General features: G+C 41.7%; 1 protein-coding gene across 1 annotated transcript; it reads left to right on the forward strand.

Moving 5' to 3' along the window:
- The first annotated feature begins 40,814 nt into the window (after positions 1-40,814).
- On the forward strand, positions 40,815-42,195 carry MAGEH1 (MAGE family member H1). Its single transcript, XM_079911071.1, has one exon. The coding sequence runs from the start codon at positions 41,017-41,019 to the stop codon at positions 41,674-41,676; it is 660 nt and encodes a 219-aa protein (XP_079767197.1). The 5' UTR covers positions 40,815-41,016; the 3' UTR covers positions 41,677-42,195.
- Positions 42,196-60,948: the final 18,753 nt, after the last annotated feature.

Genomic DNA, 60,948 nt, shown 5'->3' on the forward strand with positions numbered 1-60,948 from the left:
CTCAAGGTGTGAGGTGTTACCAGGCTTAGGCTCTGACTAAATGGGCTCAGTGTGTGACGTGAGTAAGGACTTGGTGGGTGACCAGAGTGTGGATCACTATATGAATGTAGCCATGGTGCAGTGTGTTACCAGGCTCAGAGTTTAGTGTATTTCAAGGATCAGAGCTCAGTATAAGACCAAGATTAGGGTTTATGGTTGACCAGTGTCAGAGCTTATTAGTTGGCCAGAGTCAGGGATCAGATATGACCAAGTTTAGAATCTGAGTGGATGGCTAGGGCTTAGTGTGTATGTTTATAAGTGTTTTATTTCCTTAGTCATATTACAATAGAGTAGGAATTCATAGATCAATGTAGGGAATGTTGGAAATAAAGTTTCACGGTTACAAATTTTAAGTGAAACCATCCAGCTATATTTTAATGTTGGCTGAGCATTTCTCAGCTCCTTGCATACAAATGGGAAGATAAACTACAGTTTATCAAGGTGAAGCCACATGAGCAAAATGGTGTAAGACAAGAGAAAGAACATTTAATGTCTGCAGGAGGTGGCTTCAAATATCAGGTAAGCAGCATAAGAAGGGAAAAAGAACATGAGGTCCTGATGAATAGTGAGAAACATGTGTGGTTAGTAGATTAGAGGCCTCCATGAGGTTGACAGCTGTCAGCACAGGAACATTAGAGGGAAGGATCTGGAAGAACTGTAGGTAATGTTTCTGGTGATGAGGGAGGGGGATGGAAGGAATGGAGTTCAATGGGTATGGTTTTTCCTAATGATAAGGGCATGACAGTGGGCAAGAGAGCATCAGATGGACTGGAACTTAACATTCCTGAAAAGAGAGGCTCCAGGTTGGCCAAGTCAGCATTGAGGTTGTTTAGGTTTTCAGGAAGGATAAGAGGAATAAGGGAGGAAATTTAGTGAGTATTGCATGTGACAAATATGTTGGGTGGGTGGGTCAAGATAAATCAGATTGATAGACAGCAGTGATGTGGATGGTGGGAATGGCTGTGTCATTCTCAAGGTGCAAAACAGACATCACCAAGCTAGTCCTTTATCAAACTACACACAAAACTGTCAAAAGTAAATTCAAAGTGAAATCAGTAAGTCCTTTGTTTGTAAAGTTTCTGAGTTTTATGGACATCTATATGCAGAATGATAGACATTGTCACATCCAAAATACAAGAAAGGAAGTGATTGTGGCTTTGCCATGACCAGCCAGTCTGATCGGTGTCCAAAGATGCAGTGAGAAATTGGTCTGACATAATTGTGAATTTGTTCACACTAGCTCTCTGTGAGCCTGGCTCCCTTGCCTATTAACATTATATTTATGTGACTTTCATCCCTCCTCTGCAGTTGGGGTCACCGCACTCTCCTTATGTTACAGAGTCTCCTTTGATGCCATTTTTGGGGATTCCATTGAGGTTAGTTTATTCTGTGACTCCTGAAACCAACCAACTCTTCTCAGTTGCAATTTGTCACAGGATGAATGAGGTCCTCCTGTATCTTGTTTTCAGATGTTAAATTCCACATCAGCATATAACCAAAAAGATGAGAAACACCAAGTGTTGGTCTAAATTGGAGAAAAGAGAACACTTGTGCACTGTTGGTGGGAATGTAAATTGGTGCAGCCACTATGGAAAATAGTATGGAGATTCCTCAAAAAATTAATAATAGAAATACCATATGATTCAGCAGTCCATTTCTGTGTATTTATCCAAAGATCATAAAAACACTAAGTTGAAAAGAAATATGCACCCCAATGTTCATTGCAGCATTATTTACAGTAGTCAAGATGTGGAAACACTGTGAGTTCATTGATGGATAAATGGATGAAGAAATTGTCGGACCTCACTGTTACCCAAAAGCATCCAGGAACTGCAGATTTTGAAGCTTGGAAAACATGATTGCAAAGCCTAGACTAGAGTTTTTTGTGTCCTTGAGATTCTGTATGAATTATAATTAGTAAAATGGGGCTAATGCCCATCTTGGAGGGTGTCTGTACATCTTAGCAAGACATGTAAATGGCCAATTTCCCAGACATTCATCAAAAAGAATTTTCTGATTACCTGCTATGTGCCTTATTACTGTTGTAGGTACAAACCTCTGACCTCACAGAATATTCCATCAGAGGGTGACAAATCCTGTGTAGAAAGATACAGCAGGTCAGGAAGAAAGGGTATGAGAGGAGAATGTTCTTTTATTCAGGGTGACTAGGGAAGCCCTCCCTGACATAATGATTGAACAAAGGTCTAAAGGAAGTGAGGGATCAGGCAGACTATGTGAGTAACTGGGGGAAGAACATTGCAGGCAGATGGAACAGTATGTGTCCTGAGAGGAAAACCCATTTGGTGTATTCCTGGAATTTCAAGGAGTCTTTTGATACTGCTAAAGTCTTCATCTCAGGGTTTGACACATAGCACTCATTGTAAGCCATTTGGTATTACTATCTCTGTTTCTCCTATGACCTGTGAAGGAGGTTGGGATATCCCTATTTACTATGGACTAAATGTTTGTGTCCTCAAAAATTCATACGTTGAAACCCTAACCCCCAGTGTGATGGTATTTGAAGTTGACGGTGGAATCTTCATGATGGGTTTAGTGTCCTTGTACAAAAAGAGCAAAGACTTGTTTTCCCTCTCCCTCTTTCTTTCTGTCACGTGAGGATACAAGAAAGTGGTCATCTGTAAACCAGGAAGAGGGTCTTTACCATAAACTCAATTATACTGGCACCCTGATTTCAAACTTTCAGTTTCCAGAACTGTTAGAAATAGACACAAGAGGGAGGGGATATATGTATACATATAGCTGATTCACTTTGTTATACAGCAGAAACTAACACAACATTGTAAAACAATTATACTCCAATAAAGACGTTTTTTAAAAAAAAGAAAGTAAGAAATTATCAATTAAGCCACCTGGTCTGTGCTATCTTGTTAGTCAGCCAAGCTGACTATTTTTACAGATCCTGGAGACATAGATGCTTTTACAGATTTTTACAGACATCATTTTACAGATAAAGGATCTGAGGGTGAGAGAAGTGCCCTGAATATGCTCTCCTGCTCATACTTGAAATTCCTAACAGTGGTGTGAAAACTTCTACTTCATCATGAGAGACAGAGGGATTGAGCTTCACAGCTGGAGGGGGAACACAGTCTACATTGAATTCAGCCAATCAGAAGTACAATTATCATATGGAAATCATACTCAACATAGCATCTTTACTTTTGATGGAGGACAGGACTTTAGGAATGAGAAAGGAACTGGAATGCAGGAGAGAAGCAAAAAGGGGAAGCGGTGGGGACAGTGAGAAAGAAAACACATCATGTTTGGGAAGAGACCGAGGGGACTTCTGGGATACTGACAGTGGTCTACTGCTTGACCTTCAAGTATAATTGTAGACTTGTTTATTTATCCTTTCTGTTCTGTCTGATTTTGCTCATGTAGTTTGAAGCTCTGTGTTTGGATATAGCATAGAAAAGAAGTAATATAAGCAAGCCGATTCTGCTATCCTAATAAAGCCCTGCTCACAATGTTTGCCTTTGCCCAGACTCTTTGAACTTTGATTTTGAGAGTGTTCCCACAATTCCTTAATTAATAAGGGTAGTTTATAGTGCATAAACTGTTCCTACAAATAATATGTTTTATACTGAACACTTAATCTTTCAGGAGTCTAGAATATTGACATTTACTAGGCAGAGGGTGTCCAAGTGACCAGCTGCCAATAAAATCCTTGCATGCTGTATCTCTGAAGAGTATTCCTGATAGGCAAATTGTCACAAATCATGCTGGAAGGAAAAAATGTGTGATTCCACAGGGAGAGAACACTTGAAATGTTTTTGTTTTTAGATGTTTTAGATGTCTTCAAGTCTTCACTCCAGGCAACTTTTACATTTGCTAATTTTACTTTGTGTACTTTTACTATAGTAAATCCAATCCACCTGTTTCCCTGTAGGGATTATTTCACCTGGAGCTTTCAATTACCCACTTTAGAACTTTCAGGACATGGCTATGGCCTTTGCCAATGAAGAGCTGGCCCTGTTGGACACATACCAGAAAAAGCTGAATAGAGGTGTGAGAACATCAGTCACCTGGTTTCCATAGCCTAGAACTGCCAAAATGGCAGAGTAGGAAGACACTGAGCTCACCTCCTCCTATGGGTATAACAAAATTACAACTATTTACAAACCAATTATTGATGAGAAGGACAAAAAAACTAGAAGAAAAGATGTCTTACAACTAAAGATATAAAGGAGGAACTAAAATGAGATGGGTAGGAGCAGTGGAAATGGGGTATATTCAAGACCTATACCACCAGGTGGGTGAGCCACAAATGAGAGGATGATTACTATTGCAGAAGTTATCCCCAAGGGGTGACTTGTCCAAGCCACAAATCGGGCTCCCCAGCCTAGAGGTCCTGCACCAGGAAGATGAGAACCCAGAATGTATGGCTTTGAGGGCCAGAAGGGCTTATTTTGGGGAAAGCCAGAGGACTGTAGGAAATATAGACTCCAATCTTAAAGGGCACACACAAAATCTCACATGCTCCGGGACCCAGGGAAGAAGCAGTAAGTTGAAAGGACCCTGGGTCAGATGTACCTGCTGATCTTAGAGAGTCTTCCAGAGAGGCAGGAAGAAAATGGAGCTCATCCTGGGTACATAGATGCTTCCAGCCATCATGTTTGGGAGTTTGTTTTACCATGAGGACACTGGTGCTGGCAAGCACCATTTTGGAATCCTCCCTCTAGCTTATTAGCACCAATCAGCCTGTCAGCACTAGTACTGGGATGCTTCAGCCCAAGCAGCTAGCTAGTTGAGTATGCAGCCCCAACCACCAGCAGGCTGGCTGCCTTAAGATGCCCTGGGTCCCCAGTCTGGCCCTGTCCACCAGAGGGATCATGAGCTGGCCCTGCATACCAGTGCATTGGCACCAGCCTCAGGACCCACAGGGCCCTGTAACTAGAGACCCTGGGATCCAGGGCCACCCACTAGTGGGTAATAACTACCCCTGGAACCAGACTCACCCACCAGTGTGTTGGCATGAGCCTTAGGACTCCCTGGGCTCTGACCCTGTCCACCAGCAGATCAACAAACCAACTTTGGTACTCACAGGGTCCTACAGCTAGAGACCCCAAGACCCAACTCTACCAACCCATGGGCCAACACTAGCCTCAGGACTCAGTCTCATCCACTGCTGGGTAGGCAACAGCTGTGTAATGTCCTGGACCCTGCCACCACCCACTAGCAGGGGGACTTCAGCCCCAGGACCACTGAAACCCCACAGCCTGCATTGTCAGGAGCCAGTCCACCCACAAGCAGGTGGGAACCAGACCCAGGACATCCTGGGCTCTAACCCTGCCACCAGCTGGCTGACACCAGCTCTGAGACACATTGAACCCCTCAGACAGCCATACTGGGATCCAGACCCACTTACCAGCAGGCTGAAACCAGCTTTGGGATACCCCAGACACTGCAACCAACAATGTAAGGAGCCAACCCAGCCCTCTAGCAGGCCATCACTAGATCTGGGACCTTAGGCCCGGAAATCACCTACCCCAGAACACAGCTCTACCCACCAGTGGGCCAGCATTAGCTCCAGAACCCCTGGAGCTCAGCAGCCAGCTACCTCATGATCTGGTCCCACACACCAGTGGCCAGCAGCCTCTGCACAAGGCAGGACTTGGCAACCCATTGGACCAAGGATGAGTCACTCCTACTCCTACCAGACTTCCCACATTAGTCAGCCAGCTACAACATAAGGACCCACAAAACCCATATAGGGGACAATCCTAGAGCATATAGGTGACCAGAGGTAGTGCACTGTTGGTACCCATAGGACATCTCCTACAAAAGGTCACTTCTCCAAGGTCAGGAAACATAACACTCAACCTATCAAATACATAGAAATAAAAACAGTAAATTAGGCAAAATGAGGTGACAGAGGAATACGTTCCAAATGAAGGAACAAGATAAAATCTCAGAAGAACTAAGTGAAATAGAGATAAGCAATCTACCCAAAAATAGTTCAAGCTAATTATCATAAAGATACTCAAAGAACTCAGGAGAAGATGGGATGAAAAGAGTGAGAATTTAGAAGTTTTTTTTTTTTTTACAAAGAGTTAGAAAATATAAAGAAGAACCAAACAGAAATCAATAATGCAATAACTGGAATAAAAAATACAGTACAAGGAATCAACAACAGATTGATGAACTGAAAGAAAGAAGTGGAAATCACTGAAGCTAAGCAGAAAAAAGAAAAAGAAGAAATGAAGACAGTTTAAGAGACCCCTGGGACAACATTAAGCATACCAACACTCACATCACAGGGGTCCCAGAAGGAAAAGAGTGAGAGAAAGGGCCAGATAACTTATTTCAAGACAAAATAGCTTAAAATTTCTCTAATCTGAGAAAGGAAATAGACATCCAAGTACAGGAAGCAAACAGGATCAACCCAAAGAGAACCACACAAAGACAGGCTGTAATTAAAAAGGCAAAAAATTAAACATAAAGAGAGAATACTAAAAGCGGCAAGGGAAAAGCAACAGTGTACATACAAGAAAACTCGCCTAAGGATATCAGCTGACTTTTCAGCAGAACTCTGGAGGCCAGAACAGAATGGCATGACATATTTAAAGTGACAAAAGGGAAAAACCTACAACAAAGAATACTCTACCCAGCAAGGCTTTCATTCAGATTTGATTGAAAAATCAAAAGTTTTATAGGCAAGCAAAACCTGAAAGAGTTCAGCACCAACAAACCAACTTTATAAGGAAAGGTAAAGTGACTAACTTAAAAAGAAAAGGTTACAACAAGAAATATGAAAATTACAAAAGGAAAACACTCATTGTCAAAGGCAAATTTACATAAATGTAGTAAATCAACCATGTGTAAAGCTAGTAGGAAGGTTAAAAGATAAAAGGTAGTAAAATCACCTATATCCAAGATAAGTAGTTAAGGGATACACAAAACAAAACGATGTAGAGACCTTCAAGATGGTGGAGGAGTAAGACGTGGAGATAACCTTCCTCCCCACAAATACATCAGAGATACGTCTATATGTGGAACAACTCCCTCAGAACACCTACTGAATGCTGACGGAAGTCCTCAGACTTCCCAAAAAGCAATAAACTCCCCACGTACCTGGATAGGGAAAAAGAAAAACAGACAAAAGAATACGGATGGGACCTGCACCTCTGGGAGGGAGCTATGAAAGAGGAAAAGATTCCACACACTAGGAAGCCCCTGCAGTAGTGGAGACGGGGGTGGTGGCGGGGGGGAAGCTTTGGAGCCACGGAGGAGAGTGCAGCAACAGGGGTGCTGAGGGCAAAACGGAGAGATTCCTGCACAGAGGATTGGTGCCGACCAGCACTCACCAGCCTGAGAGGCTTGTCTGTTCACCCACTGGGGCGGGTGGGGGCTGGGAGCTGCGGCTCGGGATTTAGAGGTCAGATCCCAGGGAAAGGACTGGGGTTGGCTGCATGAACACAGCCTGAAGGGGGCTAGTGTGCCACAGCTAGCCCAGAGGGAGCCCAGGAAAATGTCTGGAACTGCCTAAGAGGCAAGAGACCATTGTTTCAGGGGGCGTGAGGAGAGGAGATTCAGACCACCATGTAAATGAGCTCCAGAGATGGGCAAGAGTCACAGCTATCAGCACAGACATCAGAGACAGGTATGAAATTCTAAGGCTGCTGCTGCAGCCACCAAGAAGCCTGTGTGCAAGCACAGGTCACTATCTACACCTTCCCTCCCAGGAGCCTGTGTAGCCTGCCACTGCCAGGGTCCCTTGACACAGGAACAAATTCCCAGGGAGAACACAGGGCTAGCCTCAGACTGTTGCAACTTCATGCCAGTCTCTGCCTCTGCAGGCTCACCCTGCATTCCGTATGCCTCCCTATCCCACACCTGAGTGAGCTAGAGACCCCTAATCAGCTGCTACTTTAACCACATCCTGTGAGCAAAGAACAGATGCCCTCAGGTGATCTACATTCAGCGGCAGGGCCAAATCCAAAGCTGAACCCCAGGAGCTGTGTGAAAAAAGAAGAGAAAGGGAAATTTCTCCCAGCATGCTCAGGAGCAGTGAATTAAATCTCCACAATCAACTTGATGTACACTTCATCTCTGGAATACCTGAATAGACAATGAATAATGCCAAAATTGAGGAAGTGGACTTTTGGAGAAACTGTAGTCTTGGGAGCCATGTGGCTGTCAGGATCTTGGTGCTCCAGCCAGATGTCAGGCCTGTGCCTCTGAGGTGGGAGAGCTGAGTTCAGGACATTGGTCCACCAGAGACCTCTGGGCTGCATGTAATATCAAACAGCAAAAGCTCTCCCAGAGATCTCCATCTCAACACAAGCTTTAAATGATACATTAAACACAATGGACTTAATTGATATTTATAGGACATTCCATCCAAAAACAACAGAATACACTTTCTTCTCACGTGCTCATGGAACATTCTCCAGGATAAATCATATCTTGGGCCACAAATCAAGCCTTGGTAAATTTAAGAAAATTGAAATTGTATCAAGTATCTTTTCCAACCACAAAGCTATGAGACTAGATATCAATTACAGGAACAAATCTGTAAAAAATACATACACATGGAGGCTAAACAATACACTACTAAATAACCAAGAGATCACTGAAGAAATCAAAGAGAAAATCAAAAAATACTGAGAAACAAATGACAATGAAAACACGATGACCGAAAAGCTATGGGATGCAGCAAAAGCAGTTCTAAGATGAAGTTTAAAGCAACACAATTGTACCTCAAGAATGAAGAAACATCTCAAATAAAAAACCTATCCTTGCACCTAAAGCAATTAGAGAAAGAAAGACAAAAAACCCACAAATTTAGGAGAATGAAAGTAATCATAAAGATCAGAAATAAAAGAAAAAGAAATAAAGGAAACAATAGCAAAGAACAATAAAACTAAAAGCTGGTTCTTGAGAAGATAAACAAAATTGATACACCATTAGACAGACTCGTCAAGAAAAAAAGGGAGAAGACTCCAATCAATAGAACTGGAAATGAAAAGGGGGAAGTAACAACTGACACTGCAGAAACACAAATGATCATGAGAGATTACTACAAGCAACTATATGGCAATAAAATGGACAACCTGGAAGAAAGGGACAAATTCTTAGAAAAGCACAACCTTCCGAGACTGAACCAGGAAAAAGTAGAAAGTATAAACATACAAATCACTAGCACTGAAATTCAGACTCTGATTAAAACTCTTCCAACAAACAAAATCCCAGGACCAGATGGCTTCACAGGCGAATTCTATCAAACATTTAGAGAAGAGCTAACATGTATCCTTCTCAAACTCTTCCAAAATATAGCAGAGGGAGGAACACTCCCAAACTAATTCTACAAGGCTACCATCACCCTGATACCAAAACCAGACAAAGATGTCACAAAGAAAGAAAACTACAGGCCTATATCACTGTTGAACATAGATACAAAAGTCCTCAACAAAATACGAGCAAACAGAATCCAACAGCACATTAAAAGGATCATACACCATGATCAAGTGGGGTTTACTCGAGGAATGCAAGGATTCTTCAATATACACAAATCAATCAACATGATAACCCATATTAACAAGTTGAAGGAGAAAAAATATTCGACCATCTCAATAGATGCAGAAGAACCTTTCGAAAAAATTCAACACCCATTTATGATAAAAACCCTCCAGATAGTAGCCCCAGAGTGAACTTACTTCAACATAATAAAGGCCATATATGACAAACCCAGAACTGACATTGTTCTCAATGGTGGAAAACTGAAACCATTTCCTCTAAGATCAGGAACAAGACAAGGTTGCCCACTATCACCATTATTATTCAACATAGTTTTGGAAGTTTTAGCCACAGCAATTAGAGAAGAAAAAGAAATAAAAGGAATCCAAATCGGAAAAGAAGAAGTAAAGCTGTCACTGTTTGCAGATGACATGATACTATACATAGAGAATCCTAAAGATTCTACCAGACAACTACTAGAGCTAATCAATGAATTTGGTAAAGTAGCAGGATACAAAATTAATGAACAAAAATCTCTTGCATTCATGTACACTATTGATGAAAAATCTGAAAGAGAAATTAAGGAAACACTCCCATTTACCATTGCAACAAAAAGAATAAAATACCTAGGAATAAACTTACCTAAGGAGAAAAAAGACCTGTATGCAGAAAACAATAAGATACTGATGAAGTAAATTAAAGATGATGCAAACAGATGGAGAGATATACTATGTTCTTGGATTGGAAGAATCAACACTGTGAAAATGACTCTATTACCCAAAGCAATCTACAGATTCAATGCAATCCCTATCAAACTACCAATAGCATTTTTCACAGAAGTAGAACCGAAAATTTCACAATTTGCATGGAGACACCTGAGACCCCGAATAGCCAAAGCAATCTTGAGAAAGAAAAATGGAGCTGGAGGAATCAGGCTCCTGGACTTCAGACTATGCTACAAAGCTACAATAATCAACACAGTATGGTACTGTCATGAGAACAGAAATATAGATCAATGGAACAGAATAGAAAGCCCAGAGATAAACCCATGCACATATGGTCACCTTGTCTTTGATAAAGGGGGCAATAATATACAATGGAGAAAAGACAGCCTCTTCAATAAGTGGTGCTGGGAAAACTGGACAGCTGTATGGAAAAGAATGAAATTAGGACACTCCCTAACACCATATACAAAAATAAACTCAAAGTGGATTAAAGACCTAAATGTAAGGCCAGACACTATAAAACTCTTAGAGGTAAACATAGGCAGAACACTCTATGACGTAAGTCACAGCCAGATCCTGTTTGACCCACCTCCTAGAGAAATGGAAATTAAAACGAAAATAAATAAATATGACCTAATGAAACTTAAAAGCTTTTGCATATCAAAGGAATCCATAAACAAGACAAAAAACAGCCATCAGAATGGGAGAAATTATTTTTAAACAAAGTAACCAGCAAAGGATTAATCTCCAAAATATACGAACAACTCATGCAGCTCAATATGAAGAAAAAAAATACCCAATCAAAAAATGGTGGAAGCTCTAAATAGACATTTCTCCAAAGAAGACTTACAGGGGCCAAAAAGCACATGAAAATATGCTTAACATCACTAATTATTAGAGAAGTGCAAATCAAAACTGCAATGAGGTATCACCTCCATGCTAACCAGAATGGCCATCATCAAAATTCTACAAACAATAAATTCTGGAGAAGGAGTGGAGGAAAGGGAACCCTCCTACTCTGTTCGTAGGAATGTATACTTGTACAGCCAGTATGGAGAACAGTATGGAGGTTCTTTAAAAACTAAAACTAGAGCTACGGAATGATTCAGCATTCTCACTCCTGGGCATATATCTGGAAAAAAACATGTTTCAAAAAGTTATATACCCTCCAATATTCATTGCAGCATTATTTACAGTAATGATGACATGGAAACAACCTAAATGCCTATCAACAGAGGAATGGATAAAGATGATGTGGTACATATATACAATGGAATATTACTCAGCCATAAAAAGGAATGAAATAATGTCATTTGCAGCAACATGGATGAACCTAGATATTGTCATACTGAATGAAATAAGTCAGACAGAGAAAGACAAATATCATATGATATAATTTGTATGTGGAATCTAAAAAATATAAAGGGTGCAAATGAACTTATCTATAAAACAGAAATAGAGTTACAGATGTAGAAAATAAACTTATGTTTGCCAGGGTGTAAGGGGTGGGGAAGGGATAAATTGGAAGATTGAGATTGACATATACACACTACTATATAGGAAATAGATAACTAATAAGGACCTACTGTATAGAACAGAGAACTCTACTCAGTACTCTGTAATGGCCTATATGAGAAAATAATCTAAAAAAGAGTGGATATATGTATATGTATAAGTGATTCACTTTGCTGTACACCTGAAACTAACACATTGTAAATCAACTATACTCCAATAAATTTTTTTTAAAAGTTAGATTGCTTTTTGAGTTATTTCTATTTTCTTGTATATGTAGTTATCACTATAAATGTTTCTTTCGGAATGTTTTTTGCTTTATCTTATGAGTTTTGGTGTGTTTGTCCATTTGTATTTGTTTGAAGATATTTTTTGATTTCCCTATAGGTTTGTGATTTTACTCGTTGGGTGATCAGGAGTGTGTTGATTCCCCATATTTGTGATTTTTTCAGTTTTCCTCTGGTTATTGAATTCGGATTTCATAGCATTGTGGTAAAAAAAGATGCTTGGTATGATTTTAATCTTTTTCAGTTTGCTAAGCCTGTTTTGTGACCTAACATATCTATTTTGGAGAATTTTCTGTGTGTGCTTGAATGTGTGTTGTGGTACTATTGGATGTTATATTGTCTATATTTATGTAAAGTCCATTTGGTCTAAAGTATAGTTCAAGTACCATGTTTATTTATTGATTTTCTGTATGGATGATTTATCTATTCTTGAAAGTGGAGTATTGAAGTTCCCTACTGTTATTGTATCATTGTCTAGTTCCCCCTTCTTAGCTGGTGGTATATCTTTCCTTTTTTTCTTTTCTTTTTTTTTCTTTTTTTTTTTTTTTTTTTTTTGGTCACGCTGTGGTGCAGCTTGCAGGATCTCAGTTCTTAGTTCCCCTACTAGAGCCCCATCAGTGAGAGTGTCAAGTCCTAACCACTGAACTACTAGGGAATTCCCAAGTATTTCCTTAATATACTTAAGTGTTCCAAATTTTGGTGCATATGTGTTTGCAGTTGTTATTTTATTTTGATGAATTGACCCTTTTATCATTACAGTATGTCCCCTACATATGAATGAGTTCCATTATGAGGGTGCATTTGTAAGTCCAATTTGTTCATAAGCCCAACAAAGTTAGCCTAGGTACCCAACTAACACAATCCGCTATATAGTACTGTACTGTAATAGGTTTATAATAATTTTCACACAAATAAAAACACAAACACAAAAGATAAATAAACCAGTTTTAATCTTACAGTACAGTACCTTGAAAAGTACAGTAGTACAGTACAACAGCTGGCATACAGGGCCTGGCATTTAGTGAACAGGCAAGAAGAGTTACTGACTGGAGGAGGGAGGCAAGGTGGGAGATGGTAAAGCTGAAGGATCATCAGCAATAGGAGATGGAGGGCAAACTGCAATTTCACTCACACCTGATGTTGATGGAACACACGTTCACATCTTTGAAAGTTTGCAACTTGACATTTCATGTGTAGGGGACTTAATGTATATAACAAACTTTGTTTTTTGTTACAGTATTTTACTTAAAGTCTATTTTTTCTGATAAAAGTATAGCTATCCCTTCTCTCTTTTGGTTTCTTTTTGCATGGAATATCTTTTTTCATCCCTTCACGTTCAGAGTATGTGTGCCTTTAAAGCTTACATGAGTCTCTCAAAGGCAGTGGACTCGGGCCTTTTTTTCCCATTCAACCATGCTATGCCTTTTTTTTTTTTAACATCTTTATTGGGGTATAATTGCTTTACAATGGTGTGTTAGTTTCTGCTTTATAACAAAGTGAATCAGTTATACATATACATATGTTCCCATATCTCTTCCCTCTTGCATCTCCCTCCCTCCCACCCTCCCTATCCCACCCCTCCAGGCTGTCACAAAGCACCAAGCCAATATCCCTGTGCCATGCGGCTGCTTCCAACTAGCTATCTACCTTCCTATGTTTGTTAGTGTGTATATGTCCATGACTCTCTCTCGCCCTGTCACAGCTCACCCTTCCCCCTCCCCATAACCTCAAGTCCGTTCTCTAGGAGGTCTGCGTCTTTATTCGTGCCTTACCCCTAGGTTCTTCATGACATTTTTTTTTCTTAAATTCCATATATATGTGTTAGCATACGGTATTTGTCTTTTTCTTTCTGACTTACTTCACTCTGTATGACAGCATGCTATGCCTTTTAATTTAAGCATTTAATTTATTTACATTTAAAGTTATTATTTTATATGTAAGGGTTTACTAATGCCATCTTGTTTTCTTGCTTTATAGTTCCATTCTTCCACTCTTGCTGTCTTCCTTTTCAAATTGATAATTTTGCATAATACAATTTTGATTTATTTCCCTTTAACTTTTGTGTATCTACTATACTTTGCTTTGTGATTACCTTGACGCATATATCAAACACCTTATAATTATAATAATCTCTTTTAAGCTGATAATAAGTTGCTTCCATCATATACAAAAACGTTACACTCTTCTCCCCTCCCATATTTTGTTTTTAATGTCACAATTTATACCTTTTTATATTTTGTATCCATTGACAAATTATTTTAACTATAGCTATTTTTAATACCTTTGTACTTTAACACTTATCCTAGAATTAAGTGATTAACACACCACAACATTACAGTTTAGGATATCTGAAGTTAACTAAATACTTACCTTTACCAGTGTGTTTTATATTTTCATGTTTTCACGATACTGGCTAGGATCCTTCAATTTCAACTTGAAGAACTCGTTTCAGCCTGTTTTTGTAAGGCAGGTCTAATAGTGATGAATTCCAGCAACGTCTATTCTTATGGGAAAGTCTCTACAACTCCATTGCTATTTTTTCTTTGTTTTCGTCTTGTTTTGTTTTTTTCTTTCTTCCAGTTTTATTGAGATATAATTGACATACAACACTGTATAAGTTTAAGGTGTACAGCATAATGATTTGACTTAATACATCCTGAAATGATTATCACAATAAGTTTAGTGAACATACATCATCTCATATAGACAAAAATTAAAGAAATAGAATTCCCTGTGATGAGTACTCTTAGGAGTTATTCCCTTAAAAACTTTCATATATAACCTAGACCAGTGTTAATTATATTTATCATGTTGTACATTATATCCCTAGTACTTAGTTAACTTAAAACTGGAAGGCTGTACCCTTCTGACTGCCTTCCGATAACCAAAATTCTGATCGCTTTTCCCATGAGGTTTTCTTTGAAGTATAATTGACCGACAACACTGTGATAGTTTCTGTTACAAGATATAGTGATTCAAAATTTCTATACATTTCAAAATGATCACCAAGATAAGTCTACATAGCATTGGTCACCATTAAAACATATTACATAATTATTGACTATATTCCCCACATGATACATTTCATACTGGTGACCTTATTTTGCAACTGGAAGTTTGTACCTCTTTATCTCCTTCACCCATTTCTTTTCTCCTACCACCCATCCTCTCAGGAAAACACCTGTTTTGTTTTTTCTCTGTATCTATAACTGTTTATGTTTGTTCACTTGTTTTGATTTTAGATTGCACATATAAATGAAATCATACAGTATTTGTGTTTATCTGACTTATTTCACTTAACATAATACGTTCTAGGTCCATTTGTGTTGTCTCAAATGGCAAGATTTTATTATTTTTTATGGCTGAGTAATATTCATATATATATATATATATATATATATAATTCTCTTTATCTATTCATCTATTGATGGGCACTTGGGTTGCGTCCATATCTTGGCTATTGTGAATAATGCTGCAATGAACATAGAGGTGAATATATCTTTTCTAATTAGTGTTTTTGTTTTTTTCAGATAAATATGCAGGAATGGAATTACTGGGTTATATGGTAGGTCTATTTTGAACTTTTCTGAGGAATCTCCATAGCGGCTGCACTAATGAACATTCCCACCAACAGTGCACAAAGGTACCTTCTATCCACATCCTCACCAAGACTTTTTCTTGTCTTTTTGATAAAAGCCATTCTTTTTTTTTTTTTTTACTTTTTTTAACATCTTTATTGGAGTATAATTGCTTTATAATTGTGTGTTAGTTTCTGCTGTATAACAAAGTGAATCAGCTATATGTATACATATATCCGCATATCTCTTCCCTTTTGCGTCTCCTTCCCACTCTCTCTATCCCACCCCTCTAGTTGGACACAAAGCACCGAGCTGATCTCCCTGTGCTATGCAGCTGCTTCACACTAGCTAACTGTTTTACATTTGGTAGTGTATATATGTCAATGCCACTCTCTCACTTCGTCCCAGCTTACCCTTCCCCCTCCTCATGTCCTCAAGTCCATTCTCTATGTCTGCATCTTTAGTCCTGTCCTGACCTTAGGTTCTTCAGAACCATTTTTTTCCCTTTAGATTCCATATATATGTGTTAGCATATGGTATTTGTTTTTCTCCTTCTGACTCACTTCACTCTGTATGACAGTCTCTAGGTCCATCCACCTCACTACAAATAACTCAATTTCATTTCTTCTTATGGCTGAGTAATATTCCATTGTATATATGTGCCACATCTTCTTTATCCATTCATCTGATAATAGCCATTCTGACAGGTGTGACATGATATCTCACTGTGGTTTTCATTTGCATTTCTTGATGATTACTGATGTTGAGTATTTTTTCATGTGCCATGTAGGCCATTCATATGTCTTCTTCGGAAAATGTCTATTTAGATCCTCTACATATTTTCAATCAAGTTTTTTTAAAATGTTGAATTATATGAGTTCTTATACTTTAGATATTAACCCCTTATCAGATATATTGTTTGCAAATATCTTCTCCCATTCAATTGGCAGGATTTTCATTTTTGTTTATAGTTTACTTCACTGTGCAAGAGCTTTTTCGTTTGATGTAGTCCCATGTATTTATTTTTACTTTTGTTTCCTTTGCCTGAAGAGATGCATCCAAAAAATACTAAGACTAATATCAAAGCGTATATTGCATATGTTTTCTTCTAGAAATTTTATGGTTTGAGGTCTTACATTTAAGTTTTTATTCAATTTATTTTTATGCATGGTGTGAGAGAGTTGTCCAGTTTGATTCTTTTGTATGTAGTTGTAGTTGTCCAATTTTGCCAACACAATTTATTGAACAGGCAGTCTTTCCCCCATTTTAAATTCCTGCCTCCTTTGTCATAGATTAATTGCCCATATAAGTGTGGGTTCATTTCTGTGCTTTCTATTCTGTTTCATTGATCTAAGTGTCTGATTTTGTGCCAGTACCATATGGTTTTGATTACTGTAGCTTTGTAGTATAGTTTGAAATCATGGCGCATGATTCCTCCAACTTTGTTCTTCTTTCTCAAGATTGTTTTGACTCTTAGGGTCTTTTGTGTTTCCATACAAATTTTAGAATTATCTGTTCTAATTCTGTGAAAATTGCTATTTTGATTGGGATTACATTTAATCTGTAGAATGCCTTGGGTAGTATGGCCATTTTAACATATTAATTCTTCCAGTGAATAAACACAGTATATCTTTCCATCTGTCTGTGTCGTCTTCAACTTATCACATCAGTGTATAATAGTTTTCCAAGAACAAGTCTTTTATCTCTGCAGTTAGATTTATTCCTAGGTATTTTATTCTTTTAGATGTGATTGTAAGTAGGGTTGTTTTCCTAATTCCTCTTTCTGATAGTTTGTTGTTAGTGTATAGAAATGCAAGAGATTTCTGTATATTACTTTTCGGTCCTGCAAATTTACCAAATTCATTGATGACTTCTAGTAGGTTTTGGTGGTATCTTAATGATTTTCTATGTATAGTATCATGTCATTGGCAAACAGTGACAGTTCTACTTCTTCCTTTCCAATTCGGATTCATTTTATTCTTTTTTTGTCTGATTGCTGTGGCTAAGACTTCCAATACTGTGTTGAAAAAACATAGGGCATACTTTTAATGCTCCAGATCTTAGAGGAAATGATTTCAGCTTCTTACCATTGAGTATGATGTTAGCTGTGGGTTTGACATATATGACCTTTATTATGTTGAGATCTTTTCCCTCCTTACCCCCTTTGAATGTTGAATTTTTTCAAAAGCTTTTTCTACCTCTATTGAGCTAATCATATGGTTTTCAGGCTTCAATTTGTTAATCTGGTGTATCACATTGATTTATATGCGGATTTGAAACCACACTTGCATCCCTGGGATATATCCTACTTGATAATGGTGTATTGTCCTTTTAATGTACTGTTGAATTCAATTTGCTAATATTTTGTTGAGGATTTTTACATCTATGTTTATCAGAGACATTGGCCTGTAATTTTATTTTATTTTTTTGGTCATATCTCTGTCTGGTTTTGGTATCAGGGTGATGCTGCCCTTGTAGAATTAGATCATAAGCATTTCTTACATTTCCCCCAGGAATTTTTTGGAATAGTTTGAGAAGGATCAATGTTAACTCTTCTCTAAATGTTCCATAGAATTCATCTGTGAAGCCATCTGTCCCTGGACTTTGGTTTGTTGGTAATGGTTTTATTACTGATTTAATTTCATTACTGGTACTTGTTTTGTTCATATTTTCTATTTATTCCAGGTCAATCTTGGGAGACTGTACATTTCTATGAATTTGTCCATTTTTTCTTGGTTGTCCATTTTATTGCCATATAATTTTCATGGTAATTTCTTATGATCGTTTGTATTTCTGTGGTATTGTTGCAATATCTTCTCTTTCATTTCTGATTTTATTAATTTAGTCTCTCTCTTTTTTTCTTGATGAGTCTGGATAAAAGTTTATCAATTTTGTTTATCTTTTCAAACAACCAGCTCTTAGTTGCATTGATCTTCTCTATCGCTTTTTTAAGTCTCTATTTCATTTATTTCTGCTCTGATCTTTATGATTTCTTTCCTTCTACTAACTTTGGATTTTGTTTGTCTTCTTTTTTCTAATTCCTTTACATGTAAGGTTAGATTGTGTAGTATATCTGAGATGTTTCTTGTTTCCTGAGGTAAGGTTGTATTGCTGTAAACTTCCCTTTTAGAATGGCTTTTGCAGTGTCTCATAGATTTTGGATGGTTGTGTTTTGTTTTCATTTGTCTCCAAGTGTTCTTGATTTCCTCTTGGATTTCTTCAGTGATCAATTTTTGTTTAGTAACAAATTGTCTAACCTCCATGTGTTTGTGCTTTTGTAGCTTTTTTTTTTCTTGTTGTTGATTTCTATTCTCATAGTGTTGTGGCCTAAAAAGACGCTTGATATGATTTCAAACTTCTTAAACTTACTGAGGCTTTTTTGTGGCCTAGCAAGTGATCTATCCTGGAGAATGTTCCATGTACATTTGAAAAGAATGTGTATTCTACTGTTTTTGGATGGAACGTTCTCTATATATCTATTGATTTCATTTGGTCCAATGTGTGCTTAATGTGTTAAAGTTCCCTACTGCTGTTGTGTTACTGTCATTTTATCCCTTTATGTCTGTTAATATTTGCTTTACGTATTTAGGTGCACCTAAGTTAGGTGCATATATATCTTCTTCTTGGATTGATCCCTTGATGATTATGTTATGTCCATCTTTGTCTCTTGTTACAGCCTTTGTTTTGAGGTCTATTTTGTCTGATATTATTGCTACACCAGCTTTCTTTTTGTTTCTATTTGCATGGAGTACTTTTTCCATCCCTTCACTTTCAGTCCATGTCTGTCCTTAGATCTGAAGGGAGTCTCTTGTAGGCAGCATATATATATTTTAATCAGTTCAACCATTCTATGTTTTTTGATGGGAGCATTTAGTCCATGTACACTTAAAGTATTTATAGTTATGTACTTATTGTCACCTTGTTAACTGTTTTGGGGTTGTTTCTGCAGTTCCTTCTTGTTCCTTTCTTCTTTTACTCTCTTCCCTTGTGATTTGATGACTATCTTTAGTGTTTTGTTTGTTCCTTTCTCTCTTTTTTGTGTGTGTGTCTATTATAGATTTTTGGTTTATGGTTACCATGGGGTTTACATATAGCTATATATCATTATTCTAAGTTGGTGATCTCTTAAGATCAAACACATTTTAACAACTCTGCATTTTACTATTTTGGACATATTTTACATTTTTCGTTTTGTGCATCTTTACTTATTGTGAATATCAATAGATGATTTTACTACTTTTGTGTTTTACCTGCCTACTAGCTAATTTACTACCTTTATTGTATATTTGCCTTTAGCAATGAGCTTTGTCCTTTTGTAATTTTCATATTTCTAGTTGTGGCCTTTTCTTTTTTGCTTAGAGAAGTCTCTAAAATTTCTTGTAAAGCTGGTTTTGTGGTGCTGAACTCTTTCAGTTTTTCTTGTCTGTAAAACTTTTGATCTTTCCTTCAAATGTGAATGATAGCCTTGCTGGGTAGAGTGTTCTAGCTTGTAGGTTTTTCCCTTTGATCACTTTAAATATATTGTGCCATTCCCTTCTGGTCTCCAGAATTTTCCTGAAAAGACAGGCGAGAGCTTTATGGGATAACATGCTTTTCCTCTTGCTGCTTTTAATATTATCTCTTTAACTTTTATTTATTCCATTTTAATGTGTGGTCCTCTTTGGGTTGACTCTCTGTGCTTCCTGGACGTTGATGTCTGTTTCCTTTCTCAGGTTAGGGAAATTTTCAGCTACTTGTCTTCAAATGCTTCGTGCCCCTTTCTTTCTCTGTTCTCATTCTGGGACCCCTATAATGCAAATGTTAGTATGCTTGATATTGTCCCAAAGGTCTGTTAAACCATCCTCATTTTTAAAATTCTTTTTTTTTCTTTTTCTTTCTCTTCAGCTTGAGTGATTTCCACTGTTTTTTCTCAGTTCACTAATACAGTCCTATCATCTAATCTACTGTTGATTCCTCCTAGCATATTTTTTATTGCAGTTATTGTATTTTTCAGCTCTGTTTTGTCCTTCTTTATATATTCTAATTTTTTATTGAACTTTCACTGCATTCCTCCATTCTACTCCTGAGTTTTTTCAGCATCTTTATAATCACTAGCTTGAACTCTTTATGAGGCAGATTGATTATCTCCACTTCACTTAGTTCTTCTACTGGGGTTTTATCTTTTTCCTTCATTTGGATCATATTACTCTGTTGTCTCTTTTTTCTAAATTTGCTGTTTTTATGTCTATGTATTCAGTAGGTTGGTTACTTTTCTGATGTTGGAGAAGTGGCCTTTTTTAGGAAACATCCTATGTATCTTAGCAGTGCACTCCCTTCTGGTCATCAGAATTTTATGCTCTAAGGGTTCTCTATGTGGGCCGTGTGGGCCATTCTGTTGTAGTGGGAGGACTATTGTGGGCACTCTGGTATGCATGGTTGGCCCCTGGTCTGGTTGGTTGTCAGGCCCTGAATTGTGCAAAGGCTGCTGGCCACTGGCAGGAAGACTCAGATCATAAGGCAGCTGCTGGGGAGCCCTGGGAAACTCCAGGGCTAATGCTTGTCCACAGGTGAGCACAGCTGGGTTCTGGATTGGGTGGTTGTGGGACTGGGGATCCTGGACCTAAGGCTGGCCTCTTAGTGGGTGTGTCTGCTTCCTGACATGGCTGGCTGCATGATCTGGGGTGTCCCAAAGCTGATATCATTCCACAGGTGGATGGGTCTTGATCTCCGGATGTCTGAATTGGGCCAGGGTATCTTGGAGCTAGTGTCAGCCTGTTGGTGGGCAGCCTAGGGGGTCCTGAGGATAGCACTTTCCTACTGGTGGGCTGAGTCATGTCCCAGGGTCTCTGTCTTTTGGATTCTGAAGTCCCAAAGCTGGTGTTGTCATGCTGTTGGGTGTTGCCAGTTGTTGACACAGCTGGCTGAGGGGTCTGTGGTGTCCCAAAGCTTGTATTGGTCCTCTGATGGGTGGGGTCAGATAGCAGGGCAGCTGGCTGAGGGGCTCAAGGTGTCCCAGAGTTGGTATTGACCTGCTGCTGGATTGGGCCTTGGCTCAGGGTATCCTGGGTCTGGTGCCTGCCCACTAATGGCTGAGACTGGTCTCAGGGCTAGTGTTGGTGTGCAGGGCTAGGTTCTGAGCTCCCAGATGAACAGTACCATGTCCCATTCAGCTGAGGGATCAGAGGATCTTAAGGAAGCAGGCCTGCAGGTGAGTGAGGCTGTGTTCCCTCCTGGCTAGTTGCTTGGTCTGAGGCATCCCAGTACTGATGCAAACAAGCTGGTAGGTGGGGCCAGGTTCCAGTGCTAATAAGCTAAAGGAGCTCAAAATGGCCCTTGCTAGTCCCAGCATTCCTGTGGTACAACGAGCTCCCAAAATTGGCTGCTGCCAGTGTCTATGTCCCCAGGGTGACCTGCTGCCTCTCTGGGAGGCTTTCCAAGATCAGCAGGTGGGACTGATTCAGGATCTTTCAAATTACTGCTTCTTCTCTGGCTCCTGAAGCATGTGAGATTTTGTGTGTGCGCTTTAAGAGTGGAGGCTCTTTTTGCCATAACCCTGTGGATCTTCCAAAAGTAAGCTCCACTGGCCTTCAAATGCAAATGTCCTGGGCGTTCATCTTCCTGGTGCAAGGCCCCTGGGCTGGGGTACTCAATGTGGAGCTCAGACCCCTCAATCCTTGGGGAGAACATTTGTAATTTTAATTATCCTCTCATTTGTGGGTCTTGACTATACCACAACCCCTACCCTCCTCCCATCTCACAGTGGTTCCTTCTTTATATCTTTAGTTTTAGATCTTTTCTGCTAGATTCCAGGCTTAATCATTAATCCTTGCTCTGTAAATAGTTGTAATTTTGGTGTGTTCATAGGAGGAGGTGAGCTCAGGGTCCTCCTAGCTGCCATCTTGGCTGCACACTTTTAAAGAATAGATCCTAAGTCCCCACATCAAAAAGGGAATGATAATTATATTATGGGAAAGAAGTGTTAGATAACAGCATACAATTGTAATCATATATTTCAATATATAAATGTATGTACAATATTGCAATATAGAAATGTGTCAAATCAAACATATTGTACACCTTAAACTTACACAATGATATATGTCAATTACATTTAAATTAAAAAAATGAAACCACCAAAGAAGTAATTCAGAGATTGAAAAGAGGACACAGTAGAGGACAGCTGAAAGCGATGTATGGAGGAAAAAAATATTATCAACAGTGTTGAAACACCTAAATAATCAGCTACACAAGATATCATCCTCTATTGCCTGACTAGTAGATGAAAGTTCTGTCCACTAAATACATTTCACTCTCCTACATCCTGAACCTGATAGAATTGTACCTCAGTAGCCACTTAAAATTAAGGATGGTCACACAAACTAATTTCCAATGAAATATGAGCAAAAGTGATTTGTGCCACTTCTGGAGAAAAGTCTTTCAGAGAGGGGACATTATGTATCACATTTCTTTTCTTCCTAACACAGTGACCTGCAAAGTTACACTAGTGAGGTTCTCTCAGCAAAGGACCTTGAGTGAGAACAATGTGGGAAATATCACTGTTCCCACTAAAAGTGGACATATAATGTGAGTATAAAAACACTTGTATATTGTTTAAAGACACTGAGATTTGAGAGGTATTTGTAATAGCATCATAATCTACCTCATTCTTATATACCTGAACTACTGCAAAAAAATCCTAATCAATACTATGTCTTATTATTAGGCACCCCTAAACCAAATAATTCCCTACTTCATGAACAGAGAAAAGTTTAAGAGTCAGATATGATTCACTCGTCTGTTTAAAACTCCATAACTTTACTTTTAGTAAAGAAAAGTGAGAGTCAGATATGATTCACTCACCTATTTAAAACTCCATAACTTTACTTTTAGCTTGAAAGACTCTCAATTTCTCCCTACTGCCTTTTGTGCAATGCATAACACATTTTTTTAAACATCTTTATTGGAGTATAATTGCTTTACAATGTTGTGTTAGTTTCTGCTGTATAACAAAATAAATCAGCTATATGTATAGATATATCACCATATACCCTCCCACTTGCATCTCCCTCCAACACTCCCTATTCCAACCCTCTAGGTGGTCACAAAGCACCGAGCTGATCTCCCTGTGCGAAGCAGCTGCTTTCCACTAGCTATCTATTTTACATTTGGTAGTGTATATATGTCCATGCCACTCGCTCACTTCGTCCCAGCTTATGCTTCCCCCACCCCATGTCCTCACGTACAATATCTATGTCTGCGTCTTTATTCCTGTCCTGCCCCTAGGTAAATCAGAGCCATTTTTTTAAGATTCCATATATATGTATTAACATGTGGTATTTGTTTTTCTCTTTCTGACTTACTTCATTCTGTATGACAGACTCTAGGTCCATCCACCTCATTACAAATAACTCAATTTCGTTTCTTTTTATGGCTAATATTCCATTGTATATATGTGCCACATCTTCTTTATCCATTCATCTGATGATGGACACTTAGGTTGTTTCCATCTCCGGGCTATTGTAAATAGTGCTGCAATGAACATTGTGGTACATGTCTCCTTTTAAACTATGGTTTTCTCAGGGTATATGCCCAGTAGTGGGATTGCTGGGTCACATGGTAGTTCTATTTTTAGTTTTTAAGGAACCTCCGTACTGTTTTCCATAGTGGCTGTATCAATTTACATTCCCACCAAGAGTGCAAGAGAGTTCCCTTTTCTCCATTAATTGCCTATCCAATGCTTTGCTTCTGTGGTCGCTTAGGTAATGGCATCACATTGGCCCTGATGGCTACATAAGACTCATCCAGGAGTATTTCTTCATAACAATGTTTTGGGTCCCTATCCAAGATCACTAAGGACCAGAACAACACAGGCTGCATATAGCAGGAAAGTCTGTGCAAAATATCCTCTCCATCATCAACTGAGAATATATGGTAAAAAGAAAGTGAAACACTTTTTATAACATCCAGGCTATTAAACTTCTAAATGTCATAAATATTAACTCCCAGTAACCATGGAATAGGTGCAATTGGCCTGCAGGTAAGATTCAGCCTAAGATCCGTCCAGAATTCTGATCACTCTGAGGTGAGGAGTGGGGATATGCTCACCTGGGATTCCCTCAGTTGCCTGTTACTTCCAATCCTTTACACAAGCAGTCCTTGATCCTTCAGACTGCTCCCACACCTCAGCCCTAGTACTGTGATAAGGGTTTGGGCTATAATAACAAAGAAACCTCGGCCCAAACCCAGGCCAAACAACTTAACTCTGACGTTGAGAAGTTGTATATTCCAGTTATGTCTAGCATGACTCATCTGCAGAATTATGGGCATTATAGTAAGTACCTTATAGGGTTATGGTGGGGATTAAGTGCAATGGTGTATGCAAAATGGCTGGCACAGAGAAGCTGTTCAAGAAATGGTCCCAATTATTACAGATACACTACTCCCATTCCTCTTCTGTATCCATGCTTCTTACCTATGTAAGGAGCCTGAGTCAGGTTTCCACATCTACCAGACATGAATGAGAGTGCTCACCATTCAAGAAAGTTGTAAGGCACTGCCAGGGTCCCGTGATCCAGGGACAACTTCCCCAGGAGAACACACGGCACCCCTCAGGCTGGAACAACGCCATGCCAGCCTCTGTCGCCACAGGCTCGCCCCGCATTACGTACACATCCCTCCCCAAGGCCTGAGTGAGCCAGAGTCACCGAATCAGCGGCTCCTTTAACCCCGTGCTGTCTGAGTGAAAAACAGATGCGCTCAGTCGACCTACACACAGAGGCGGGGCCAAATTCAAAGCTAAGCCCTGGGAGCTGTGCGAACAAAGAAGAGAAAGGAAAATCTCTCACAGCAGCCTCAGGAGCAGCGGACTAAATCTCCATAATCAACTTGATGTACCCTGAATCTGTGGAATACCAGAATAGACAATGAATCATCCCAAATTGAGGAGGTGGAATTTGGGAGGAACAATATATATATATATTTTTTCCCCTTTTCCTATTTTTCTGAGTGTGTATGTGTATGCTTCTGTGTGTGATTTGGTCTGTATAGCTTTGCTTCCACCATTTGTCCTAGGGTTCTGTCTGTCTGTCTTTTCTTGTTTTTTTAGTATACTTTTTAGCACTTGTTATCATTGGTGGATTTGTTTTTTGGTTTGGTTGCTCTCTTCTTTCTTCCTTTCATTTTTTTAATAGTTAAAAATAATTATTTTATTTTATCTTCTTCTTTCTTTCTTTTTTTCTCCCTTTTATTCTGAGCCGTGTGGATGACAGGCTTTTGGTGCTCCAGCCAGGCATCAGGGTTGTAACTCTGAGGTGGGAGAGCCAAGTTCAGGACATTGGCCCACAAGACACCTCCCGGGACCATGTAATATCAAATGGCAAAAATCTCCCAGAAATCCCCATCTCAACGCCAAGACCCAGCTACACTCAACGACTAGCAAGCTCCACTGCTGGACACCCCATGCCAAACAACTAGCAAGACAGGAACACAAACCCACGCATTAGCAGAGAAGCTGCCTAAAATCATAATAAGGCCACAGACCCCCCAAAACACACCACTAGACATGGACCTGCCCATCAGGAAGACAAGATCCAGCATCATCCACCAGAACACAGGCACTAGTCCCCTCCACCAGGAAGCCTACACAACACACTGAAAGAGCTTAGCCACCGGGGGCAGATGCCAAAATCAATGGAAGCTACAAATCTACAGCCTGTGAAAAAGAGACCCTAAACACAGAGTGTTAAGCAAAATGAGAAGACAGAGAAACACACAGCAGATGAAGGAGCAAGGTAAAAACCCACCAGATCTAACAAATAAAGAGAAAATAGGCAGTCGACCTGAGAAAGAATTCAGAATAATGTTAATAAAGATGATCCAGAATCCTGGAAATAGAATGGAGAAAATAAAAGAAACGGTTAACAAGGACCTAGAAAAACTAAAGAGCAAACAAACAGTGATGAACAACACAATAAATGAAATGAAAAATACTCTAGAAGGGAAAAAAAGTGGAATAACTGAGGCAGAAGAACGGATAAGTGACCTGGAAGATAAAATAGTGAAAATATCTCTTGCAGAGCAGAATAAAAAAAAAGAAAAGAATTGAGGACAGTCTCAGAGACTTCTGGGACAATATTAAATGCACCAATATACGAATGACAGGGGTCCCAGAAGAAGAAGAGAAAAAGAGAGGGACTGAGAAAATATTTGAAGAGATTATAGTTGAAAATTTCCCTAAGATGGGAAGGGAAATAGTTAATCAAGTCCAGGAAACACAGAGCGTCCCATACAGGATAAATCCAAGGAGAAACCTGCCAAGACACATATTAATCAAACTATCAGATAATAAATACAAAGGAAACATATTAAAAGCAGCAAGGGAAAAAAACCAAAAAACTTACAAGGGAATCCCCTTAAGGTTAACAGCTCATCTTTCAGCAGAAATTCTGCAAGCCAGAAGGGAGTGGCAGGACATATTTAAAGGGATGAAGGGGAAAAACCTACAACCAAGATTAGTCTACCCCACAGGGATCTCATTTGGATCCAATGAAGAAATTAAAACCTTTACAGACAAGCAAATTCTATGAGAATTAAGCACCACCAAACCACTTTTATAACAAATACTAAAGGAATTTCTCTAGACAGGAAACACAAGAGAAGGAAAAGACGTACAATAACAAACCCAAAACAATTAAGAAAATGGTAATAGGAACATACATATCGATAATTACCTGAAATGTAAATGGATTAAATGCTCCAATCAAAAGACATAAACTGGCTGAACGGATACAAAAACAAGACCTGTATATATGCTGTCTACAAGAGACCCACTTCAGACCTAGGGACACATACAGACTGCAAGTGAGGGGATGGAAAAAGATATTCAATGCAAATGTAAATCAAAAGGAAGCTGGAGTAGCATTTCTCATATCAGACAAAATAGAAGTTTAAACAAAGACTATTACAAGAGACAAAGAAGGATACCACATAATGATCAAGGGATAAATCCAAGAAGAAGATCTACCAATTGTAAATATTTATGCACCCAACATAGGAGCACCTCAATACATAAGGCAAATACTAACAGCCATCAAAGGGGAAATCGACAGTAACACAATAATAGTAGGGGGCTTTAACACCCCACTTTCACCAATGGGCAGATCATCCAAAATGAAAATAAATAAGGAAGCAAAAGCTTTAAATGATACATTAAACAAGATGGACATAATTGATATTTATGGGACATTCCATTCAAAAACAACAGAACACACTTTCTTCTAAAGTCCTCATGGAACATTCTCCAGGATAGATCATAACTTGGGTCACAAATCGAGCTGGGGTAAATTTAAGAAAATTAAAATCATATCAAGTATCTTTTCCGACCACAACACTTTGAGACTAGATGTTAATTACAGGAAAAAATCTGTAAAATATACAAACACATGGAGGCTAAACAATACACTACATAATAACCAGGAGATCACTGAAGAAATCAAAGAAGAAATCAAAAGACACCTCAAAATAAGTGAAAATGAAAACATGACAACCCAATGCCTATGGCATGCAGTGAAAGCCATTCTAAGAGGGAAGTTTATAGCAATACAATCGTAACTTAAGAAACAAGAAACATCTCAAATAAACAACCCATCCTTACACCTTAAGCAATTAAAGAAAGAAGAACAAAAATCCCCCAAAGTTAGCAGAAGGAAAGAAATCATAAAGATCCGATCACAAATAAATGAAAAAGAAATGAAGGAAACTTTGGCAGAGATCAATAAAATTAAAGGCTGGGTCTTTGAGAAGTTAAATGAAATTGAAAAAGCATTAGACAGACTCATCAAGAAAAAAAGGGAGAAGACTCAAGTCAATAGAATTAGAAATGAAAGAGGAGAAGTAACAACTGATACTGCAGAAATCCAAAGGATCATGTGAGATTACTACAAGCAACTATATGCCAATAAAACGGACATCGTGGAAAAAACAAATTCTTAGAAATGCACAACCTTCCGAGACTGAACCAGGCAGAAATGGAACATATGAACAGACCAATCAAAAGCGCTGAAATATAAACTCTGACTAAAAATTTTCCAACAAACAAAAACCCAGGACGAGCTGGCTTCACAAGTGAATTCTATCAAACATTTAGAGAAGAGCTAACACCTATCCTTCTCAAACTCTTCCAAAATATAACAGAGGGAGGAACACTTCTAAACTCATTCTATGTGGCCACCATCATCCAGATAACAAAACCAGACAAACATGTCACAAAGAAAGAAAACTACCGGCCAATATCACTGATGAACATAGATGCAAAAATCCTCAACAAAATCCTGGCAAACAGAATCCAACAGCTCATTAAAAGGATCATACACCATGATCAAGTGGGGTCTATCCCAGGAATGCAAGGATTCTTCAGTGTATGCAAATCAATCAATGTGATGCACCATATTAATAAATTGAAGGAGAACAACCATATGATCATCTCAATAGATGCAGGCAAAGTTTTCAAAAAAAATTCAACACCCATTTATGATAAAAATCCTCCAGAAAGTAGGCATAGAGGGAACTTACCTCAACAAAATGAAGGCCATATATGACAAACCCACAGCCAACATCATCCTCAATGGTGAAAAACTGAAACCATTTCCACTAAGATCAGGAACAAGATAAGTCTGCCCACTCTCACCACCATTATTCACCATAGATTTGGAAGTTTTAGCCACAGCAATCAGAGAAGAAAAAGAAATAAAAGGAATCCAAATTAGAAAAGAAGAAGTAAAGCTCTCACTGTTTGCAGATGACATGATACTATACATAGAGAATCGTAAAGATGTTACCAGAAAACCACTAGGGCTAATCAATGAATTTGCTAAACTAGCAGGATACAAAATGAATGCAAAGAAATCTCTTGCATTCCTATACAGTAATGATGAAATATCAGAAAGTGAAATTAAGAAAACAGTCCCATTTACCACTGCAAAAAACAATAAAATATCTAGGAATAAACCTACCTAAGGAGACAGAAGACCTGTATGCAGAAAATTATAAGAAACTGATGAAAGCAATTAAACATGATACAAATAGATGGAGAGATATATCATGTTCTTGGATTGGAAGAATCAACATTTTGAAAATGACTCTACTACGCAAAGCAATCTACAGATTCAATGCAATCCCTGTCAAACTATCACTGGCAGTTTTCACAGAACTAGAACAAAAAGTTTCACAATTTCTATGGAATCACAAAAGACCCCGAATAGCGAAACAACCTTGAGAAAGAAAATCGGAGCTGGAGGAATCAGGCTCCCTGACTTCAGACTATACTAAAAAGCTACAGTAATCAAGACAGTATGGTACTGGTACAGAAACAGGGATTTAGATCAATGGAACAGGATAGAGAGCCCAGATATAAACCCACACACATATGGTCACCTTATCTTTGATAAAGGAGGCAGGAATGAACAGTGGAGAAAAGACAGCCTCTTCAATAAGTGTTTCTGGGCAAACTGGAAAACTGCATGTAAAACAATGAAATTAGAACCCTCCCTAACACCATACACAAAAATAAACTCAAAATGAATTAAAGACCTAAATGTAAGGCCAGACACCATGAATCTCTTAGAGGAAAACATAGGCTGAACACTCTATGACATAAATCACATAAATCCTTTTTGATTAACCTCCTAGAGAAATGGAAATAAAAACAAGAATAAACAAATGGGACCTAATGAAACTTAACATCTTTTGCACAGCAAAGGAAACCATAAAGAAGACATAACAACAACCCTCAGAATGGGAGAAAATATTTGCAAATGAAGCAACTGACAATGGATTAATCTCCAAAACATACAAGCAACCCATGCAAGTCAATATTAAAAAAAAAAACCCAATCCAAAAGTGGACAAAAGACATAAATAGACATAAATAGACATTTCTCCAAAGAAGATACACAGATTGCCAACACACACATGAAAGAATGCTCAACATCATTAATCATAAGAGAAATGCAAATCAAACATACAATGAGATATCAACTCATACTGGTCAGAATGGCCATCATCAAAACATCTACAAACAATAAATGTTGGAGAGGGTGTGGAGAAAAGGGAACCCTCTTGCACTCTCGGTGGGAATGTAAATTGATACAGCCACTATGGAGAACAGTGTGGAGGTTCCTTAAAAAACAGAAAGTAAAACTACCATATGACCCAGCAATTGGACTATTGGGCATATAACCTGAGAAAACCATAATTTAAAATGAGTCATGTACCAAAATATTCCTTGCAGCTCTATTTACAATAGCCAGGATATGGAAGCAACCTAAGTCTCCATCAACAGATGAATGGATAAAGAAGATGTGGTATATATATACAATGAAATATTACTCAGCCATAAAAAGGAATAAAACTGAGTTATCTGTAGTGGGGTGGATGGACCTAGAGTCTGTCATACAGAGTGAAGTAAGTCAGAAAGAGAAAAACAAATACTGTATGCTAACAGATATATATGGAATCTAAAAAAATAATAATGGTCATAAAGAACTTAGGGGAAAGATGGGAATAAAGATGCAGACCTACTAGAGAATGGACTTGAGGATATAGGGAGGGGGAAGAGTAAGATGGTACAAAGGGAGACAGTGGCATGGACATATATACACTACCAAATGTAAAATAGATAGCTAGTGGGAAGCAGCCGCATAGAACAGGTAGATCAGCTCTGTGCTTTGTGACCACCTAGAGGGGTGGGATAGGGAGGGTGGGAGGGAGAGAGATGCAAGAGGGAAGAGATATGTGGACATATGTTTATGTATAACTGATTCACTTTTTTATAAAGCAGAATGTAACCCACCATTGTAAAGCAATTATACTCCAATAAAGATGTTAAAAAAAATGATGATACAAATAGATGTACATATGTACCATGTTCTTGGCTTGGAAGAGTCAACATTGTAAAAATGACTATACTACCCAAAGCAATCTACAGATTCAATGCAATCCCTATCAAACTACCACTGGCATTTTTTCACAGAAATAGAACAAAAAAATCTCACAATTTGTATGGAAACACAAAAGACCCCGAATAGCCAAAGCAATCTTGAGAAAGAAAAATGGAGCTGAAGGAATCACGCTGGCTGACTTCTGACTATACTACAAAGCTACATTAATCAAGACAGTATGATATTGTCACAGAAACAGAAATATAGATCAATGGAACAGGATAGAAAGCCCAGAGATAAACCCATGCACATATGGTCACCTTATCTTTGATAAAGGAGGCACGAATATACAGTGGGGAAAAGACAGCCTCTTCAGTAAGTGGTGCTGGGAAAACTGGACGGCTATATGTAAAAGAATGAAATTAGAACATTCTCTAACATTATACACACAAAAAAATTCAAGATAAAGACCTAAATATAAGGCCAGATACTATTAAACTCTTAGAGGAAAGCATTTGCAGAACACTCCATGACATATATCAGAGCAATATCTTTTTTGACCCACCTCCTAGAGAAATGGAAATAAAAACAAAAATAAACAAATGGCACCTAATGAAACTTAAAGGCTTTTGCACAGCAAAGGAAAACATAAACAAGACAATCCTCAGGATAGGATAAAATATTTGCAAATGAAGCAACTGATAGAGGATTAATTTCCAGAATTTACAAGCAGCTCATGCAACTCAATATCAAAAAAACAAACAACCCAATTCAAAAATGGGCAGAAGACCTATATAGACATTTTTCCAAAGAAGATATACAGATTGCCAGCAAACACATGAAAGAATGCTCAACATCACGAATCATTAGAGAAATGCAAATCAAAACTACAATGAGAGAACATCTCACACCGGTCAGAATGGCCATCAAAAAATCTACAAACAATAAATGCTGGAGAGGGTGTGTATAAAAGGGGACCGTCTTGCAATGTTGGTGGGAAGGTAAATTGATACAGCCACTATGGAGGTTCCTTAAAATACTAAAAGTAGAATTATCATACGACCCAGCAGTCCCACTACTGGGCATATACCCTGAGAAAACCATAATTCAAAAAGATTCATGTACCAAAAGGTTCATTGCAGCACTATTTACAATAGCCAGGACATGGAAGCAACCTAAGTGCCCATCGACAGATGAATGGATAAAGAAGATGTGGCACCTATATACAATGGAATATTACTCAGCCATAAGAAGAAACGAAATTTAGTTATTTGTAGTGAGGTGGATGGACCTTGCGTCTGTCATACAGAGTGAAGCATGTCAGAAAGAGAAAAACAAATGCTGCATGCTAACACAGATATATGGAAACTAAAAAAAAAAAAATGGTCATGAAGGACTTAGGGGCAAGACGGGAATAAAGGCCCAGACCTACTAGAGAATGGACTTGATGGGGAGGGGAAAGGGTAAGCTGGGGCAAAGTGAGAGCGTGGCATGGACATATATACACTACCAAATATAAAATAGATAGCTAGTGGGAAGCAGGCACATAGCACAGGGAGACCAGCTCGGTGCTTTGTGACCACCTAGAGGGGTGGGATAGGGAGGGTGGGAGGGAGGGAGAAACAAGATGGAAGAGATAATGGCATATATGTATATGTATAACTGATTCAGTTTGTTATAAAGCCGAAAATAACACACCATTGTAAAGCAACTATTCTCCATAAAGATGTTAAAATAAAAAAGAAAGTTGTGAGGATTAAATGAGATAATGTATGCCAAGTCCTTACCAGACAGTTACTGCGTTAATGATTTAAACCAGAGGGACCCATGTTGGAAACTTTACACAGAGACAGAAACCGAGAGGTGAGTGTGCCCCTGTGAATGGATGGTCACCTTCATGCCTATGTGCACACAGGTGTGCATACACACTGGGGGGGCTGAGTTCACAAGGTCTTCCACTCCCTATTCAGTACAAGCTCAGGACCTGGGAAATCCTGGGTCTGAATGTCAAGCACACTGTGGCTCTGGCTAGAGATGCTGTGGTAGGAAGGTAAGTTGCCTCAATTCCACATTCATTCATTCATTCATTCAATCCATCTGGTCTCACTCTTTGAAGACTTTCTATGGACCACCAGGCCCCAGTGAGCTAGCAAGGAGCCAGATGCAACATCTGAAGTGTTTAGTCTGGTGGTGAACAGTGAGTGGTGACCCCTCTTAGGAGGAACTTCCTATGACTACATGCAAGACATAGTTGGATAAGGAGCATGGAGGTGGCATAAAGCCAGGAATGAGAATGCTGCATACATCTCGATAAGAAACCCTGTAAGGGAAGCTGTGTGGAAATAGGAATGGCCTCATTTATGATTCAGAGGAGAAAATTAAAATATCAGTGGAATCAGGGAAGTGGGTCAAAAATCCTGACTCCATCACCTGTCAGGGATTTGATATCAGGCCTCAGATGCCTCAGATGCCTCGTATCTACATTGGGCATACTAATAAGAGTGACCAATTATTTTGTACTGTGAGACAATGCACAATAAAAATAGCAGAAGGAAGTTACTTATTATTGACATTATGAATAATAATATGCCAGAGCTAAGATATATGTTGAGGAAAGAAATGCAACAATTCTTAATTGGCTAAGAATAAGCAACATTTCAGTTAACAGCTGGGGAACTTTAATGTGACTGCATACTTGGTTATTTTCTGGAGGGCGATATTCCACCTCACCCTCAGAGTCATCCCCACCCTTAAACAGAAAGCATGAAGGATGGGGATTCCCCATAGAAAAATGTTTGGGCATGTCCAGGAGTAGCCAAGGAGGGACCCTAAAGTCTACGAGTGGCAGGCACCTCAGGCTCACAAGAGCACACAGGCAGATTTCATGGGCATGATACTTGGCACCTTTTGTTCAGATTATCACTGATGTCACTTGAGGCGATTCGACACCCTGAAGACCCCACAGAACCTCAGGGTGAATTTTAGGAAGCGCCATCACTCCTGTGATGATGTGGTCAACTAATGGACTCAGTTTGGGGTTTGGGGGGGACTTGTGATTCTGAGAAAAGTGTAGGAAACCCAGTATGGAGTTACCCTTGCTTAAGGAGAGAATTTCCTCCAAGGTACAAATGCCATGGATGATATCTAGTCTTCCCACAATTCTGAGGACTGGCTGCACCCTGCTGTATTCTGTGCCCCGTGTGCTGGGAGAGGCTGAGCATTAGCAAGGCTTCTGCAGGCATCTGAAATCCAATGATCCCAGAGAGTAAACCTAACAAAGGCCATCCCCTCTCCCGCTAAAAGGCCAAGGCACTTAAGAGAAGAGCAAGGCAGCCAACCCGCTTCTCCTCCGGCATCCCTAGTCTTATCACTTACCCAAGCCAGAACCCTGGGAGGCCCAGTTAACCTGTTTCTTCCCCTCACTACCCAGATCCAAGCAATCCCCAAGGCTTATTGATTCAGTCTTCTAATGAGCTCTGGTATCCATTCCCTTCTCTCCATCTTCACTGCCATCACTCTATTTCAGGCACCACTGTCATTAGCCTAGATGAAGGCAATAGCCTCTAATGAGGTCTTCCATCCACCCCTCCCACCTCCCTCAGAGTCCAGTCTCCACACTGCAGCCAAAGAGGCTTTGCTAAATCACTGATCTGACCTTATCAGTTGCTTGCTGGAAACCATTCAGTGATGTCCTATTGGGTGGCTTCAGGATAACATTCAACCACCCTTATGCATCATAGAATTATTTAGGATTCAGGAAAAGTCATAAATCACCTTGATTTCGACTGAAGTAGAAGGAAGATTTTAATCATTCATCAAAAATCCTGAACATAAACTTGGCTCTCATACTCAATTAGATATACTGCTCATTTAAGAAAAAAATTCTAGTAAACAAATGATTGAACTGTTATTGCTGCATTGTTTGTAGAGGGGGCAAATACTTTGGAGATACAGAGTACCAGGCCAACAGATGGATGCCTGAAAAGATTATGGTAAAACCACTGCAAGGAACATCACCCAGCCATTATAATGAAAGCCTTACAGGTATGAGTTGACCAAATTTTATTGTTGATTAGCAAAAAGAATGAAGTGAAAACTGTATATAGAAGGATCTAATTTTTATAAATGAAGAAAAGCATAAATTCCATGTGGTCTATGTAAACACATCCATGCAGGCACACCCAGTAAGTCCACTCCTAGATGGTGACCCTAGAGATGTTCACGTGTTTTCAGGGGATAGGTACACAAAGACTTATAAGAGCATTGTTTTTTTTTTTTTTCTGGAAAAATAGAAACTGCAAAAGTCTGGGTCATCATGAGAAAGATAAATTGCAAATACTGAAAGAAATAGTATACAAACATGAAAATGACCTAGAGCTACATTTACCAACTTGCATAAACATGTTTTAAAAATCCTATATAATGTGTATGAACACAGAAATAGGTAGCAAATATGTACAACTTGTCCTGGGTATAATAGTTACTGAATTCATGATAGCAGATGCCACTGAAGAAGGAGAGAGTGGTGTGGGTCTGGGAAGAGGTAAATAGAGGGCTTTACCATATCTGTAATGTAAAGGTAAGGCCAAGGTAGGGCCTAATTTTTAAATTTGACACAGCAGGGCACTGGTTATGCAGGTGTTTGTAATATTAATTTTATTCTTTTCCCTATGTTTGTGATTAATTTGCAGTAAAAATATTCTATTCTCAAACCCAGCAAACGATCCTGAAAAGTAATCACATGGCTTTTGTTTCATGACTGTAGGAGTGCACATGCTATAGACCTCCTTGCAAGATCCTAATTCTTGAAAACTGTAAAATAAGTCCATGCCTGCAGTGTGAAATGTTTCAGAGAAATGATTCTTCCACAGACCATAAACAGTGAGGAGCCCAGCCCCTGAATGAGGGACATCAGATAGGGTCAGACTCACTTGTTCAAGTAGTGGTGGCCCACAGTCTGTGCAAGCGTTGTTGCAAATGGAGAGACTGGCCCAAGGGTGCTCTGTGCCCTTGGGAGGTGCTTGCTAGAATCAGAACAGGGCCTACAGACAACTGAAAGATGATTAGTTACAGCGGTGGGAGTAGTGTGGATTGACCCCTTCATTTCCCTCTCTATCCCACCTGCAGCACTTACGACCAGGTGGTGGCTTTGGCAATGTCTGCTCAGGTAAGAGCAATGCCTAAGGAAACTTGGTCATATAACCAGGACAGTGCCTGGGATAGGGGGGTTAGTAGACAGCCCCAGAGAAGAACAAGGTGCATCAACACCCACAAGAATTGCTGCCAAGGTATCCAGCCCAGTCTCGTATCCCTCCCCGGTTCCTCCCAGTACTTTCACTGAAAATATGACAATAATATAAATTCACCTCAACGGGTAGTCACAGTTCTTATTCATTAGGCACTCCCCATGAGTGAGGCACACATATGACTTGTATATTAGTTTCCTTCTGCTGATGTAACAAATTACCACGAATTTAGTGGCTTAAGGCAATCAAATTTAATCTTTTACAGTTCTGGGGGTCAGAAGTCTAAAATGTGCCTGCGGGTCTGTGTTCCTCCTGGAGGCTCAAGGGGAGAATCCATTTCCTTGTCTTCTTCAGCTTCTAGAGGTGCCCTACTTTCCTGGGCTCATACCCTCTTCCTCCATCTACAAGGCCAGCAATGTAGCATCTTCTCTCCTCTTTGATCTCTGCTTCCACCCTTACATCTTTCACTGAATCTAACTCTACTGTCCCCCTTCTATAGGGACTCTCTGTTTACCTTGGGCCCACCCAGATAGTCCAGGATAATCCTCCTCTAAAGATCCTGAACTTAATCACACCTGCAAAATTCCCCTTTGCCATATAAGGTAGCCTATTCACAGATTCTGGGGATAGGAGCATGGACATCTTTGGGAACTGGGGGACATTTTCAACCTACCTCATCTTGCATGAGATATTTCCCTTTAATCTTCGCAACACCACTATGGTATGCTTATTCGCAGATGGAGAAACTGAGGCTTAGAAAGGTTAAATAACATGCTGGACTTGACACAGCTTGGAAGGGGCAGAGCCAAGTATGGAAAACCTAGTAAGGTGAGTAAAGATCCTTGTCTTGCCCTTCTACACATCTGTCCCTTTTCTCATCTCTTTCCCTTCTGCTCCTATCCCAAGGGAGCAAGAACACTCCCTTCCGTGTTAAGCCTCCTGGCACCACCAAATGTGCACTCAGTTGGAGCAGCTGTGAGGTGTGTGATGGCAGAAGGTGGAGCTTAGAAATCTGAAGATGTGAGCCCCAATACTGACATTCAACAGCAGTACTATGATCTTGGGCAAGAGAGTTAATCTCTCTCTAGCTTCACTGGTGATTGAAGGGTGTTGTAAAGATTCCAGTTTGGAGGTAGTTTAGGCACATAGCCTACCACAGCAATGTTAATTTCCCTCCTCTCTTTGTACTTCTCAGGCCCTCACAAGTCAGCTGCCCTTCCTTTGTCATGTTCTACTTACTCTAGACAGACCTGTGGTCCACAATGTCCCAAGGCATGGTTTTATGATTTCCTCCTGTTACTATCATGCCTGGCAATATTCTTGCTATTAAAAACACTGTGTTTCTTGACTAATAACCTCTGTGGCCTGTCTTACATAAATGTGATTTCTGTTAAGCTTTTGGGAACACTGAGAGTAGCTCACAACCTAAAGCCTGTTCCTGATTACTCCTTTGAGGAAATCTGTTGAGAGCCACAGCCCTAGGTTGTACACTGCTTAAGGATAGGCTCTGATCTTCCCGGGTTCTATGCAGAGCTGCCTCGTCCTTATTGTGGGTTGGAGCAAAGGTTCACTAAGATGAATGGAGTGACAGGGAAATGGCACCCCCTCCTCAGTCAGCTGGTTGGTGGACAGAAAGTAATGCAGCAACAAGCATACACTACCCCAAGTTCGTTTATGGTGAGGCTTCGCCAACAGGAGGTCTTGGTAGCCTCTGGGTATAAAGAAAACTTGAGTTTAGATAGTAACCCTTGGGAAGAAAATTAGTTTGCTGGATTGCATTCCCATAAAGTCCCATCAGAAAGGAGAAGTTTTTGGAAACAATATGGGTGATTTTGCAATCCTCTAGTCACACAGATTCCCAAACAGCAAACACAAAACATACAAACAAGAAACAACTGAACTCAGAGGAACCTGCTCTAACTCAGGGTTGCCGGTATGTGCTATTGGATTTGCAGAGTCTCACAAGAAACCTGGCATACAGGGCAAGAGGGATTAGCCTTTTCTGCTTGTTTAGAGGATAAATCACAGGACACAGATGTTAGGTTAAACTCATCAAGGTCAAGAGCTTGTAAATGACAGGGGCTGGGCCAGAACTCATGTTCCCATGAGTTCAATGCTTGTATTGAGTTCCTCAGAACCAGGTATTCCCTTTCTACACATGTACAGAGGACTGGGCCTTGTTGGGTGATTCAGCTGGCAATTCTGCTTTCTAAACAGGACACACTTTCCCACCCCAGAACTTATTCACCAGGTGTAGACATATCCTATTCCACCAACTCTATCAAGGGCTAGGAGACATCAGGGGAGAGACAGGACCCCTTCCCTCTTTGGGATTACAATCTGAAATCCTGTCAAAGAAACATTTCACTTCTTCCAGCCAAGCAGGTATAAAGCATTCATTTGCTTTTAAAAAAGTTCAGATAAAAACATGCGCAAAATCTTCCATTTCATGTATTCCTTCAATGTGCATTTATTTATTAAATGCCGCTCTCACACATTGCTTGAAACACCTAGAGAGACAGAGGCTGTGCTTTCTGTGTGATGCATGCTTTTTATTTATTGTCTCATTTAATTCTCACCACCCTATGAGACCACTAGTACTTTAATTAACTCCACTCTATAGATGAGGAAATGGAGGTTCAGAGAGGTGAGGTGACTTGTGCAAAATAGTATCTTTGGAATGACGTAAGAAAGATATGGAGTGCTTGCTATAGAGAGCAAAAAATGGGGAGCAAAAATGGGCTCGTTACCCTTTTGTGCCGACCAAGAAGAGCTGCTGGGAGGAAGAGGCCTCTGAGCAAAGAGTTGGAATTTAGGTAATTGGAGATTAGAGGAAAGGCATTTCACACAGAGGAAACAGTGAGCCAAGACCTGGAGTGGATAAAGTTCAGAGTATGTTATGAATTATATTCGGATTACAGAATGAAAGAAAGAAGCAAAATAAATCCGGTATTCAGGTATACTGGAGCCAAGAAACTTTGGAGCCAACCTGCACTCTACCACCCACTCCCTATTCACCACTTCCATCCAATCAGTCTCTAAAGCCTGTCAGTGATCACCCTTAAAATGTCTTTCTGCCTCTCCATCCCCATGGCAACCACCTTAAGGCTCACTTTCATTCCCTCTTGCTTCTTATTCTAATTGCTTCCTAAATGACCTGCCAGACAATAGTCTGCTCCTCTGTGAGGCTGTACAAATGCAAGTCTGATCCAGTCAGTGCCCTGCTTAATAATGTAGTGAATATATAACATTTTAAAGGCTCTGCACCTCTTGCACACTGTTCGGTTTTGCAGTCCCATCTCCTCTCATCACCCAGCACTTCGGCCACAGCCATCTTATCTAGGTCCTATGCGGGCCCAGGAATTAATCAGTATACACAGAGCCACCTTCTGAAAACAGGCGAGTGAATGAATATGCTGTGTAAGCCAAGACAGGAAAGGAGAGCTGGGAGCAGCTGATTCCTTCCAAGGATACACTCCTGTCCCTCCCCCATGGTCTCAAACACACCCCCAGTCTGGGAATAGAGCAGAGACACACTCTTTCCCAAGACCCGCCAGCCAATCTTGTACTAGACTGAAAAATGCAGGAACCCTATATTTAGACTTTTGTGTGTGTGTGTGTGGTACGCGGGCCTCTCACCGCTGTGGACTTATTCTGTTGTGGAGCACAGGCTCCGGACGCGCAGACTCAGCGGCCATGGCTCACGGGCCCAGCCGTTCCGTGGGACGTGGGATCTTCGCAGACCGGGACATGAACCCGTGTCCCCCGCATCGACAAGCGAACTCGCAACCCCTGCGCCACCAGCGAAGCCCAGGAACCCCGTCTTTATGTCTTCTTTACTTACTTCTGTCCTTGCCAATCCCAAGCCGTCATTTCTCCCCTAGTCCCACCCCTGCTTAGGCCTGTCCGTTCTTCTATCTGACAGCGGAAGTGTGCCTGTAGGACCCGCCCACTTCCTTTTGGAGTCTGGGGATTGCGTGGCAGGTGAGGCGGAGTCAATTCAGCCCTGCATTCTTGCGCTTTGCTGCTGAGGCGAGCGCTGGGGGCGGCTGCTAGTGCAAGTCGGCTTGCGTGGGTGTTAGCTTTGTAGCTGAAAACGTCTCGCTTGTTACAAAGACTCTATTGACGTTGGTGGCTTCAGCGGCGGCCACTTTTTAAAGTGGAGATAGCTTTTTTCTGCAGAGGTTACAGTTATCTTTCCCTAGGATTGCTATAGGCTCCGTGCCCCTAGCAGAAGATATGCCACGGGGACGAAAGAGTCGGCGTCGCCGTAACGCAAGGGCCGCAGAAGAGAACCGCAACAATCGTAAGATACAGGCCTCAGAAACCTCCGAGACCCCGATGGCCGCCTCTTTGGTCCCGAGCACCCCCGAGGACGACCTGAGCGGCCCAGAGGAAGACCCAAGCACTCCAGAGGAGGCACCCACCACTCCCGAGGAAGCCTCGAGCACTGCTCTAGCGCAGAAGCCCTCGGTAGCCAGGAGCAATTTTCAAGGCACCAAGAAAAGTCTCCTGATGTCTATATTAGCCCTCATCTTCATCATGGGCAACAGCGCCAAGGAGGCCCTGGTCTGGAAAGTGCTGGGAAAGTTGGGGATGCAGCCTGGCCGGCAGCACAGCATCTTTGGAGATCCAAAGAAGGTCGTTACAGAAGAGTTTGTGCGCAGAGGGTACCTGATTTATAAGCCGGTGCCCCGTAGCAGTCCTGTGGAGTACGAGTTCTTCTGGGGACCTCGAGCACACGTGGAATCAAGCAAGCTGAAAGTCATGCATTTTGTGGCAAGGGTGCGTAACCGATGCTCCAAGGACTGGCCATGTAATTACGATTGGGATTCTGATGATGATGCAGAAGTTGAGGCTATCCTCAATTCAGGTGCTAGGGGTTATTCTGCCCCTTAGGGAAATATGCAGCACACCCTTGAGGGGGATTGGAAAGAGCTTCAAAGGTACCCCAAGGAATAGATCATCTGGGTCCTTAGTTGAATGTAATGGGGAGTGGGGCACTGTATTTGGTATTTGTGATCAGTGCTAATTGTTTGAGAAACAGAACGTTTACTTTGAATATTGTAAATTTTATTCATTTTAGTACAGTGTTGATTAAGGTCATAGTATGTTTTAAAATACCATTGAAGAAGATATATTTTTTCCGTCATTGATATTTAGTATAACAGTTTTGCTAACGTTATAAAATGAAGTCTTTGCATCATATTCTGTGGTCTGATACATATTTTATATCACTAAAATAGGCTGTTCTTAAAAGTTTGAAATAACCAGTAAAATGTGAGAGAAGGATGGGAGAATTCTTTTATGTCTTGCCATTCTGAAAACCTTTGTGTCTGCTGTTGTGTAAAGAAAATTGACAACTACCTTGATTTTGCTTAGTTACTGCAGAATATAGAAAAAAATAAAAGCTTAATGACAAGGACACCTTGTCCATTTACTGACCACCACTTATGTGTATGGCACCAATCTAGGTTCTGGGGATACTCCTCAGACACAGTGCTCAGCTCTAAAGAATGTTCTAGATTATGTGAGAGAGACAAATATGTAAACTGGCAGTGTGGTAAATGCTGTAATAGGGAGTGAGCATGGGGTGTCATGAAAATGTAGAAAAGCTTATGTGACCTGTCTTGGAGGGTGGGACAGGAAAGAGGGCATCATAGGGTGCTATGAAAATCCAAGAGATGCTTAAATAAGGTTGAGGGGATTTGAAAGGGGCATCAGAGCATACTATGAAAATAGTGTGTATTAGGTATTTTTTGGAAACGTGACCCAGCTTGGAGGATGGGGCATTGGCAAAGGGAAGGGAACATCACAGGGTGCTGTGGAAATAGAAAATGCACTTAAATTAGCTTGAGAGGAGGACGGGGAGAGGGGTGGTTGCAGGCAAAAGGACATTGTAGGGTACTACAGAAATTAAAAAGACGGGACTGTCAGAAAATTCTTGGTTAGTGACAACCTGAGGTCTGAAAGTAACATTGGAGATGGGGAAGGGAGTAACTTGAGGCACTAAAGGCAGCATGGACATTAGGGAAGAAACAATTTTTTTACTGAAGTATTAGGGTCATGTCAAGCGGAAAGTGGAGAAAAAGAAATGAGGTGGGGAAGAGGGGAACAGGAGCTAGAGTCTCAAAGGGCGGGAGTTACAACTATTTTTAATGAGAACAAAAGTGGTTAATAATAACGATAATCCCGGAATAATGAAAAGAAAAAGGTTCCATAAAAGCAGAGCCTCCTGGATGAACCAGAGAGAGGAGTTGACCTGTGGTATCTCTGAAAGGTAAACTGGCACCTCTCTCAAGAACTGTCTTGTTAGGGTGCACAAATTGCTTTAAAGTGTGTTATGTATCAGGGTAGGGGGTGGGGGGCAGGTAGGGCAGAATTAGCACTTTGACACTCTCCTTCAGCCAGTGTATTTAAGTCCAGAGGGCTACCTGGCATGGTGGCCCATGGTGTATGAAGTCTTGTGGTATCAGGTTTCTTCCCACCTCCAGGAACTTTTACACTTTCTTTCCTCATTGTACCAAGGAGCTCAATGCTCTTCCCATCCATTCTATCACCAGGGGCTTCTGAATCCTCTACCTTGCCCTGTGGCACATCTGGAGAGGTGGGAGTCATCCCTCATATTCAAATCGGCTACAGGCAGAGAACACGCATTAGAAGGTTGGCCACCCCCAAAGCCAACCACACTTATCTCGAGAGCTAAACACTGTAAGAACTAAAAGTCCCCTAATAGGGATCACCAAGGGAAGGTGCCTCATCTAGCCTCCTGGGTCTCAGCTGTCACACACAAAAGAGTGGCCAGGGCTCCTTCTTTCTTTGTCCCCAGGCAGTCTTACCCTGCTTCCACCTGTGTGCCAGGCAAAGTCACTGGGGCCAGGGTAAGCTAGCAAATGACTTTCTGGCAAAGGCCCAGGGACCCATAGACATCACCCTGCAGGCAAAGGAGGCTTCAAACAAAAGTGGGAAGCATGACCCCTCAGCGGCTCCAAATTCATTCAGCAAACAAGAAAATAGTGGGAGCCTCTATGATTCAGGCAGTGTGACAGACACTGAGGCTATGGAAGATCAGAAGGCATGTTTCTGGCCCTGGAGGAGCCATATTTGTCGATACCCGCTCCAGAGGTAGACAAGGTATGAATCTGAGGTTCAGATTACTGAGTGACTTTCTGGTCTAGAGCCACCGGGGTGGCAAGTGACAGATCCTAGACAAGACCCCATGTCCATTCCCAGCAAATCCAGAGTGTTTCCCTATAGGTCACCCTGCTGTCCTTCTCTGCCTGCCAGTGTACTCACAAGGTCTCTATCTTCAAAAGAAACATGTGAAGTCAGTGGGACAGTTCTCAGTAACCCCAACTGCAGCCTCAAATCCTTTTGGGAACAAGGCTGACTTTAACCCCTCCCCCTTTTACAGGAAGGGGCTTATAGAAGTCAGTCACCTCCAGGTTAGTTAACTAGTAAGTGGGAGAACCTGCAGAGCAAAGATTTGTTGAGCATCTCTGTACTGGGGGCTTGCCACACATTATTTCTGTCAGGTCAGTAAGATTACCACCACCACCACCACCACCACCACCACCACCACCATCCCCTCCCCCTCGTTTTGCAGGAAGTGCCAGCTAGCTCAGGGAAAGAAATAATGTCCTTCCAAACCCTGTCTGAATCCAGGTTTTCTTTGGCTCTGGTGGGGAATAATCATCCAGTTGTCTAAAATGGCTATTTGCAAGTATGGGCCAAGAAGCTGAATTCAGTCAGGGAATCAGCAGTGCCAGGATAAAGGGAGAGAAGAGTGGGAGTATACTGCAAGCTGCACTGTAAAAGAGATGACTGCTGGAATCCTGAAGGCTTCAGGCAGGAGGTTCCCCAGGGATGTGCCAAGGACTGGGTGACTTTCCCCAGCCCAGCAAGGGAGCAACCAATGGCCCAGGCTCATTCCCCCCTTGGCCTGGAAGTTCAGTGTGTCTCCCACCCCTCCCCACCCCAACGCACTACCTTGGTACTGCAAAGAGTTAATCTTCATTTGCTTAGGGGACCACTGAACAAGGGCGGGATTTCCGGTGGCTGTGAAATGAATGACAGGGCTGAGGGACAGGCAGGGAAAGGGGCTTCTAGAAGGTGGTGGGCAAAAGATACTACTCATTGTTTCAGTTACATGAATTCTTTCAGCTTTGAGCAGTATCCAGATAGGACACAAGCTGAGAGCCTCTTGCTTTGTAAATCAGCAACCTAAGCTGGCCCCACCCCAGCAGAGTCTCCACAAAGTGAGTGGAAAAGCTGCACTTTTAGTTGCCAAGATGCCACTGAAGTGGATTGTGTTTCTGGGTTCTAGAAAACTACAGCTGTTTAGGGAACTCAGGGGTAGAGAGCCCAAACGTCCTCAATGCATAGCAAGAGGGGCAGCTGCCATTTCCTGAGTGCCTAAATTGTGCCAGGCACTTTGACTGCTGTTTTCATACATGTCTCTAACTTTCACAATGGTCTGGCAAGGTAGGAGCCACTAGGGCAAGTTTACAGAGGAAGAAACTCAGGGTCAGGTACCAGAAGCAAGTTGCTGGGGTTACCTGGTTGGTCAGTAACTGCTCTGGAAATGACCCAGGGTGGGCCAAGTCTAAAGCCCATACTGTTACATGAAAACGACAGGCAGACTGCATCATCACCAGGACACCTGGGGCTCCACCCAGCCTTGGGGAAGTCTTTTGTCTTCAAACTTGACCACAACCCAGGGTAAAAGTGAGAAGGAGCATGCTGGAGGGGATGAGGAGGTGTGGGAAAGTAGGATTAAGAAGCCATTAAGCAGCTGTGGGCGTCCGTTTATTCTCATTTGTTGCAGCCCCAATTGCCAGGCATCCTTGAGGCATTGCTATCTGTAGAATGACAATTTTCTTCCAAAACAAGAGTGTCTTCCCCATCACAACACGTTGCTCATAAAGTTCACCACCCTGAGCACTCCATCGATCTTCAAATCCTAGGTCCTGGCTGTTGCACAGTGGACCAACCAAACAGCAACCTTTCTGGGCCTGCAACATTGCTCATTGATGATGTTTCCAACCCGGAAGGCAAAATGGCCCAGGAGGACTTCTTAACTTGAGCAGAATAGAGTTCTTGGGGTAGGACACAGGCAGCAAGCAGTGAGTATCTGCCCATGCAAAAAGGCTGAAGGGTGTCCTCCTTGGGCCCAGTGTTGTGGCACTGGCCTCATCGGCCAGGTGCACAGCAGACCACGGTCATGGTGAAAGGCAGGTGTGGATTCTGCCTGGGCTCACATTCACCCCCGTGAGATGGGAAGCAGTCAGGATCCCTCTGTCTCCTTCCTTTGGCAGAAGCATAGAATTCCAACTTTCTGAAGGAAATGATTTTGAATTCGTGGTGGCGGTGGAGAAAGGTGATTGGTATGACGATGTACTGAGACTGGTTTAAAGGCTCCTCCAGGGCTTGCGAGTCATGAAACAGTTAAACCTCAAAGAGCTAATGGAATTTCTTTGAAAATCTGTGTGAGGACCCTTGCACAAAGGAGAGTCTCAGCTCAGCCAAAGCTATATAAGAAGAATAACTCCGGAGCAATCCAGAGCTTGGAGAACAGGTTTTGGGAGGAAAAGTGGACTCTTGGCTTGTACCCATCACCTAACAGGCATAAAGCTCACACAGGGTGACTTGGAGGGGAAGGGAGAGCCCACCAACAGCTGCTGAAAATCAGACCCACTTCTTTGCGGTACGCGGGCCTCTCACTGTTGTGGCCTCTCCCGTTGCGGAGCACAGGCTCCGGAAGCACAGGCTCAGCGGCCATGGCTCACGGGCCCAGCCGCTCCGCGGCATGTGGGATCTTCCCGGACCAGGGCACGAACCCGTATCCCCTGCATTGGCAGGCGGACTCTCAACCACTGCGCCACCAGGGAAGCCCAGGCCCACTTCTTGACTGGTCAACTTCTGCCTCAGTTCCTGTGACAAACGACACCCTTGCAAATGTTCTCTCAAAATGGGCAACACATGAGAAGTGCCTGAAATCTCTCCTGTAACTCTGATCAAGGACCCCTTGATTCATTTTCGGCCTGTGAAGTCTCAAAAATAGCTGGGCCTACGTTATTTTGGATGCTGTGATTATCTAATAATTCATCCATTCACTCACTCTACACGTATTTACAAAGGTCTACTTGTGCCAGTCACCTGGGAAACATATATGAACAAATCACGAGTTCTCTTGTACAAAAACAGAAGGTAGAAGGTAAACCTTTTAAATAACAAATTATACTGGACCTAGAAGGTGATAAGTGCTCTGGTTGGTGGGGGAAGGGGCAGTGGTAAGCTGACCAGAACAGGGTAAGGCAGATGGGAAATGCCAAGAAAGAAAGGGAGTACTAAATTCAATACTAATGGGTGGGCAGGGTGGTCCTCACTGGGGAGGTGACAGTTGACCAAAGAAATGAAGAAGGTGAGGGGGTTCGCCTTGCTGATATATCAAGAAAGCATTGTTCAGGCAGAAGGACCAGTCAGTGCAAAGGCTCAAAGGCCTGGGAGCCTCTAGCACATCTGGAGAAGGATGGAGAGGCCAGTGCGGCTGGCGTGGAGTGAGCAAAAAGGACAAGAACTGGAGATAAGGTCAGAGAGATGAACAGAATCCCACATTATGTAAGGCCTAGTAGGTCATTGTAAGGAACTAGGCTCTTGTTTGCAGTTAATGTGAGGGGGGTGGGAGGAGGGAGGCAGTAAGGGATTGAGCAGAGGAGTAGCACAATCTGAATTACCTTCTGAAAGGATCACTTTGATTACTTACTATGTTGAGAATACAGAGAAAACAAACAAGGGTGGGAGCAGGAAGACCAGGTAGGAAGCTATTGCTGTAAGTCAGGCTAGAGATGGTGATGGTGGTTTGGATCATCCTGGTAACAGCAGATATGATGCAAACTGCTCAGTTTCTGGATACACTTTGTGGTTGACCTAACAGAATTCCTGATGGTTTAGATATGGAGTGTCAGAGAGGAGTCAAGCCTGACTCCAGATTTTTTTGCCCAAGCGACTAGTAGAGTGGGATAGCTGCCAACGGATAAGGGGAATACTCTTGTTGCAACAGGTTTTATAGGTGAGGGAGGGTATCAAGTATTCAGTTCCGGACATATTGAATTAAGATGTCTCTTTGACACTCATATGAGTTGAGTAGGCAGTTGTTCAGAATTCAGTTGCACAGAAGTCAGGAATGTGTCTGAAAGGTTGTGCCTAAGATGTAGAGATGGCATTAGAAGGCCATGAGACTATTTGAGATTGGCTAAGGAGTGTGTGTACGTAGAGAAGAGAAGAAGGTCATGGACAGAGACCTGCAGCATAAAGGGATCAAGGAGAAGAGGAGGTGAGGAGGCACCAGTTGAGGAGACTGAGTGAGAAGTAGCCAGCAGCGCAATAGACCGAGGGTGTAGTGTCTTGGGAGCCATGTGAAGCAAAGTGTATCAAGGGAGAGCCAGTGGTCAACTACGCTAGTGCTGATGCCAGGTGAAATAAGAGGAGTGAGAACTGAGCACTGGAATTAGCAATTCAGAGGTCCCTGGTGACCTTGATGAGGGCAGCTTCATTGGAGAAGTGGATGATAAAGCCTGCTTTGGACAGGCTTAAGAGAATGGAAGGTGGGGGAGTCAGTGAGTACAGACAAGTCTTAAAAGGAGTTTTGCTGCAAAGGGGAGCAAAGAAATTGGGCAGCATCAGGGGGAGGAAGAGGGAGTCATGAGAAGATTTACTTCAGATGGCAGAAATAGCATTGTGCTGATGGGGAAGTACACAGCGGAGAGGAGTGAAATCAACAGCACAGGGAAGGCAGAGAGATTTGTTGGAGCAGTAACTTTGAGAATACAGGAGGTTATGTGGCCCTTGCATAAAGAGGAGGGCTAGAGCATGCACAAGGAGTTGCAAATCATATCGTTACTGGATGCGGTGGAGGTCAGCGAGGCTTTCTGGCTGCCCTGAACTCTTCTAGCTGAGGTCAGGCACCTGCCTTATTTGTTGAACCTCCCTGTGTGTTGAGCATCTATTATGTGCCAGGTGCACTTCAGAGCACCTTAGTAACTTTTAATACTCCAAACAACTCAGTGATGGAGGTTATATCGTGATCCCTATTTTACAAGTTAGAGATGTGCTACACACGTTGGTCAGGTGGACTGGCCAAGGGCACTTAGCAAACAATTGGAGGAGTAAATTTTTGAGCCCAAACAGTCTGATTCTCAAGACAGTCTGATAACCATAGGCTCAGACCTGCTGGCAAGTCTCAGTGTGGAATTACTCTTGCTGCCCCCTACACTGGTAACAAGCCTTCCCACTGAACCACCGCTGCTTCAAATGACCACACAATAGCCACAGTCTGTATGTCAGAGCATCAGCCTGTTTCCTGTATGACGCTGCTACTTCAGCGATGGAGCTCTGTTCTGAGTCTGAGGCTGAGTGGCAGAACCCCTGTGATCTTGACTTGCTTAAAACAGACCCCTATTCTGAAGGCTGGTCCAGCTCCAAGTGGAACAGACATCCCAAAACCACAGAACTGCCCTCTCCTTGACTCTTAGAATATCCTTACTACCTGAAGGCTGTTGTCTGACCAAGCCAGGACAGTAACTCCCTGGGGACATTAACAACTCTGATCAAACTAAAAAGCCACTGTGCCATTTGGGACACTATACTTTAGACTCTTGGACAAGCACACGCACACACGCATGTGTGGGCTCATGGTCTCTTTGCTCTCTAAGGGGCTTCCTCCAGTCGGCTTCATTCTGGCGTCTTTCCACTCCCTACAAAACCTGTCTGGCAAAAGATCCCATCCGATATGACCCCAAAGAATGAGCTTCTCCCTGAGGTGGGGCCCCATCTGCAGGGTAAGGCTGAGGCTAGATAAAGCTTTCACAGGATTGGGTCTCAGGTCACAGGGTCCAGGCCTATCCCAGGAAAAGAATGATCTTATGGCTGATCTGAGCCAGTGAGAATGAGTTCAGGCTCCATGAGAATAAAGGAACAGAGGAAGAAGACAGGGCACTGGGGCCATAGGGGACACAGATGTGGAGGGAGATCTATTTTATAGATGCACTCCTCTAAGGCACACACCCACTTCCTACCCTCTCCAGTAGCCCTCACCCAGAAACGGCAATCAAGGACAAATGGACATTTAGTATCATTTTACTCTGTTTTCCCTTCAAACAGCACTCTAGTTTACATGCTTGAAACTATGTCCCTCTTTGCAGAGGCTAGCTCCTCCAAGATGCTCCCAGTCCTGCTGCAGCGACTGTACTAAAGGCCGACATCGAGCTGGTCCTGAGGCAGCATTGCCCATAAGATGCTGTGAGGTGGAGAGCAGCCGCCAGGATTGTGTAATCAGTACTTCTGAAGTTCTGATAAGATAAGTGCTGGGCACCAATGGAGCAGCAGCAGTTGAGGTAAACTATGCAAGCCGAGTGGGAACATGCTGGTCCCAACCCCAAGGTGTCTACCACGATGGCTTGGGGACCTAGTCGAAGTCATCTAACTTGTGTCAGCCTCCGCATACACCTCCATAACAGTCATAATGCATCCTGCTTTATAGACATGTTGTGGAAAATAAATCAGCTGATCTTCACAAAGTCCCCAGACTGCTGCTTCTCAAACTATCTGTGGTGAAGGACGAGTATTTGTCTTTTCCCAAGTCAGTCACTCTCGGATCAATACATTCGTATAACGCAAGGAAAATGAATTAATAGAAAGAAGGAAAATGGCAAAGACACACAAAACACAAGCCCCAATTGTTTTAAACATCATAGAGACTCTCGCCATATGCTATAGAACTTTCTAAACATGAACTGTCAAATTATGTACTTACCGCAGATCAGTAACACACTTTGGTGAAGCAGCAAGTGTCCACGGACTGCAGTTTCATGCTTCCTACTCTGGCACAGTGCCTGGCCCATCAGAGACATTCAACCAGTGGTTTCTATTGCAAGGGAATTATTACAAAATACTGTTCTTATCATGAGGGAAATTAAATAACAAGAAATTGCAAGTAAAAGGAAGAGAAAAATACCAAATGATTCAATTGCTCATGGAAGTGTCAAGAGCATTGTGTGCACAAAAAACAGTACAGGAGTTCAAAATGAAGAATCACAGTGGTCAAGACTTCCCCTGGGCCTTAACAGTTAAGGAAAGATCAAACTTACTTTGTAGCTTTTTGTATTTTATGACTGTGGGAAAGCTTCATGCTCGTTGCACACATTTCTGCAAGCCCTGAAAGTGTGAAGACCTCGGGAAATATTTAGCCTTAATCCCAGCATCCAGAGTTTACCTGTGCTAACATTTGTGTGTATACTTTCAGTGCATAGTCAGGAAGGTGATAATGATGATAGTGAATATGATAAAAATTATAATAACAACTATATATAGGTATTCATTCTTAATGCTACACACACACACACACACACACACACACGCACAAACATTGACACCAGTTTTCCGTTATCCATACAAACAAGTACTGTGACTCAGATCCCCGTCTATTATCACTGGTGACCTCATCAGCTGCCTTGGCAAAGATTCCCACAGTTGTGTCTGGGAGTCTCGAAAGGGTGACACAAAATGCTATCAAGACCTATCTATTCACTATAGTCTCCAATGAGCAATCTTGAAGTCCACTGAGAGAACTTCAGTGCAGCCTCCAAGTAAGATGATGATCCTTGTGATGTTGATATTGTCCTCAGCAGTTCACACAGTTGCCAGGATCCAAGTGCCAGGGCCAAGCTACATTCTGTGCAGAGGTGCGTGGCATGGCCTGATCCCCAACCCCGTACTTGAACGTGGACTCTGAACCAGTTCTGCCAAACCCACACCGCCCCTCTCAGGATAATAGTCCCCCTCACTTCCTTCCCTCTAATCAAGGTTATCTGCAAACAAGTCCCCAATCTCCAAGACAATGCACCAGGCAGCTGGAAGCTCTAAAACTCTCATCTGGGCAGTTTACAGCACACACACACACACACACACACACACACACACACACACTTGTATTCTCATGCATACACATATTAATGCATTGCTGAAGAGGAACTACCTAGTTGGGGAGAGAACATTTATCACAGCTGCCCCTCACTGTGTGCACCTGGGGCAGTTCAGAGACTCTGGCTATTCCTGAACTCTGGTCTCCTCACCCTTGTTGTGGAAGAATCACCTTGCTCCTCAGTTCATATGGGACAAAATTATTATTTGCCTCAAAGGATGGTACTAAGGGGCAAAAGGAAAGATGAAACAACAAGCAAAATAAGACCCTACAAACGTCAGATAGATAGAACTACTCTTTGTCTCAAGGCTGATCATCAAAGTCGATGCACATATCACCATAGGCTGGAGGACCTCTCAGTGGCACAGACCCCAGGGCTTGGCTTGGGCTAGTCCATGAAAGTTTGACCCTCGGGTTGAGGTAAGTGGAAGGTGGCAGCACAGCAGAGCCTATCAGGGGGTCTCCTTTTCCTCAGAAACTGTTTCCTTTTCTGCTCTCTGTTAGGGCTCACCCTCCCACCATGTTCCTCTGCACCTTGGCTTCAGCATATCTTCCTATTGTCCACAGCCCATGTCTTTTCATATGGGCTGCCCCTCTTACCCCAGTCCCCAAGGCAGCTCTACAGAAGCCGGCATACCATGGACTGTTCTAGTACCCTCAAATCTGCTCCTGACACGGTTGCTCTGTGTTCCCAGTACTGGAAGCCTGTCTGACTACTCCTATTTTTACATGCTCATCTGGCCCTCCTGACCTCTCTGTTATCTCTTCCTGTTTCAGCAGGCCCAGCTCTCATTCTCTGCTCATTGACCAAGTTCTGACAGGCATGTTCTGGGCCCCAATAGTGATCAAGTAAGTGTCTCTTCTCCCCAGCAGGTGACAACTCCTCCTTGCCTCTCAAGTCATAGATAAGGACATCAACTGCTCCCCAAAAGTGTACATGCATCCCCTCATACCCACAGCCAGCCACCTCACACATGTCAAGACTCTCCCAGATGGGACGTCAGCCCAATCTTCACTTCTGAGAGTGTGTTTACAGGCTTACATTCCCAGGCAGGCAAACACACACCCAGGTGTACACACTGGTACACTTGGCCCACTCACCATATGTACAGCCCAGAAACACACCACATACACTGCGACACCCGCAAGTATATCTAAAAATACGTAAGCACCTTGTAGTCACACGTCCCCACCACCACCACCCCGCATACATATATCCACAAAAAGAGAGAGAAAATCTTTGCAGGGGATGCGGCACCCAGAAATGTACACATGCACAGATACCTAGCAAATAACCCACATTACAAAAAAGGTATACTCACTAAGACAAACACACACACACACATGTGGGCGCACGCATACACACAAACACACACACATGAGAAGGAGAAGCAAGTTATGTCTACCAAAACTACCCAAATTTTGAGAAAGAAGGAAGGTTAACGATGCATTTCTAAGCCTCTGGTTCTTCAGTCTCCCCAGGCCTAGAGTACATAGATGTGAAGCTAGTGATCTGACAGGCTTTCTCTCTCTCTCTCTCTCTTTCTCTTTCACACACACACACACGCACACACACACATCATCATCACCATCATCATCATCATCATCCACAAAAATGTTAAGGTGGGAAAGTTGAGGGTGGGCAACACGGTTCCAGGTCCTGAGCAGCCATTACTGTGAGGAGGTGGCACTTACAGCCTCTCTGGAGCCCTGGGTCACAGAAGAACCCGGTTCCTGGTATCCAGCCTGGATAGCTCCAAAGGCCAGAGACATGGCAGCTTGTTTCTCAGCTCCTTCTGTTCATTGTTTGCTGCTTTCTTCCTCTCCCTGCTGTGAGGCCTCCCTCCCCTCTGGCATGACCCTCTAGGAATGTAACTGTGAAAAGAAAACAGGTATATCTGCTGTTCTCTCCAAACACTAGTCTCAAGAATCCCACCCCCTGAAAGAAGACAGAGTGCACGTGTGCAGGGAGTGCTGAATGAGTACAAGCAGCTTACATGTCAGGACAAGGAATGGGAGATCATCGTGCAAAGTAGCAGACAGTTATCTGGAAGGAAAAAGAAGTGTGACGAGGGAAGGCCGGAGAATCCTACCCTGTGACCCGGAGCCGCCAACACAGTGAAGATTTCCTCAGAACCCCCAAGAGGTCTCCCGGCAGCCCCTTCCTCCCTCCAGCTCCATAAAATCAGACTGAGTCCCCGAGAAAACCTCAGTCCATGGCATGCTGACCTTTGATATGAGGCTTGGGACCTATAACTAAGAAACCCATCGAGTGAAAACTTCTGAAGATTGTCAGCAGCAGAGGGCCTCAACACAGGGCCCTGGTCATCTAGCTCATACTGCCTGTGGAGGAGAAATGGTTCCTCCTTCCCCTCACCGTGTAGCTGATGCCCCCAAAGCCCTCTGCGCTCTCTCGGAAGATTCCCATAGGGTAGGGTTCAGAACTCCAGCAACTGGGAGTGAGGCCGTCTAGGCTAGACCCTAAGTCCCAAGCACCAGGAAAACCATCAGCCCAATATTCTTCAGCCACGTTTCTAATCAGGACCCGTGTGGCTCTCTAGTTCTGGCAAGAAGTGTGTGGATCAGTGAAGAGATTGTATGGGAATAAAACCAGGAAGTAGATTTTGAAAAAAAATGCCTCTGAATTATCAGTTTTAAGAAAATTGTCAGAACTGGACATGCCAGGAGAGTGGAAGAAGCTGTACCTACAGCAGGGACCCAGTTAGACCTCTATGCTAGAGTTTTCCTCAACGTAGCCCACAGTCTATCCATATCGGCATCCGTGTTTCCACATGTAGGCTGAACACAGTTCCATAAGTGCAGTTGGCACCGAAGTGGGGATGGAAAAGCAATGGGGGAAGTGGTGGGATGCATCATTTTTACCACCCCAGGTAGCTATCCGCTTTCACTGCACCCCACTGTGTACTGCTTTATTGGAAGGAGGAATCACTAGCCAGAAGTCATGTTAGCGGCTTTTGGACCCCAATGGTGGTAGTAAACCCAGCTTCTGGCCTGTCGTGTCTCCCTCCTAAGGCAGAGAAGTCAAGCCTGGACTGGCTGTGCCAGCTGAGCTCCTTCTCCATATCTACCCCTAATCCCACTCCAGCTCCGGAAGACTATAGAGGGTGCTCATCTCTTAGTAAGTATATGGGTAGGAAATGGCTATCTTTTCCTGTCCCACGTGATCAAGAGTGGGCACCTTGCTGCCACTGAGATCTCTGTACAGTGAGAGTAAGACTCAGGTGGGTCAGACACTGTGGTGCTTGGGAAGGGAGGACATGCGAGTCAACCGGCAGGCCGTCGGTTTGGTACTACTTGCTTGGCTGCGGGTAGAAGCCCACAGGGCTGCAGAAACATCACTAATTGCACTAAGGCAGTTGTCTTTCATCTCTTGATAAACATTCTCTTTTGGTGAAAACACACACACCCACTTTGCCCTGCACACTCCGGTTTATGATCATCCACTTTCTCAATCCTTATGGGTTGGGGCAGTTTGTACTACTTACAAGAATGGGATTTGGAATCAGAAGGACTGGCTTCCTCACTTTCACTGGGCTGTGTGACAGTGGACAAAGCCTTTCACTTCTCTGAGTCTCAACATCATCAACTGCATCAACTGTAAAGTGGATGTAACCAAGGTAATACCTACTCAACAAGATGAGGTACAGTAAATGAGGTTCAGTGTGTACAACTGCTCTGTAAAGTGCAAGGGGGACTAAGCAGATATTATGATTCTTATCATTGCTAAATATAAGAATAGATAAGAAAGTGTACTATGAACCTGGTCACATTCCCACTAAGGTGGGGAAAAAAGCTTGTCTGTCCTGTCTGATTTCTCTGGAAATCACAGCAGAGTCTATGGCCAGAGGGTCCATCCATGGGTCAATCCTCTCATCATTATTTTACTAGGATGCTAGCTCTATAGGATCAAGATTTTGTTTGTTTGTTTGCTTAGTTCACTGCTGTATCCCAGGTTCCTAGAACGGTACCTCGTGCATATTAAACAGTCAAAAATATTAGATATGTGAGTGAATGGATCTTTTTGAGCATCTAGTGAAAAAGATGTCAGTGACAGTGATGATACACACTTTCAAGTTAGTGAGGTGCTGCCACAAGGAAATCAGCCGGTAGCAGGATATTGCCTCACTCATCTTTAAATAAAGGATACGGTATTATTTTAAAATAAGAAGACCACTAAAGCTTAGGGGGCACGTGTGACAAAACATTACGCTAAGGGTAAATTGTGCAGTAGCACAGCCAGGAAAGTTGCTGGGATGCCCTGAAGGTGGTACAGGATTCACCCCCTGATCCTGGGGCAGATTCCTGAATGAGAAAGGAATGTAATCCATAGCCATAGCTTACATTAAGAACCTATTATGTTCTGGGCATGTATTTATATTTGTATTATATAATTTCACCCTCACGACAACCCTATGTGATAGGGTTTATAATCCCCCATTTTCCAGATCAGATAACTGGGATTCAGAGAGGTTAGGTAGCTTGTGCAGGGACATGCAAGGTCCCTATTAAATGGCAGAACAAGGATTTTAAACCAAGTCTCTCCAAGTCCAAGCTATGTACTTTGCTCTTAAATATTAAATAGCACTGCCCTCCATTATCTGCAAGCTAGTTCAAAATGCATATAATATGGGAGATGCCAGTTTTTAGGTGAAGTCTGAAACCGCTAGAGGGATATAAACACCATAAATTGAGAGAGAGGCCCATTTTCACAGACTATCTGTTAACAGAATCTCAAAATTTAGTACAGTAGGCTCTGTTGTGCAAAGACAAAATGCCTTCTTTGTTTTCCACAACTAATCCTGCTTTTCCAGTACACACTCTAATGGGTACTAATGGCGGACAGGGGATGACCACTTACATTTCATGATTAAAGATTCTTCAGGCTCTTCCAATTTGGCCGCTTCATTTCAGGCACTTATTGAGTCAAGACTAAGTTCTACTTATTTCTCCTTCTCCTCTATAAAATTATGTCTGAGGATTGGTGGAAAGGATTCCGCTTAAGCTATATCATGGTGGCAGTACAGAGTTGCCCACAGTCTGAGTGCTGTTTTTGGATTCTGCTTATGTGCCTATGCAGTGTGAATACTGTTTCCTTATTGGACTGTTCTCTTGCTAGACTTATGGGTCCCCCTGAGATTTGGTTGCAACTCAAAGCTGACTCCAATGAGGGTGCCTAGTGTAATATTTACCACAACAATTGTCTCTAATCATTTTTCATTTCACACTGCACTCGGATGAATAGTGTGCCCCCAAAGATTTATGTCTACCTGAAACCTCAGAATGTGACTCTATTTGGAAATAAGGTCTTTGCACATGTAATTAGTTAAGGCAAGGCCATACTGGATTAGGGTGGACCCTAAATCCAGTATGACTGTTGTCTTCATAAAAAATAGAGAACACATGGAGACACAGACTCACATGGAGGAATATACCATGCGAAGAGGAAGGCAGAGATTGGAGTGAAATGTCTACAAGCCAAGGAACACCAAGGATTGCTGCAACCACCAGAGGCTAGAAAGAGGCAAGGAGGGATCCTGCCCTGGAGGCCTCAGAGGGAGCTCGGCCCTGCCAATACCTTGCTTCAGATGTCTAGCCTCCAGAAATGTGAGAAAATACATTCCTGATGTTCTCACCACCCAGTTTGTGGTCATTTGTTACAGTAGCCTGAGAATCTAATACATGCACCAGTAATAAAAGATTTTGAGCACATATCTCCAATATATGTATATTAGTTTACAAATTACATACTGTTGACACTGTATTAGTATGCAATAATCATCATAAAACATGCAATAAAATTAGAAATGGGAAAAGATGTGATTTTTTTAATTAAATTTTTTTTTCATTTTTATATGCTTAGAATTTCTAATGTTTCCTTTTGACACCTCAATAGCTCTTCTTACCCACCTCATGTGTGTGTGCACACCCCACTTTGTAGACCAACGTGCCCCAATATCCCTTCATCCCCATTAGAGCGACTCTGGTGTGCTCAGCAACAAACATGCAACTGCCTTCTGCACACTTGCATATTGCTGGTGAGATATTCTTGATCTCTTCTAAAGCAAATGGGAACTGAGGAAGGTTCAGGAGTACAGACATAGGTCTGTTCTCTCCCTATCCACTCTGAGTGATGTGTCTTCACAAGCTGCAAAAAATCTTTCGTCTGCCAACTGTCATAATGGCCCCAGTGTTGTTGCACATGCCACCTCTATACCCAGCTTTCCCATCCATCTAATACCACTACTTACAGAATTTTTCAGAAGATGATATCAGGACACACACATCTAACTGATTTTCTCCTGTCTCTCTCTTTCTCTCTCTCTCTCTCTCTCCCTCTCTCCCCTTCCCACACTTCTGAGAAGGAAACACTTTCTTTTATTTCTTCTATTCAAGAGTCAGTGACCTAACACTCATATCATGCCATCCTTCATCTCAAGGGGACATACACACTTTTCCCCATCCCAGGGCCATTGTGACTGTTGGAAGGTAAAATATTTATTGCAAAAATAATGACAAGTACTTATGTTTATTATTTCAAATAGTATCCCCATATACAACTTTGCTTCTGGAAAGTACCCAATACGGAAAGCAACAGATGGTGAGACCATCACGAAGACTACCCTCGGCCTCTGTCACCACTAGTGATCCTAGTTAGATGAACAGTGTCAAGGTGGGACTGCTCCTTTCTTGAATAGAAAACAAGAGGAGATCGCAGGGAGCCCCAGAGGTGAAGGTGGTAGTTGACACACGAGTCTCCAATTTCTACTGCTCTTCCCTGGAGAACCTAGTAAGATCTGAATGGAGTGGGTCCAAGGCACCTTTGTTTCCTGGGAATATGAGGGGACGTGTTTAAGAATCTTTCCTCTTGGGTAGAGGAGAGCAACCTTTCCAAGGAATCCTGCCAAGATTCACCACAGTTCACACTAAAGCTAAGGAGGGAATGTACCTGTTTGAGACAGTTCCCTGGACTGGAGTGTTGTAGGTGGGTCAAAAAGTGATGTGGAGAGATGAGCCCTAATTCCTATGAATGGAATGTGGAATATGTAGCCATTCCACAATGACAATAAAAACCAAGGCGCATGATCTGATTAAGGGTCTTTGTTTCTATTTACGTTTTTATTTTTCATTATAAAAGTTGTACACATGAAGCACACGAAAGCAAATTTTTTAAATAGAAAAAAGAAGGAAGGAATGACCCAGCGTCTTCCCAGACCCAACCCTCTGCCCTGAGGATCAGGAAAACCATGACTGCCATTGTGTCCTAGCCAGGCTTCTAAACCAGGGCCCCTCTGTTTTTCCAGTCCTGGCAAAAAGTGAGCAGATTATATTTTCTTCAGCAAATAAATGGCACGGAAAAAATGAGGGGAAATGTAGTATATTAAAAGACGCTAAGTGACATATCAACCACCTATAATGTGTGGAACTTTTCAGATCCTAATTTGCTCAAACAAACTGTATAAGTACATTTATGAGACAACTGGGGGAATGGAAAAGCTATCGGGTAGTAGATGACGTTAAGTCAATCTTGGTCATTTTCTTGGGTATGATACTGTGCTGTGGTTATGTTAAAACTGGTCCTTACCTATTAAAGTGAATTTCTGAATGAAATGAGTGGATGTCTACACTTTGTTTCACAGTACTCCAGAAAAAAAAGTTTAAGTATGATGGGGCATAGATGAAACAAGAATTGAAGAAAGTTAATGCTTGTTGAAATTGATGATTCTGAACTTGATGGGTACATGGGGTATTCTTTCTATTCTTTCTGCTTTTATGTGTTTGAACTTTTCCATAATAAAAAGTTAAAAATAAAAAAATGAAATGCTTGGATTACTGGGGGTAAAAATGTGGGGGCAAGAGATGAGGAACAGAAAAAAAAGTCAAATTCATGAGAACAATAGCAAATGAAATATGAAAAGTGTCTGTGAAATATCAGTCACATATTCATGGACGTCATGCCAATTGTAGATTCTGGCAGATATAAGCCAATCTTCAACAAACAGTGCTGGAAATGGCTCTGCAATTTGAAAAAATGGAAGGAAGGAGCCTCAAGTCTCTCAATTGCTGGCAAAGTGTGAGGTGGGGGCTGGCAGGAGGAGAGGAAAAAAAGATGGTCTATGGTCACTACCTACCACTGGAGCCACTTGCCCTTTTTTACCATCCAGCTCATACACAGTGGGTCAACCCCTGTTTCTGGGGGCACTCGAGATGGTTAAAAATAGAGCTGCAATTGGATAAACCCTAATGAAGAATCAGAGAAGAAACTGAGAACTGAAAGAGAATCTATCCTTATTTTCAGAACCTCTTCCACCTCTAAAGGAGGGCCTGCGAGGGAAAGAAACCTGAGACCACATACATGCAAAGATGATATTCAAAATAATTTACAAATAATAATTTGTAATTTACAAAATAATTCACAACATCCTTTCATGATAAAACCTTTAACAGATTGGGATAGAAGGAACATATCTCAACATAATAAAGACCATATATGACAAACCCACAGCTAACATGATACTCAATGGAGGAAAATTGAAAGCTTTACAACTAAGATCAGAAATAAGACAAGGATGCCCACTCTCACCACTCCTATTCAATATAGTGCCAAAATTATTAGCAAGAGCAATTAGGCAAGACAAAAGTATAAAGGCATCTAAACTGGAAAGGAAGAAGGAAAATTATCATTATTTGCTGATGATATGATCTTATATATATATAAAAACAAGGAGTTAATTTAAAAACTGTTGGAACTAATCAACAATTTCAGTAAATTGGTAGGATACAAAATCAATATAGCGAAATCAGTTGCATTCTTTTATGCTAATGACAAACTATTTGAAAAGACCGCCTACTGAATGGGAGAAGATATTTGCAAATGATATATCTGATAAGGTGTTAATATCCAAAATACACAAAGAATTCATACAACTCTACACAAAAAAAACAAACAACCTGATTGAAAAATGGGCAGAGGAGATGAATAGACATTTTTCCAAGGAAGACATACAGATGGCCAACAGGTTTACTAAGATATACTGAACATCACAAATCATCAGGGAAATTCAAATCAAAACCACAATCAAATATCACCTCACCTGTCAGTATGGCTATTATCAAAAAGACAACAAATAATGAGTGTTGGCAAGGATGTGGGGAAAAGGGAACCCTCATGC

This window comes from Stenella coeruleoalba (genome assembly GCF_951394435.1).
Source record: "Stenella coeruleoalba genome assembly, chromosome: X".
Taxonomy (NCBI): Eukaryota; Metazoa; Chordata; class Mammalia; order Artiodactyla; family Delphinidae; genus Stenella; species Stenella coeruleoalba.

Excerpts from the sequence above, each read along its gene's own strand:
- MAGEH1 (XM_079911071.1), top strand. The coding sequence starts at position 41,017 with ATGCCACGGGGACGAAAGAGTCGGCGTCGCCGTAACGCAAGGGCCGCA.